General features: G+C 35.1%; 4 protein-coding genes across 6 annotated transcripts in view; all 4 read right to left on the minus strand.

Annotated features, from left to right (window-relative positions):
- Window positions 1–244: 244 nt before the first annotated feature.
- On the minus strand, window positions 245–2,251 carry LOC104884762 (transcription factor bHLH162-like). Its single transcript, XM_010669451.3, has 3 exons — window positions 2,096–2,251; window positions 1,042–1,371; window positions 245–475 (listed from the first exon to the last, which is right to left on the minus strand). Exons 1-3 carry the CDS (start codon window positions 2,210–2,212, stop codon window positions 407–409), a joined length of 516 nt encoding a protein of 171 aa, XP_010667753.1. The 5' UTR covers window positions 2,213–2,251; the 3' UTR covers window positions 245–406.
- A 26,927-nt stretch (window positions 2,252–29,178) lies between these two features.
- LOC104900834 (transcription factor bHLH162) lies at window positions 29,179–38,248 on the minus strand. Of its 2 annotated transcripts, none has more exons than XM_048635299.2 (3): window positions 37,944–38,248; window positions 37,239–37,568; window positions 29,179–29,392 (listed from the first exon to the last, which is right to left on the minus strand). In XM_048635299.2, the coding sequence occupies exons 1-3, from the start codon at window positions 38,073–38,075 to the stop codon at window positions 29,354–29,356; spliced, it is 501 nt and encodes a 166-aa protein (XP_048491256.1). In that variant the 5' UTR covers window positions 38,076–38,248; the 3' UTR covers window positions 29,179–29,353. The 2 variants fall into 2 exon arrangements, with proteins under 2 accessions (XP_048491256.1, XP_048491255.1); XM_048635298.2 differs by having other exon boundaries at window positions 29,179–29,397; window positions 37,944–38,247.
- Window positions 38,249–45,788: 7,540 nt separating this feature from the next.
- Window positions 45,789–51,985, minus strand: LOC104900696 (transcription factor bHLH162). Of its 2 annotated transcripts, XM_010688187.4 has the most exons (4): window positions 51,729–51,985; window positions 51,307–51,636; window positions 47,041–47,112; window positions 45,789–46,108 (listed from the first exon to the last, which is right to left on the minus strand). In XM_010688187.4, the coding sequence occupies exons 1-4, from the start codon at window positions 51,861–51,863 to the stop codon at window positions 46,040–46,042; spliced, it is 606 nt and encodes a 201-aa protein (XP_010686489.1). In that variant the 5' UTR covers window positions 51,864–51,985; the 3' UTR covers window positions 45,789–46,039. The 2 variants fall into 2 exon arrangements, with proteins under 2 accessions (XP_010686489.1, XP_010686490.1); XM_010688188.4 differs by lacking the exon at window positions 47,041–47,112 and having other exon boundaries at window positions 45,802–46,108; window positions 51,729–51,982.
- A 16,359-nt stretch (window positions 51,986–68,344) lies between these two features.
- LOC104900697 (serine/threonine/tyrosine-protein kinase HT1) overlaps window positions 68,345–72,089 on the minus strand; it is a 3,885-nt gene continuing 140 nt past the window's right edge. The window contains exons 1-4 of the mRNA XM_010688189.4: window positions 72,048–72,089; window positions 70,443–71,470; window positions 69,471–69,926; window positions 68,345–68,831 (exon numbers count right to left, since the gene is read on the minus strand). The exon at window positions 72,048–72,089 is cut by the window's right edge and continues 140 nt beyond it. Coding sequence (XP_010686491.1) covers window positions 68,559–68,831; window positions 69,471–69,926; window positions 70,443–71,189 — 1,476 coding nt within the window. The 5' untranslated portion in view covers window positions 71,190–71,470; window positions 72,048–72,089 and the 3' untranslated portion in view covers window positions 68,345–68,558. The remainder of the gene's footprint in view (window positions 68,832–69,470; window positions 69,927–70,442; window positions 71,471–72,047) is intronic.

The following is a 72,089-nucleotide window of genomic DNA, read 5'->3' on the forward strand; positions in this document are numbered from 1 at the left end:
AACGAACACAAGCATATGGCTTAGCTTGACCGATAAGAAACCCTAACCATATAAATTTGTCATACCTATCATTTGATAGTTTAGAACTTTCATAAATTTCGGTGTCAATGCACCTCTCTTTACGAAGAAGCAAATACTATATAATAGACGTGTTGAAAAATGAAAAGCAGGGGGCAATAAATACCAGCGATGTCACATTAGCTTATAAATATCTCGTAAATGACAATATTGTAATGGACTACAACTTCCATAAGTTAACATGGGTAAGATCACGTCGGATCGAAAGTACAACAATCACAATACATAGTTACTAGGGATTAGGCTTTCGCCAACATAACAACTTGAAATTATTATATGGATATTCATTGGAAATAACTTATATGCTTCTATACCATAAGCCGAACTATTAAATCTCAAAATTCTTCAACCTTCGAGTGATCCTTGCACCAGCATCACTTGTCGCAGCCTCACCTATCTACAGGAAATTCAAAAAACCAAAAAGTTAAGAGTTACCCCTCTTATGAAAAAAAAGACATGCCGTTACTATATATAGTCCCCCCTATCTATTTTTTAGAAATGGGCAATGGTGTGGGCTGGTCCGTGAGCTCTAGTGGACCGGGCTAGGATTTCACTGCACATGAACGGACCGTAAAATTCACGGTTTGGGTGGGCTGGTCCACGGGCTGAAAAATCTTGGCCACACCGATTTATTACCGGATTTCACGTTTTGGGAAGCAGTTTTGGCGGTTTGTGAGCCTAGCTAGCTAGCGGGCCAATTTGATTAAATTTGTTATTGTTACATAAACCTTTAAAATTAATTAAATTTGTACGATTATTAATATTAATGAATAATTTCATTGTTTTTGAATTTGATTGAATTATAATATATGCAATTTGATTAAAATATATACAATTTGATTTATATGTACACAGTTTGGTTGAATAATTAACGATATATGTCCTCAAAATTATGCATTGACATGCGTGAAAAGTATAAGTGTATAGATTAAAATGAAATGGAGGGAGCATATTTAACCCTACCTGCGCATGAATGGTATGAAAGACAGTGTTCTCAGCAACAGAATAACTAGCGTTCACAACTTCAGCATTTTCCTCGTGAAGAATTCGGACAGCCTCAGTAAAAACAAACTGGCACTCTAATCCAGTAACCAAAGTAACCTCAAGAGCACTCCCATTTTCATTCACTTCAATTTGGACTGACGAGTTCGAGGAGTAGCCAGGTCTAGTGCTGGAACTACCTTGTGATCCTCCAACTCCCATCATTCCATCCCTAGTTTGCCTCAAATTTTCGACGTTTCCTTGTAGTTGCTTGATGTAGTTTGTTGCTTCATCTAATTGATCCGGAAGTGGCTACATATATACATAAACCATTGTCAATCTTCATTACATTAGCATTATATATATGACATGAATGTTGTACATTATTAATGTATTGATCACCCCTCTTATGATATATATACTCTCCTAGCTACCGTTCCTACCAAAAGGTAGAGGTAGGGTTTTGGAGATGCATGTATGCATGATAGATGTAAGATATAATGAATACTTAACTATTGATTATTGATTATTGTACTCCCTTCGTCTAGCTAGAATTATGATGATACTATGATATTAACTAGTGAAGAATGAAGATATGACTTTTGAATTCGGACAAAGATAGTAACATACTCCCTCCGTTTCATTTTAGTTTACACACTTACACTTTTCATGCATGTCAATGCAAAACTTTGAGGACATATATCTTTAGTTTTGTATTTGTAAAAATTATAAAAAGTACATATCAAATAAAATACATGTTATGATGAATCTAACAAGATCACACATGACTATATTTTCATCTGCATATAAATCACAAATTATAGTCAAAGTGAATTTATGAATAGTGTAAAATATCAAAGTGTAACAATTAAAATGAAACGGATATATGTATATATATGATTGATAAATTAAATCCAGGCAAAGACAATAATATCATATAGCAGTTTAATTAGGGCAAAAACAGTAACATGTATTAGTATGCAAAATGCAATAAATAAATAGAGATTGAGGAGAGGGAGGGAGATTAGAGAGAGACCCTTGAGGGATCCTGATTAGGGATAAGAGAGTTGAGTTGAGAATAAAGGTTTTTCATGTTGTTTCTTCTTTCTTTCTCCATGGTTTTTCTACTTCTTTTGGGGGTTCCTTTGTCCATGAGTGTTGAACTATAGGAGTACTAATAGACAAATAGTTGATTGTTTCCTAAAATATGAATTATGTATTAGATTTGTGTAAGCCACTAGGTATTTATAAGGAAACTTAGGGAAGAAAAGTCCAAGCATAGTATGAAGGGAGTATTCACCAATAACTTAGACACAACATATTAGGAAAGCTAAAGTTATAAGGGTGTGGGCCTTCACATATGTTCCATCTGTAAGAAAATCGGATTTCTTTGTTGACAACGGTTGACCTTGCATGTCACGAGGAAATATTTAGCTAGCAAGTTTTCACATAGCATTACTCACTGTGTGTATGTGTATGTGTATGTACGTAGGTGTTGGACATAATGAAAATAAGTAAAGCTGATCTAGAACCATTGCATAACCTAATATAGGAATAATTATAGTGAATATAATGATATCAGTGATACCAACTTCTAATGATATACTCACTGTGTGTATGTTGTTCTTGAATTTATTACATTGATGCAACAAATATCTATCTTCCTTCTTGAAAGTATTACATTATGTATATTTGATCCATTTTCTTTATAAGGCACGAATATCAAGGTCAAACTTTGACCATATAATAAATTACCTTACTAAATATCAATATAAATTATAAAAAAAATTAAATAATGGTAAGATGGTTTTATTTCTAAGATATATATACTATGATGTTATACTTTTTATTCATCACTTTACATATAATAATGGTCAAACCAAAATTTAATTTCTAAAGCCTATATATGTGTCTTATGCTTTCTAGTTTGATGAAAATTGTAACAAATGGAGGGTAATTGACAGGAAGTTTAACTGTCTGCCTGGAATGCAAGGATAATGTAGTTGTAAAAAAATTATTTGGAATTTTCCCACAACAAGATTATTATATAAGGTGTTTTTTCGCAAAAATTATTACAGATAAGGTCTTTTTCAAAACAACACCTAGGTTATATATAATATTACGGGAGATTATGCGATTCATTGTTAATGTTTATTATCATAATATTAACTTTTCTATTTGTTACTATCTCCGTTTCCTAAAGATCTTCCTTGTTACTGTTCCTACAGATACTAAGGAGGATCCATTTATGTGGGGTATGGGGTGGGTAAAGTAGGAGAGAGAAAAAAGGTTAAGAGAAATAAACAAATAAAAATGGGTTAAAGTAGGAGAGAGAAAGAGACTAAAATTCAATTAATAATGTAATGGTGGCCTATACAATAGGGACATGAGAGGGTAAAAAGGAAAAAAAATATTCCAAATAAGGAATAAAGTAAAAGAGGGAAGATCTTTTGGAAACTTACTTAAATGAAAAGAGGGAAGATCTTTAGGAAACGGAGGAAGTAATAATATGTAGTAAAGATATTAGTCATCGAATGCATGGATAGAAGACTCTATAAATGCAAGTGAATAGTGTTTAGGAACACGGAGGGAGTAAGTATGAAGTACAAGTAAGTGGTACTCGGGAAGTAAGTATTAAGTGCAAGTCAGTGGTACTTGGGAAGTAAGTATTAAGTAGGTATAATTAAAAGATATAATACCTAAAAGTGTGCAATGCAAACCTTCAAAAACCAAATGACACATATAAGTCGGAAAAAGCAATAAATATTACTCCTTCCTCTGTTAAATTAATTTTTTTTTTGGTAAGTAAGGATATTATTAGCTCAACCTCCTTCCTAAAGGTGTAGGGAATAGGGATGTAGGATTAGGGTGGGGGGAGGTGGTGGTGGTTGGGTGGTTAGGGTTAGGACATTATGTTAGGATTTAGGATCGGGGTTAGGGGTTAGGTTTAGAGGGTTTAATTAGGATTAGAAGAGTTAATTAGAATTAATGACGTTAACCGTTGTTATCTATTAAGGGAATTTTGATGTATCACCATGAAAATGAGGAGTACCAGGTGAATGTTGAAAAGTGCGAGGGTACTTGCTGAATAAACCGAAAACTCAAAGGTATTTAGTGAAAAATTGTATATAAAACTACATAAAAAGTAACAACTTAGTGGAGCACACCTTCATTTCCCATGACCTCGACTCGTGATAGAGGCATCCCTTATATTGTAACAAAACTCCTCCCTCATAAGGTGATCCTCATGTACTAAAAACAATTAATAAAATCTTTTCTTATACGGGTACGCATATGTCCATAGGTCGAATCACTTACCTCAAGTATCAACCCAAGCCATTCATATAGCTAACAACAACCACCGCCACAACCCTACCCTAAACCCTCACGACAATCCAACAAAATGTCCTTGGGGATTTAAGATTGAAGGCGGACAACTCATAAACCCGTAACTGTGAGCGAGCACTTGGCTTGTTTCAAAAGTAAATTTATAGTATCAACATATACTTCCTTTATTTTTTTAGTTGACTTATTTCCTCTGGGTACACTTGCCAATGCATTATTTGAATCTATATTTTTTTTATCAGTAAACAAAATTTACAAAAAGTTGATATTGGAAAGTATACATTGAAATGAATCTAATAAGATCCCACGAATCTAAAACATTGATTGGGTTTTTGGTACCTTTCAAGATTGTTCAAAGTTGATTGAACTTGAGCATTGTAGGCGATTTGGTTGTCTTTGGTGGAGAATTCAATCTGGTTGTAATCGTTGGGGGTGGTTTTTGAAATTAAGTGTGAAGAAAAAAGGTTTCTGGTATTCAGTTTTTGTCCCTGCTTTATGTAGTGATAATCCTTGAAAAAAAATTGTTCATGCTTTTTTTGCATGTTGCTCAAGAGGAATTGAAGGTTGTTGGTTTTGATGGTGATTGTCATAATGCCGGTTGGGATTCTTTTTCTATTCCTTGGCACGATATTTCCCCTCCTTCTCATGATAGTGAGCTCAAATTAAAAGTGGATGCTCTTCTCATCTTAGAAAATACGTAGATTGGTTCAAGTCATCATAATTTAGAAAGTAAGATTCATCATGTTAAGGAACCGAGTATATTGGACTATGTCCCTTTAGAGAACGCTGGTGTTGTAAAGGAGAAGATGTTGGCAAATCCGGAGAGGTTGCCCGGAAGTGTTGGTTTGAGTGGCATTGCAAGTGTTGTTTCATTTGCAAATGAGATGCGCACCAAAAGAGGAAGTTCACTTTGTGTTGACGGAGATGAGGGTTCTTCTTGTGCTATAGGAAATGGCACAATATTAGAATCAGTTGGGATTGTCAGTGAGGTTTTAATTTTATTACCTAATTCAATTATGAGCAATGTTGTGCCAAAGTCTTCTGTTCGGAGGCTAGCAAAGAAAAATCAATGTCTACTGCTTAATCATCTTGGTTTCAATCGTAACATGGAGAAGAAAAATGGGATTCAAGTATCAAAGAGGCGGTGTAGTGTGAGTTATCCCAATGGTTAATTTGGTGTCATTGATTCAAAAGCGTCTTATGGAGTTCATGAGTTCTTTGATGTTGTCTTAGTTTGTTGTTTCTCAGTCAGTAGGCTTGGGTGTTTCTCGGTTCTTCAACGTGGTTGGTGTGTTGTTTCTTGCTCATTTTAGTGGTGATATTGTCGAAGGGTCTTTGTTGGGTTTGGAGCGTTTTGCCGTTTTGGTTTGACGTTTTCATGTATCTGTCTTTTAAGATATTGTAGTGTTGGCAAAAAAAAAAAAAAGATCCCACGTGACGATGTTTTTCCTTAAGTACAAAAAACAAAATATAGCTGAAGTTACATATGTGAATAATATCAAAAGTCAAAATGGTTTATCAAAAAGGGAATAAGACACTGTATTTAAAAAAGCTGTTACACAACAATTAGCAGTACTGGTTATTACACTTACAAATATTACAAACACTATTATTAGTCTTATACTCTTATAGGATATCATAAACAGTATCATTAGTAGGTTCAACAGTCAACAAGTACACATAACCTTCAAGTCAAATCAAATTGGATCTTGAACAATGATTATCACGTAGTGTTGAACACAAACAATATATCAACCAAAACGGCCAAACCAAAGGACAGAGAGACTTTTAATAAAGTGACTTACATGTTACATCGACCCCTCAAAAAAAAATATAAAAAGGCTTGTATAGACAGCAATGAACTACTGAAGGAAAAAGCCTTGGTAACCAACTGTTTGAGTCCCAAAAAGACTCAAACACTCAAAAAGTTACACAATGGTACCATTATAACCTGGTATTGGTATCACATTGTTATCAGGATTGGTACAAAGCAACCTTACTTTGATATCAAAATTTTCGGACAATGGTACCAATCTAACCTGGCATTGGTATCAAACAACACGCGAGTGAAATTTCCAAGGCTTAAAATGACCAAATTACCCCCGTTTGAGCCCTCTAAGAGACTCAAACGGTTGGTTACCAAAACAAGCTCACTACTGAAGTCTGAAGTCATACTATCATAAATTTATCTTTTTACATAATATGATCCCTGTCTTACTCAAATACTCATTACGCCGATTTATAAGCTACAGTTTACTAACATCGACCTAACAACAACTGAACAACATAAAATGCTTGTTTAGTTGTCAGTTATGATATGAACAGGGAATAGTTTCAAATAGAGAATAGGAATTATGGTCACAATAATTTGCTACTTATATTATTGGTGTTATGCTCTATAGTTATTTTTTTTATCCATATGAGCCACAAAAGCGTTACAAAGTACAAAGAACGGGAGGGGGAATTCGAACCTGTGACCTATCGTTCACAGCACTTCAATCTTAACCACTAGGCCAAGACATCCTTGGTTATGTTCTATAGTTAGTTGAAAGGTAACTGAAGTAAAAAAAAATAGATTTTGTTACTTGAGAAGAAAGGAGAGATATAATAAAAGTTAATAAGCAACAATGTGGCTAGGCCAATTATAGCTAAGAGGTAAATCTTCACCAAATATCTCTGATCTCCAGTCTCCCCTCATATACACTTGCTCTGTCCTCACTCACCCTCAATGTTAGATTCGGTTAAACTTCTTTGATACGAGTTAATGTCATTGATCAGAATATATAGATTACAACAATATAAGTTTAATAGGATTAGGAATTCTATTCATATTAAAAGTGTAAATACAAAATATAATTCTAGTATATTTCATATTCTATCATAATGAATTAAGGAGTGGATGGAGAAAAACGAAATTAATAATTGATTTTGTTTCTTATAGTCTAAAAATATTTAACCAAACCTGTAAGAGATACCCTCTGATTAAGTGGGCTAGGAAATAACTTAGGTCAATTACTTTCTAAAATTTGCTAATGCAAAGTGAAGTGTTCTACACGCCAAAAAAAAAATTACGATTACAAACAAAATAGTAAATCTCCTGTAAAACCATTGTGTAATGAAATTAAGAGCACTTCACTTTATGTCATAGATTAATGGCCATTTCTAGAGTTAAATGGATAACTTAAGGTGGCCTCATTTTTAAGGCAAAATTCAAACTGATCCGATCCATGATCATCTTTAAAAATTTGAGATCAATTAGGAAGAGCAAGAAATTGCGAGAAATGATATAGCGAGAAAACGGGTTAGAATCATTAGGTGTCGTTTAGGGAAATAGTCCATATATTAAACTGTTGATTGTGTAGCAATTGTCACACAATAAATAAAAAGGAACCACTAGAACAAAAGGTAGGAGAAGATGAATATGGAACGTTCTTGAGGAACATAACTACATATATCCGTTGGATGGGTTACCCGCTGTTAATAAAATCATTTAAAAGATAGTTGTTAATGTGTTTTGGAACCGTTCACCTTCCCTCAACCCTTAAAACCCTTGCTCTCCCTGCGGCGGCGGCGCCGTCCGCGCTACTCTTTCCGGCGTGCGTCGCCGCAGGGTCATCCCCTGTTTCATCCTCCTGTCACTGTTAACTAATGTCCCCTTCACTTCTTTCCCCACTTCCTAGTTTTCTCTCAGCTTTAGCTTCCAAAACCTCTCTCAATCAAACTTCTCCAATTTCTTCTATCCCAGTTTCTACCATTTTCAGGGTGTTTTGTTTTGTTTTGCTGCTGCGAGACTGCACAGGAGTCAAGGGAGGTGCTCGATCGAAGTTCGAACATGGAAATTAAAATCAAAGGTAAAACTTTTCATTTAGAATTGAGTAATGGTTTTTTGAAAATTGGTGAGTTATACAACAATCGGAAAAGGTGGATTAATTTCCCAGTTAAATTGATTGATTGGGTTTCTGTTACACTTCAAGATTGTTCAGAATTGATTGAATTTGAGCATTGTAGACGATTTGGTTGTCTTTGGTGGAAAATTCAATCTGGTTATAATCGTTGGGGGTGGTTTTTGAAGTTAAGTGTGAAGATTAAAGGTTTATGGTATTCAGTTTTTGTCCCTGCTTTAGGTAGTGATAATCCTTGGAAAATTTTTGTTCATGCCTTTTTTCATGTTGCTCAAGAGGAATTGAAGGTTGTTGGTTTTGATGGTGACTGCCATAATGCCTGTTTGGATTCTTTTCTATTCTTCAGTACGATATTTCCCCTCCTTCTCATGATAGTGAGCTTAAATTAGAAGTGGATGCTCTGCTCATCTTAGAAAATATGCAGGTTGGTTCAAGTCATCCTAATTTAGAAAGTGAAATTCTTCATGTTAAGGAACCTAGTATATTGAACTTGTTCCTTTAGAGAACGTTGGTGTTATAAAGGAGAAGATGTTGGCAAATCCGGAGAGGTTGCCAGGAAAGGTTGGTGTGAGTGGCATTGCTAGTGCTCTTTCATTTGCAAATGAGATGTGCATCAATGGAGGAAGTTCATTTTGTATTGACGGAGATGAGGGTTCTTCTTGTGCTAAAGGAAATGACACAATATTAGATTCAGTTGGGGTTGTCAGTGAGGTTTCAATTTTATCACCGAATTCAATTATGAGCAACGTTGTGCCGAAGTCTTCTGTTCGGAGGCTAGCAAAGAAAAATCAATGTCCATTGCTTAATCATCTTGGTTTCAATCGTAGCATGGAGAAGAAAAATGGAATTCAAGTATCAAAGAGGCGGTGTAGTGTTAGTTATCCCAATGGTTAATTTGGTGTCGTTGATTCAAATCGTCTATGGAGTTCATGAGTTCTTTGATATGTCTTAGTTTGTTGTTTTTCAGTTAGTAGGCTTGTGTGTTTCTCGGTTCTTCATGTGGTGGGGTGTTGTTTCTTGCTTGTTGTGGTGTTGATACTGTTGTGGGTTTGTTGTGTTTGGAGCGTTTTGGTTGGCATTTTCATGTATTTGTCTTTCAAGATGTTGTAATCTTGAGTTTTCATTGTATGCTTTTTAACTCTTTTTTGAGTTTTAATGAAATGAACTAAATTATCAAAAAAAAAAGATAGTTGTTAATGTTGAATTAGATTCCACCTTATATTAAATCGTATTACTGGTTGGTGAACTAAATTACTTGTCAATCGAGTTTTTTATCCGATCCGGAGATAGGGTAACAAATAATGACGTATAAATAAGATGAGATTAATCGATTGGGTGAAGTTTAGAGTAATATGAAATTAATATTATTATAAAATTTTTATTATTAACAAGTACGTATGGCTGGCCACACAATTAATAATTTTATGGTCGTGCGTACGAAAGACAAACTAAATATATTAAATAATCATCCTGTCAAAAAAATATAATAAATAAGTTACCCTTTTAGTTAATATAAGTAACTCATAATAATACTCCCTTCGTTTCCTGAAGATCTTCCTTGTTACTGTTCCTACAAATACCAAGGAGGATCCATTTGTGTGGGGTGTGGGAGTGGGTAAAGTAGGAGAGAAAAGAGAGTTAAGATAAATAAACAAATAAAAAGGGGTTAAAGTAGGAGAGAGAAAGGGAGTAAAATTGAATTAATAATGTAATGCCATATGATAGGGACATGAGAGGGTAAAAAGGGGAGAAAATCCAAATAAGGAATAAAGTAAAAGAGGGAAGATCTTTTGAAAACACGCTTAAACAGAAAGAGGAAAGATCTTTAGAAAACGGAGAGAGTAGTATATAACTCCAAACAAAAATTTTATAAGTAACCCTTAATATCTAATATAGTTCTCTAATAAGTAACCCTGCAATTATAAGTTACCCTATATTATTACTCTCTCCATCTTTGAATAGTTTAAACACTTTTCTTTTATGTTTGTCCCAAATTAATTTGACACTTTCATTTTTGCATGATTCTTTGTGCCCACACTCTATTTTTATGAATAAAAAATTACCCAACTTTCTCTATACTACAATAAAAAAACTCCACCAACTCCTGTCGCATCTACTTTTTAAATAAAATAATATTTGTTAATCATACTACAATCTACCACCTTTAAATACGTGTTCAAAAAAGTATTCAAATCTTTTTGAGATGAAAAGAGTAATTAGTAACTTTAAAATACAATAATGAACCTTATATGTGGACTGGCCACACACTGTTCACTATATATATATGTATGACCAGTCACATATATGACTTAGCGTATTACTATTATTATCTGTACTTTTTACTTACATTTTTATTTTAATTTACCAATCTTATTTCCAATTTGCCTTTATTTCTATAGCTTTATTTATCATTATTTTATTCTCTATTAGAGAGTATACTAGATTTTTGGCCCGTCATTCACGGGTTAAAAGAGTCAGTAATAAAGTAAATTTCTTTGTTGAAGAAAAATATAATAATTTTTTTAACAAACTTAAGAAGTAATTAAATATTACGATAATTGATCAGAAATATATATTATGCTTAATCTATAAGTATAACAATTGGCTCAAAACTTGGTTTATTCTTATCAAATCAATTTTAGTTGAGCCTTATTTTTAAGTACGAGATGAGTTTGGGATTGAGATTAATTATGTTCGAACTCCGTAAAATTAATCAAATCCAAGCCGATCCATATTAAAGCTTGCGGCTCTGTTATGCTCGGCTCGTTGCCAACCCTACTAATCATGATTCTTACTGTACAAAATTATAGGGTAGTCAAACGTTAAAATTGCACATGTTTATATCATTTAAACTAAATGACAGTTCTTCTAGTTTATTTTAATTCATCAAATACTTTTAAGATTTAACATAGTCCTCTAACCTTAAATAGGTCATTCCAATTCCACACACCTCGCAACCGTACTAGAAAGAATTAGGAGTACTTATCGAGCGAGCCGAGTCCGAATAGCTAGCACTGGTACTCGGCTCGAGCTCGTTTAATTTTTCATGGGCTCGATTCGGCTCGTGAGCTTGCCGAGCTTGGGGGAGCCGAGCTCGGCTCGAGCTCGTGATTAGAATTTGCTGCTCGAGCTCGGCTCGTGAGCTCGATTAGGCTAGAGCCTTCACTAGTAGAAAAAAGGCTACTTGCTGCGGTTAAAAAGTGCCCTATTGCTGCGGAATAGGACGCGCAGCAGTTAAGGACGCAGCAATAGGTATAAATAATATTGCTGCGGTTTTAAACCGCAGCAATATAACGTAATATTGCTGCGGTTTTAATGACCAAACCGCAGCAATATTAGGAATTGTGGTGAAATAAGGTGGCCCAGAAAGGTAATATTGTTGCGGTTCCTAGCCCAGAACCGCAGCAATATTACTTTTTTTATTATAAAAAAGTAATATTGCTGCGGTTCTGGGCCAGAAACCGCAGTAATATTACTTTTTTTTTTTTATCAGATTTATAAGGGATATTGTTGCGGTTTTACCCGTAAAACCGCAGCAATATGTAGTAGTACAGGTAAAAAAAAAATTTTTTTTTTTTGGTATTTTGTCATCAAATTTGAAAGATCACCACCGGAGTCAAAATCGTGGACCACCCTTCAGATTCATCCCACTACTGAAGTGAGATCACCACCGGAGAGAGGGAGAATTCAAGTGAGACTGCTAAAAGTCGGATCTTTCCTTTACTAAAGTAAAGCATTTCATTGACCGCTTCAAACTCGTGAGCAAATCTCTTTCTTTGCTAAAACTCGTAACCATATATGACAGAAGTACATAAAATTAATATTGAAAATTAATTTAAGCCCTAATTACAAAAATATATAACAAAAATAAAACAGATCTGGAAAAAAAAATAAAAAAATAGAAATTAAAAACAAAAAGAAAGACGTAAGTGGACGAGGGCCAAAATAGCCGGACGGTGCGACAAACACGACGGCGTTGGTGTGAATGGTGCGAACGAACTCGACGGCGCTGGTTCGAACGAACTCGACGGCGCTGGTTCGAACGAACTCGACGACGCTGGTTCGAACGAACTCGACGACGCTGGTGCGAATGAAGTCGACGGCGCTGGTGCGAACGGTGCGAATGAAATCGACGAAGCGGGCGAACGACCGTCTCCACCACAACACAGATCGGAAAAAAAAACCGATATTAGAGTCCACCACCACTGTCGAAGATGAAGGGTGAGGGTCAAGGTGAGAGGACGAGTGGGATCTGAGAGTGAGGGGCGGCGAGAGGAGAGAGGAGTGAAGAGTGAGCGTGAAAGAGAGAGGAGTGAGGAGTGAGCGTGAAAGAGAGGAGTGAGGGTGAAAGAGAAAGAGAGCGGCTGTGAGTTGTGAGAGAGGAAATAAGACAAACCCTAACTGAGCATGCTTTATATATATATATTTTATTGATATTGCTGCGGTTTTGTACAAGAACCGCAGCAATATATTAAAATATTATTAAAAATAATATTTTAATATATTGCTGCGGTTTTTTTCAAAAAACCGCAGCAATATATTTGGTCAAAAAGTCAACTTTTTTAAATTTTTTTTTCTATTACACGATATTGCTGCGGTTTTTGGTAGAAAAAACCGCAGCAATATATTTGGTCAAAAAGTCAACTTTTTTAAATTTTTTTTTCTATTACACGATATTGCTGCGGTTTTTGGTAGAAACCGCAATATCTTTATTTTATATTTACCTTTTCTTTTAACGTGATATATTGCTGCGTATGGGTAAAACCGCAGCAATATCTTTATTTTATATTTACCTTTTCTTTTAACGTGATATATTGCTGCGTATGGGTAAAACCGCAGCAATACCACCGCAGCAAATAGCATTTATTCTACTAGTGCTTCGAGGGTTGCTCCTCTCTATCTTTTTTGTTTTCTTTCTCTTTTTAATTGTTTTTACCTTTTCTTTTTATTTTCTTCTACTATATACCTTAGTTAATATCTTAAAAGAAATGCTTTATATAATTTTTAATATATATAAATAATTTTTTAATATATAAACAATTTTTTAATATAAAATATTTCTTAATATGAAATATTTTTTTAATAAAAAATATTTTTTAGTATAAAATAATAAATCGAGCTGTTCACGAGCTTTACGAGCCGAGCTTTGCCTAACACGGCTCGACTCGGCTCGTTTAAGTCTCGAGCCGAGCTTTGACCGAGCCGAATCCGAGCCGCTCACGAGCTTGTCAGACTCATTATCACTCCTAGAAAAAATATATCGGCAATTGGCGAAATATATTTTTCTCTATATATTACCTTTGAATAAGTTCCATGTTCCACAACGCCTTCCCACAACTTAAATTTAGCATAAAATGCTATCTTTTTTAGTAGTTGCTTAAAGTCCAGTACAATTTGCGTCACTAAGCTGATCCCACCATCACGTTCCTTTGCTCTTGTAGATTGTCCTCTCTTATTCCATGTTTCGTCAGCACCTTAATTATGTTGCTCTTTCACCACAATATATGAAAAATAAATATATAAAAAATCATAAAAATCACTTTTTTGCAACTCGGTTTCCTTGTTGACTGGAAAACATGGTGTCAAGTGTCATGATCATGTTTGGGACAATTTTCGACATTCGCATAACATCTCCAATATTATAAAAATCACGGTGAGAACAAATTAAAGGGATGGACCTTTCCGCCGTATTTCCATCTTAAGTTTTATATTCACACTAAGTTTGTACATATGATGCAATCAAAGATAACACCCCACGAGTAACACATAAACGAGTATTGATTCAACGGTAAAACTTAAGATCATATGAAAAGGAACTGAGGTTACTCCCTCCATCTTGTCAAATATGGGCCTGGACCGCACCCATCACAAGGAGAGAGAGTCCACTTCACAACATAAAGGAGGTTCCACCTTAAAATTATATGGCAATAAGGGGAGTAATCCCTTTGTATTATAAAATGAACCCATCTCTCTTATTTAATCAATATGGGACACTCACATGTGGTGTACGCTATACATTATAGCTTCAACACATCTTCAAATATGAAGCATATATGTGTTTATGAAAATTTACTTTAACACAAATATCTTTTGTAATGCAAAGAACTTTAAACATAAATTTTACAGCATCACTTATTGGTAATGATCGCTTCACATCATTTGAGTTTTGTTTTGATGTCATTTTTGTCATCTATATTCGTATTTTGATATGTCGCATGTTTTTTTGTTTGATGTTATGTTGTCTTTTATTTCATATCATTTCTTAATTTTTTAGTGTCATAACTTTTATTTGATGTGCTTTTGTCATTTATTTCAAATCATTTCTCATATGTTTGATGTCATTCTACTTTCTTTTATTGGTAATTAAAAGTAATATAAACCAAAGAAATTACAATTAAGATGAGCTTAGCACAAGCTCAATACAACTAAACTGGACATGCCCAGTTTTACAAACACCCAAGCAATTTTTTTTTTTCACTATCTTTCACTTTAGCACTAATGATCTGTACAATTCTATGCTTTATAGTAAATTTTATCTCTTTAACAATATGCTCTATAGCCCCCCAATTTTTTAAAAAAAAAATTATGTTTTTTCATTATAAAAAAAAAGTTAAAATCGTATTGTTGTGCTTGAACGCTAAAGTAAAGAAGACTGCAACACTGCAAAGATGGAAACTCAGCACATGGATATATGGGATTATGGAAAAGGTGGAAAGTCATTTGTCCGATATCTGCAATACTCTAAATTGTCTGGCCCACTCCCATGCTTTTTATTTTTGGAAATGGGACCCAACAATAACAAATAAACTTTAATCTAAAATATTAAAAGATCTAAACTTATAAACCTACAGAATCACTTTATCACAAGTTCCCCCCCCCCCCTCCAAAAAAAATAAAGTTCTCGCAAAAAATTCTCTCCTCAGTCCTCACTACCTTTAAAACTTGAACCACTTAGGCTATATTCTTTTCAACTTCTTTAAGCACTCTAGTGCTTATTTCAGATTTGATCACATCAGATCATAAAAGTTCAGATCATATTAGAAAAAACAGATCAGATCAGATCAGAAAAAATCAGATCATATCATAAAAGTTCAGATCAGATCGGATTAGAAAAATTTAAGCCTTATCCAAAAAAAAATTCTAATAATAATAATAATAATAATAATAATAATAATAATAATAATAATAATAATAATAATAATAATAATAATAATAATAATAATAATAATAATAATAATAATAATAATAAAATAATAATAATAATAATATATAATAATAATAAAAATAATAATAATAATAATAATAATATAATAATAATAATAATAATAATAATAATAATAATTATTATTATTATTATTATTATTATTATTATTATTATTATTATTATTATTATTATTATTATGATGTAAGAAATGACATGAACCACGAAATAAATGAATTCGGGTCAAAGTTTGTGACACGTTTTAAGAACATGGGTCAACATGACACGACTCATTTATTACATATGTGTACCTATATTTATATAAAAAATTTAAAACTAATTCATTAATTTAAATGATACGACAATGTAGTAGTTGTTGTAAGTGTTGGAGTTGTGAATTTGAATGATATTGAAAAAAAGTAACAATAACAAGAACAATAACAATAAGAACAAGAAGAAGAAGAAGAAGAAGAAGAAGAAGAAGAAGAAGAAGAAGAAGAAGAAGAAGAAGAACTGAAAAGTTCAGATCAGACCAAATCAAAAAAGTTTGGATCAGATTATACCAGAACAGAAAAGTTCAGATTAGATCAAACCGGATTAGAAAAGTTTAGATTAGATCAGACTAGATCAGAAAAATTTAGATCATGTCAAACCCGATCAGAAAAATTTTAGATTAGATCAGATCTGAAAAGTTCATATCAAATCAGGTGTGATATTATTTGATCAAATCAGACCAAATCAGATCAGATTAGATCAGAAAAATTCAGATCAGACCACACGAAAAGAACATAGCCTTAATCTCACACCCCCCCCCCCCCGAGCCAAGCGCTTTAATCCCACCGTCCACGCCGGCATACCCTAACGGCTAAGGTACACCAATCACCAATCTTATTACCTGTAGACCCACCACCACTATTCAATATTCATGGCGTTGAGTTTTTTTTTTTTTTTTACTGTTATTAATTTCCTAAATTTTTTTTGAACCTTTTTTGGCTAATATGTGAATTTGCGGATTTGAATAAGAGTATGAAATTAGGTGTTGTTAGTTTATATGATAAATTATAGGGTAGTAATATGTAATTTATTAAATTAATAATAATGGTAATTAAAATAAAAGTATAAAATTAGGTACTGTTAATTTCTTCACATGATAATTTAGTTTTTATTTTAGTACTTATAAGATAGTAATTTATTGGGTTAATTTTCATATAGTTAATTCATGTGGAATGATAAATATAGGAAATGATATGTGATACAACTAGATAAAAAAAACAAAGGTAATAGAAAAACAACCCGATCTTCAATAATATTATTTCTGTTTTACACCCCTGAATTTGAAATCTTGGCTCTACCACTGCTCTATAGTATGCATACTTGCCTCTCAGTAAGCAAAATTTATGTTCTTCCATAACTTTCATTTTGTGTCATATACAAATTCGATATGTTTCATGTCATTTAAGTTTTGCTTGATGTCATTTATTTTGTCATATGTGTCATATATTTCTGATCTGCTTCATATCGTCATTAATAATTTGTTATACAATAAGTATATGGTGTAGCATGTTACATCCAAAAAGTTCTATTATATATAATATGATAAATAAAAATTATAAAAATATATCATCAAATTTGTCTTAAACAATACTAAAATAAGGTTATTTTCTTATAATTTATCAACATGAATTGAGCGTAACTAATAGTCAAAATTCGATATTATTGTTGTTGTTGCTGTCCAACAAAATAAGCTATTGTTGTTTTTTTTTTTTTTTTTTTTTTGGCGACAAGAACAAACAGGAAACTTAAACTAATTTACCTAATCTAGCCGCTATTGCTAAATTGTGCGCTGCGACAATTTCCTCTCTACGAACCTTCTTTATTCCCCATTGAAGAACTCGTCGACACAGAGCCCTGAAATCATACATAATTGTGGCAATCTCTACTGCGTGATGAGGGCTTTTTGCAGCACGGAGAACTTCCGTCGAGTCTGAAAGAACTTGTATATTACAGAATCGTTTTGAGTAAGCTTCGTAGAGACCTCGATACACTGCGAGAGCTTCAGCTTGTAGAGATAAAGAAGCTGAAACTATGGCGTTGCCCTCAAATATCTTTTCTCCATTCATATACGCCGTCCACCCTATTCCCGCTCTCGGATAGTTTAGTTTGTGTCTCTTCCAAGCTCCATCTACCAAAACTTTGCATGCATCTTGTTGATCAGTATCTAGAAGGGGCGAGGCCCTCTGGTGAGAGTCATACTCAGATAAACCTCCCTTAAGCTGATTCCCTTTTATTCTATTACTTTCGTCAAATTCTTCGAGAAGGGTGTTTTTCCTTTGTAATATAACAGACGGGTGTTCGAATAAACTCCTAAACACTACGTTATTTCTGTAAAGCCAGATTGACCAGAGAGTAGTAACAAACTCTCTAACCCTCTCGGACCTTACCCCGTCTTCCCGCCAAAAAAGCTGTAAAAAATTTCTGATCCAATCGTCTATCGGAATGTATTCACTTGACTGAGTATTGATTCCAAGTGCAGAAGAATACCATATTCGAGAAGAAACCTCACAGTCTCTGAACAGGTGCCTTTCATCCTCGGGAAATTGATGACAGATATTGCAGTTAACACTTATGGGAATGTTGCGCTTTGCTAAGTTGCAATTGGTGGCTAGGGCTTTTTGATGAAGAAGTCGCCATATAAAAATCTTCCATTTGGGTCTAAGATCAGAAGCCCAGAGTTTACTCCAAAACTTCCTTTTAGTGTAAGAGGGTTCAAGGCTTCCTCTTTGACCAAGAAGGAATGCGTAAGCATCCTTTACTCTAAAAGCTCCATGTTTAGACTCACTCCATGCGAAGTAATCCTGAAGATGCTCCCTACGAATGTAGGTTGTAAGATCCTAATAGACGATTCTGGCATGAACAACTTCCAGATAAGCTCAGGGTTCCACTTTTTTTGATTGGTTACCATTAAGTCCTTAACAGTTCGTAACCCGTTTTCCTGCAAATGTACTCCAGGCTTGAGCTCGATGGGATTTCCTCTCAACCACTTATCATCCAGTATTTTTGTGTCAGAGCCATCTCCTATTATTTTGGTGAACCCTCCCACACAATCTTGAATAGACCTGCAAAGGCCCCTAAAACCCCAAGAGGCTCTGCCCAATCTTGACTTGTTGAGGGTCAAGCTGACTGGGGAAGCCTTATATCTTGCTATGTACACTTGGGATATCAGAGTTTGGTTTGAGTTATGAATTCTGACTGCTTGCTTTGCAAGTAACGCTTTGTTAAAGAGATGAACGTTTCTTATGCATAATCATCCGCTTCCTTTAGGTAATTCCAGAGTTGACTTTCCTTTACAATAGATCGGTTTTCTTACACTGGTACCAGCCCACAGAAATCTTGCAAAAATGGAGTTTAACTTATCTGCTGTTATCTTTGGAATGAGGAAAGTGCTGAGAATGTTCAGACTGAGCATAGAGAGGACGCTGTTAATTAGGATGACTCGTCCAGCTAACGAGAGGGTTAGACTGTGCCAACTTGAGAGCTTTTTTTTCAACCGTCTCAACTAAAGGTTGGAACATTCTGGAGCTCCTGCCATTCACCTCGATGTTTGCACCTAGATATTTCCCAAGTGAGTCTGCAGTTGGGGTGTTCGCTGAATCTCGCATCTGTTGACGACAGCTTTGAGGCGTGTTCGGACTAAACATGATAAGGGACTTATGGTAGTTGATGACTTCGCCTGATATTCTGCTAAATTTGGACAAGATGCTCTTCACTTCATCACAAGATTTGGGATTGGCTTTAAAAAAAATCAGAGAGTCATCTGCAAAAAAGAGGTGAGACACGGAAGGACCCATTCTGGCTATCTTAATTCCTTCGAATGATTTGTCAGCCATTCCTTTAGTAAGCATTCTAGACAGAATATCCATAACGAGAATAAAAAGATATGAGGATAGAGGGTCTCCCTGCCTTAGGCCACAAGTAGGTGCGAATCTAGAAGTAGGCTCCCCATTGACAAGGATTGAGTATAGGGGTGAAAGTAATACGGTTTAAAACCGAACCAAACCGAAAACTAAACCGAATTAGAAATTCGGTTCGGATTTTTTTCTAATTTGGTTCGGTTTGGATTGAGAAATTGGGGAAATTCGGTTTTCGGTTCGGATTCGGTTTGAGGATGTGAAAAACCGAAAACCGAACTTTGAAACCGAAATATAAGTATAAGCCCAAAGCCCCATTATCCTTCCCAGCCCATATATAAACTCCCTTAAAAACCCTAAGTCTTTTTAATTTCTCTCCTCTTACACGCCTCTCTCCTCTCTCCTCTCTCCTATCTCATTTCCTGGCCTCTTTCATGCCTCTTTCTTTGTTTCTCAGTTTTTTGATTTCTCCCTCTCTAATCTCTCTTGTCTTTCCTCTCTCCCCTCTCATATCATTGTATCTATTGTTCTTGAATTTTCCTATAAAAATTATGAACTCACAAATTATTCTTTAACCCACGACGACACGGGTAGTTAAGAGGATAAGATGGAGATCAAAAATTATATGCAATTTACCCCATCTAATTAAAAGGCAAGTTATTTACGAAGTTTTTTTTAGTTTAGTCTATGAAATTTGCATGCTTTTGTTTTTTTTTGTGAGTTTATACTTCGATCTATTAAATTTGCTCGAAAGTGTAAATTTTTTCATTTATATAATCTTAGATCTCTAACTTCTCGCGTCTCTCTCATCAAATTTGTTGTGTTTTTTCCATGATTTTCTTATATGCAGGTTGATTGGGAAGAACAAGCTTTCAAATTAGGGTGATATCATCTCTGAAATTTTAGAATTTATGTAGTTTTAGTGCTGTAATTTGTAATTTTATCAATTATAATAGTTGCATTTCTGTTGTTTTACTATATTTTGTAGATCTATTAATTATAAATTTGGTTGTGTTTTTTTTTAAATTTTAATTTTGTCATTAATCTGGGAAAAATCGGTTTTCGGTTCAGAACCGAATTGGACTTTAAATTTCGGTTTCGTTTGGTTTGGTTCGAGATTTAGTACGGTTTGGATTTGGTTTTAAAAATTCAAAACCGAATACCGAACTTTCACCCCTAATTGAGTATGACACTGTAGTTACGCACTGCATAATCCAATGACGACACTTGTCTGGGATTCTCATTTGCGACAATAACCAATCCAAGAAGTCCCAATCCACTTTGTCATAGGCCTTAAACATGTCGATCATTAGAGCCGCCAGGTGCTGCTTGCCTTTTGTGTGCTGCTTGATATTACTGACCAATTCATGAGCAATTAAACAGTTATCCACCATGATTCTCCCGGGAACGAAAGCGTTTTGGAATGGAGAAACCAACTCTTTCAATATTGGTTTAAGACGATTGGAAATGACCTTTGATATGATTTTATAAATCACATTACATAGGCTTATGGGACGAAACTGACTTGCTTCTTCCGGTCTTTCTGTCTTGGGAATGAGGCAGATGTTTGTGTAATTCCATTCCCTTAGCATGTACCCTGTAGAGAAGAAATGAGAGACCGCTTTCCAAATGTCATTACCTACCGTTGACCAGTATTGCTGATAGAACAGTGCAGGAATACCGTCTGGCCCCGGTGCCTTTAGGCTTCCCATTTGAAACATGACTAGTTCCACTTCTTCAAACGTGACTGACTTTGTCAAAAGGATTTGCTGCTCATCAGATAATTGTGGTATCAAACTCCGTATCGTGGAAAGCTCCTCCCAGTATTCGCTGCCGTGATGTCGGCCTTGATAGATCTGAGAAAAGTATTCCAGCATTTCCCTTTGGATTTCCTTTTTATATGATGTCCAGGTTCCCGCGGCTGATTTAAGCATAAGAATTTCATTGCGCTTTCTTCTACTCTTTGCTTTCCGGAAGAACCATTTAGTATTTGAATCTTCCCAAGCTCTATATTTACTCTTAACCCTTTGTTGCCAATATTTCACCTGTAATGCCAATTTTTCCCTTGCTGATTTCACTACTTCCTCTTCCTGGACTTCCCCATTGAAACATGGAAGATTTGCTTGGGCTTCGCCGCATTGATCTAGACACTCTTCCCAGCTAATATTATTTGTTCTCTTGAACTCTTGACACCATTTAAATAGACGATATCTTATGTGACGACACTTTTGGGCGATGCAAAACATTGGGGATCCGTTAACTTGGGAATGCCAGAGCTCGATAATGATATTCGAGATTTCCTTAAACTCCAGACACCAAGCTTCCATTTTAATTGGGGATCTTCTTCGTTCTTGTGGTGGGGAAGTGTGAAGAAGGATAGGACTATGATCTGATATTAGTATGAGTAGGTTTAGGGTTATTGCTTCTGGATTTTTTTGGATCCAATTTTCTGAGGCATACACTCTATCCAGCCTCTCATATATCCTATTCTCAGCTGATCTATTATTGCACCAGGTATAAGATTGGCCATGAAAGCTTAGCTCCGACAGCCCCAAATTGCTTCTCCAGTTAGAGAATTGCTCTTTCCCTGGAATTACCTCTGATCCCCCCAATTTTTGATTTAGAAATTCTACTTGATTAAAGTCTCCTATAACTACACTATCTAGCTTATTTTGCATTATACATCGTGTAATACTATCCCACAACTCCCCTTGACTCTACATAAGGCGATCCATACAGCAAAATAAGGTTCCATTTATATATATTACATCATCTACTACATCATTTATAATACAGTCAAAGTGATTAGCAGAACTACCAGAAACATTCATATCTACATCATTATACCAAAAGACCGCCAGGCTACCTACGTTATTTATAGCGTCAACAGTGGCTACTCCTGAATACCCAAAATACGCAGCTAGCTTATATATATCAGTAGCGGTAGACTTAGTTTCTGACAGGAACAATATATTAGGAGAGAATTTGCGGACAAGCCAGCTCATAAATGGAATTGTAGGGGAGTCCGCTGATTTTAGACCCCTACAATTCCATGCCAATATCTTCATGGGGCGCCCGGAGACTGTTTAGGCCCAGTCTCGAAGCCATCTTCACCAAAAAACACCATGTGCTTAAATTTCTTAAATTTGCGCATTATTTCCTGTCGTTTGTCAGCGATCCATTTATGCAAATTCAAAGTTACCTCATTAATGAAACTTTCAAGGATTGGTTCAAATTCTTCAAATTTCCTTTTTTTGTCACAGACCAAAGCTTGAACTACCACTCGTTTGGGCTTAGGAGGTCGGCCCGATCCACGCCGAGGAGGTTCCATCACAATTTTTTCAGCATCATTTAAACTTTTTTCAGTGATGGGCTTTATTTTATTTTCTGTAGCAGAAGGTGAAATATCTTCTAGTTTTGGCTCAGTTGGGCTTACCTTCTCCTTACCTTTTGAACCCCCATCTGAAAGCGACTTTTTCTTATTCTCCATCACGACCATTTCACGTGTCGCCTTATTCCCAGACTTAAAATCCTCACCTTTTGATACTGTGACTTCAGCAGAGAGTTCCTCATGTTGCTGGATGGGAACTTCAACCAAAGTTTCAGGATTATTCTTTGCGGCATCCAGAACCTCCGAGAGTTCGTCGAACTTTCTTTTGCGCGATAAGAAAACTTCATCCTCTGCTGCCGCCATTAGTGGTGTTTGCGGAGTCGGCCAGCACGGAAAGATGTGATGATCAGCAAACTCCGCAGATGGGAGACCTGCAACTGCAGAGTGAAAGGAGCTAGAAGAGCCGGTTTGTAACGAAGAGTGAGAGCCTGGTAAAAGAAGAGGAGTTTGAGGGGCATGAGCTGAGCTTGATTCTTGCAGAAGGTTTTGAAGTTCTCCCCAATTTATGGAGTCACTTAAAGAGTAAGGATCAGCATAAAAGTTTCCAGCATATATAGCATCATCTGAATTAAAGTAGGATGACAAGCTGTGTGGAGCTAGCGAGTTTCCCCACGAATTTCCTACGTCATTGTTATTGACGTATTCCATGTTGTCTTCATGAGGGAATAAGTCAGGTAGGTTTTCGAATAGTACAGGAACATTAAAGTGAGAATTGTTAACTTCTTCTGTAGGTTGAGAGTGATGTATATTAAGTTGGGAGTGAGATGGTTGGGTGATAGAGTTTGAAGAGTGAGGAGATGAATGAGTAGAATCCATATTGACTTGGGTGTTATCATGTGAGGAAAGGGAGGAAATTTTTTTTGGTGAAGAGAGAGAATGTGTAGAAGTATTTATGGTATTAATATTAAGAGGAAGAAATGACCCGATTTGGAATGGTTTAGCTAAAGAAAATGGGTTTAGATTATTGTTCCTTACATGAGAAGCATTAAAATGAGGAGAGAGAGTGAGATTATGGGCTGGAAATCTCACTTCAGCCGCCTGATTTGCTGTTGCGTCAGATGTCTTCAGTGCATTAAATGCACTTGAAATTTTTCTCGCAATTTTCTTGTGTTTCTTTTTGAAGGAAGGAGCTTTAATTGGAATGACAGATTTGCCCCTAGCTTGCCTCGTATTTTCCTAGTCAACGAGATGGGCCCGAAGACGTGACCCGCACATGAATTGGCTTCGTGTCTAAAATGCTGCTGCCTTGACCCATATGCATTGGGCCTCGTTGATGGGCCAGAATTCCCGCTGGCGTTACTGGCTTCATGAGTTCTAGGAGATACATGACCCGAGGACGCATTTTGCATTTCTTCATCAATAGGGTGGTTATCATCGTCACCTCCACTATCATTATCTGAACTACTACTTGATGAGTAGACCATTGGTGTTCTCCTTGGCTCATCTAATTTGACTATCGTTGTCATGAACTCTGGGGAAGAAGGGAGCCCTATTATTTTATTCGAGTACAACGATGCGTCAGGACTCCCAAACATTACTGGAGAGTCGGGAATACTTGCCTTTGAGATAGCCTTTTTTATGGACTTCTTTGCTTTCTCCCATGGAACTAAACATATCGAGCTTTTATGACCTATCCTTCCACATCTCTTGCAGAAGATATAAACTCCTTCATATCTGAGATCAATCCAAATTGACCGTCCTTCTTGCATTTCAAGATACATCCCTGGTATTAAAGGGAATTTTACTTTTATCCATACGAGCGCTCGAAAGTGCTTTTTGAGACCGGATTGGCCAGATGCTTCATCATAATAGAGAACTTTCCCTATTCGAGAGTAAATGAGATTTGCCAGAGCTTTGGAGCATATTACCAGAGGGAGGCCTTCTATTTTAATCCATAAAGCCGATTCCGAGAAATTGAAGGATTTGAAAGAATCAAGAGGTTTCCAAGCTTTTATGATAAGCATAGCTCCTTTGAAATTCATTGTATCATATAGCCTAAAATATCTGACCTATCTTGTGACTCACGGCAGTGGAAGAAGAAAAGATTATTTTCTTTCTTGACTGAAATTCGATCTCTTGTAAACCATGAATCCACCCAATCTTGCACTTGCCTGAGTGAAAAGTCTCGATGATCGAGAAATTTCCCAACTAAGACCATTGAAACATCATGAGATCGTGAACTGAAATGTTCCAGAGGGGTTTTTAGCATAGGGCCTTGTTTCCTATGCCAGACAACAAAGTTTGAGGTAGATTGAGATTGCTCCATTTAGATTGATCACTCTAACGGATTAAGACATGAGGGATAAAGGCTAAGATGGATTATGATTGGAGTTGAGAAGCAATAGGATTGCTTAATTTTCTGTTTTTGAATGCAGTGATACGCTTGAAACGAGTAAGGCTAATGGAACAGTAGAATAAATTGGTAGAGAGAGAATTATTTTGAGAAAGATTTATTGCTAGAGAGAGAACCTCTCGTCACGGGAAATTTTTGTTATATAATAAGCTATTGTTGTTGCTCTCCAGCTTTTGTGGGAGATAAAGACAAGTGAGCCTCATAAAAGTAGTCAAAGCTTGTTGATTTGTAGAGCAACAAGTTTTTGCGGAGCAACTAGCTCCAAGTCTTATAAAATTACGAGTTGGTCCTTATTAGCTACCATTGCAGTTGCTCACTTGCTCTAAGCCTCATACTAATGGTTTCTTTAATTTAAGAATCTGCAGTAGCTAGTGTGTGATTTCATATGTTGGTCTACCGAGTAGTTTGTGAGGTCGCACCTCTAACAGTAGGAATTTAAGATAATTGAATATAAGGGGAATTCCTATCCTTAAGTATTACATTTGGAACTTGGAAAGATTTCACCTTATGTCCTTATGGGATATTTATCATGCGTATGTTTGTTATATTTAGGAAAGTTGAAAAATTTTCTACTTGCAATGGAATATACATCTAGTGGTCATGCCTCATGCGCGAATCCACATGTATGGGGGCCGAGGGCCAGGCCCCTACAGCCCTCTTTCGCAGCCCATTTTTCTAATGAGGTCCCTGTAAATATTTTATTTATATATTAAATGAGGTCATTATAAACTTAAAGAAGACAACTGGTTTGTTGGTTAATAACTTGGTTTAAAGTTTAAGTGATTAAGAGGTCGAGTCCTCTTCACAACAAAAATTCTAGTCGCTCTCTTCCTCTACTTATTTTATTCAAACAATCGACCATCCGTTCCCTGCAACTATAAATTTATGCCCTTCTCCCCTATTGGTCGTACACTAGGTAAGTTGATTATTTCCTTCTAACTGATGTAGGGTTCGAAACTTGTGAGTCTTATCTACTCATTGATGTTTAATGGCTCATTGTGGGATGTTCTTTATTGGCGAGGGTATTATGACGGAATTGTGAGTTGTGACATTCGACTATTCGGTCTTGTACTTAATTTGTGATGGTGTATTCGGAAGAAGCAAAAATGGTGTATTTTGTTGTTGTTAATTGCTGATATTGTAGTTTATATTGATGTTGGGATCATGTATGATTAACTTACAGGTTATACTTTTACCATATAATTTTGATTTCATTGTATATATGGGGACAAGCTGTTGAAATTGTGCAAAAATAGCATCAAAAGATAGATGCTATTGCGTTTTGTGTTTTAGTACTATTGCATTTTTTGTGTTTTTTTTGCTATTGTATCTTTTGTTTAATAAATGACATATATGTTTCAGAATAAATCGAGAAAAAGACAGTTGTCAACCTCGAATGTGACAGTGAGACGCAAAATACCAAAGATGAATTATTTTTTGAGGTTGTAGACGGGTTTAATGAGAAGGGTAGGATATTTGGTTTGGGTGAAGTTGCTCACTCATATTACGAAAAACACAAGTTTGAAGAATGGCACGGTAAGAGACTACATTAAGAGTTTGGACTCAAGTTGTTGAGCTTGCGGCAAAAACTGGCGAACAAAAGAAAGAATTAGATGCAACAAAGGAAGGGCTTGTGAAAACCTAAAAGGTGTTGGTTGAAACTCAAAAAATTATATTCAAAACCACTTAAACTTTCATGACTTTCAAACAACAAGTGGAGATGTTTATGTAAGCTAACCCTCCTCGCCCTTGACAGTACCATGGCTAGCATAAGATTTTCATATAAGCTTTCAAAGTATCCAATGATTTTCTTTGATACATGCTTTTAATATATAGGCCTTAATGTAGTGATTTTTGCATATATCTTAAGTGGCCGCTTTTGTACAACGTATATAAATGACTTATGTTACATATTATGACTTGCAAATTAATGTAAAGTTGGCACTTGGTCATTGAGTGTGAATTAAAATGGTTTATAATTGTTTAGATATATAATTATGTAAGACATTATATTTTAAGGTAATTTATATAATAAAATAGAGGACCAATAACGAATATTTCAAAAATCTGTCTCCAAATTTAGAGACAAATTTCAAATATATTATTCGCTAATAATAGGAAATTATCAAAATTACATCAATCCCATTGGAGATAGATTGTAAAATCCGTCTTTAAAATTAGAGAAGGATTCATAAAGTCCGTCTCTAAATTTGGAGACAGATTTGTAAATCCATCTATGATTTTAGAGAAGGATTCATAAAGTCCGTCTCTAAATTTGGAGACAGATTTGTAAATCCATCTATGATTTTAGAGACGGGTTTTTGCATTCCCTCTCTAAAGTTAGAGACAGATTTTCGCAATCCATCTCTAAACTTAGGGATGAATTTTCGCAATCCGTCTCTAAACTTTAGATACAGATTTAGCAACGAAAATGAATCTGTCTCTAATTTAGAGACAAATTGATGAAAATCCATCTCTAATTCAATTTAGCGACAAGGCCTTCTACAACAGGGGTGATTTGTCCCTAGATCCGTCTCTAAGCACATATAGCGACAGAATTTGTTGATTTGGAGATGGATCCTTTCCGTCGCTATAGAGCAGTTTTTGTAGTAAACTGTGTTTGGATTGAGATTTTTTGAAAACTCGGATTTTGGGTTGGATTAGATTGAGTGTAATTAAATTCAAAAATCCAATATAACCGGATAGTAATACACTTGTATTATGTATTAAAGATTGGGTTTAAGTTCCTAACTGATTTATTTTTGAAAAAAACCTAGTGCTTAAGTGTTGTTGTTGTATTCTTTATTGTTGAATTGCACTTGTTGTGTTGTTGGACTGAATCTCATGAAGTATGTTACGTTCGGTGGTAATGAATTATGGCCTATGGGTTTGTTATTAGTTTATTAATGGACTATGAGAGATGTAATGAATTATGAATTTGTAAATTGTAAATGTATTAGGTTGTTGTTGTCGGCTTGTCGCACACTCGCACCTTATTTACTTCATATAAAACGGAGTTTTAAAAAATCGAATTTTCGGATTGGATCCAATGTAGAATTTAAAAATTCGGATTGAATAGGATCAGATTCAAACTCTAATTGGTTTGAATTCGGATTGAAAAATTGAAATTCAAATTTCGCTTGGATCAAATTAAATTTGGCCCAAATCTAAACAGCACACCAAACTTTAACCCTTACTATACCACCTATAACCCAAACCATTATGTATAGATAATAAGCAATGTAATCCGCATTCATAATCTGGGAGGCAAACCATAATCAATACCGGAAGAAAAAAAGTATCTAATAAATAAATGGTTTTACATGTCTTGAGCTACTGAAGTGTAATGCACAAAATTAACCTAAGGCTGAAGGCATGCCTAGACCCAAAAACTAGTCGGAATTTTTTTTTAAAAAAAACATTTAATCTCTATTGTGCATCAAATTTATTGTAACTTTAGTTTGTGAATTTGAAAAAATATCAAGAACTAACAAGTACTATGCAATTTATATAAAATTATTACTTCCTCTGTATGGAAAGAATCACTTCTTTTTTTAAGTGGTTTGAAAATGCACAAGTATAACTATAATGTAATCATATGAACTTGCAAAAATATATTCTAAAAAAAGAACATTTAAAAATGCGTACACATTAAAACGAACCTAACAACATCCGACTTTTTTTTATTTGTCATATGTAATAGATTACAAAATAGAGTTAAAATTTTGTACCTTTGACCACATAAATAATCTGAGTAGTTTTTCATGAAATGAAGGGACTATGTAATTATAGCTCCATCAGTTCAAATGCCTTATGAATTTATAACCCTGAAAATCGTTTGTGATGAAGAACTTCATTTTCGGTTCATGTGTTTAACTATGTACAGTGTGATCTTCAACCTCAGTCACACAGGGGTACATTAATCAAGACATTGTCTAATTTGATTTTGAAGGCAAATGACAAGCTTCAACATCTTTAATTAACTACAAATGACAATCAATTAAAAATATACTTCGATGAGACTAAATTAAAATAGCTAACTCTTTAATTAACTACAAATTTAAAACATGATAGTTTCAATTAGATACATAGGAACTTCTTGATCATTTAGGTTTATTTATTCAGGAAATATACCTTCATATCTAGCTAGAATAGAAACAAAATGTGAATTAAAGAGCAAACTTCTTTAACCTCTCAGTAATCCTTGCAACTCCATGGCTTGTTGCGTCCTCCCTAATCTAACCAAAAAAAATAATATGCGAAAGGACAATATATAATTCTCAAGATCTGTATTACATAAACTCATCACATAGATAGCAAACATTAGTATGATTTTATGTTATTGCACATGTATTCAGAATTAGATGTTTTTATTTTTCACATTTTGGAAAAATTGACACTGCAAATTCGAAATTTGGAGTCCTCCCATATCAATTCCACATTTAGTACTTTATCCGCTTTGAAATAAGTGAAATACTTCTTTCTTTGATGTGAGAGTTTATTGAGATGAGTGTTTCATTTATTCGATATCGAAGGAAGTATATAACCATATTTGGGAAATTGAGATTATTCTCCCTATATTGATTATTCAAAGGTGATCAATTCAATGGGTACAAAAACAAATTCACGTGTAATGCTTTAATAAATCTAGATAGTAACTTATTTAGACCCTAAACAAGTTCAAATAAGCTTAGTTATTAAGGAATAAAGGTTTTCAAATAAGTTCAAATTCAGCAAAAATATAAGGCTTGACATACTCTTAAAATAAGTTCAAATAAAGACTAATAAATTCATATAAGTAAAAATAAGTTGCAAATAATGGACTCTAAGTGACTTATTGAGTTATCGTCCATCATTATTACTAGTACAATACTTTTTATTTTGTAAAATGAAGGATATCTTGGCCTAATGGTTAATAATATTGAGGTGCTGTGAATGATAGGTCACAAGTTCGGATCCCCTATCCCTTTCTTAGTTTCTTTGTATTGCATTCATGGCTCATATGGATTAAAAACAATACTTTTTGTAATCCAATCCACCCTTTAAAATAAATTTAACAAATCCATGAAACAACATTTGTCACTATTCTGAAACTGAAAAGGTCTCAAATAGATTATTGTAGAATGATTAAATTTTGAGTTTTTTTTTTCAGAAACAATCTTTTGAAAGTGTCATTTTGTAAGAAACAAACCTTATAATTTTTTTTTTGTGAGAAACAACCTTTAAACTCTATTCTCTTGTCAAATCAGACCCTTCGACCATTTTTTGCCATTGACTTGATTTTTCTGGCAAAGATTTTTTTTTTACCCCCTTCTCTCTCTTTTCCCCTCTAATTTCTTTCTAATAAACCCACCCTAAAAAAACATTAACTCTCTTGCTTTCCCATCTATTTCTGGAATCCAGAGCAGTTCAATCTCTCTTTTCGTCCTTTGTGGCTGCAATGGGGTCCAAGGAGTGGCAAGGCAAGGAAAATTTGAGCGACATGAAAGGGCAAAAGAGTAAATTAGAGCAACAATCTGAGGAGAGAGAATTCGCCATTGTTACCGGCGAAGCTCTTCCTTCAACAAGAAGTAAAGGCGAATTACTCGTGGACAGAAGCCCATAGAGCCGCTGCTAAACGAGCCACTCATCTTCTCGCTGAACTCGCTAAAAATGGTTCGAATCTATCACCTCAGTTTTTTGTCTCCATTCTTACTAGCTGGGGGAAATTTTCTTAGGTTAACAATATTGAAGGGCCATGCATGGTTTCTTACTGGTTAATGGCAACAAGCTGAATTTTTTGTGCAACGACCATGGTGATGAGAGAAAGGAGAGGAAATGACAAGTTCACATGCAGGAGATTCAATTGGAGGCTGACATTTGAAAAAAGAGGAGCGAGAATGTTTTTTTAGGTTTGAAATAGGGGGCTCTGCCCTCGGCTTCCGGCCAGGTGCTGATGCGGTGGCTTCTTTGCGAAGCAGAAGGCGAGAGGGTGAGGGTGGAGGATGGAGAATGGGGTGAGGCAGAAGGTTGGGGTGGGGCTGGGAGGAGAGAGGGAGAGAGATGCTGCATGACATAATGAGGGGTTAGGCTGGGAAGGAAGTGAAAGAGAGGATAGAGAGAGAAATTGGAGGGAAAAAGATAGGGAAGGGGATTAAAAAAAGTTTTCGCCGGAAAAATCAAGTCAATGTCAGAAAATGGTCGAAGGGTCTGATTTGACAAAAAAATAGAGTTTAAATGTTGTTTCTCACAAAAAAAAAAATTATAAAGTTGTTTCTCACAAAATAACACTTTTAAAAAGCTGTTTATGAAAAAACTCTTAAAATTTTAGATAATTTGAGAAGAAAACTTAAAATAAATATGTTCCCCAAAATATCTCGAGTCCTAATCTTAAGCTCTAATAATGTGAATATTACCCTTCCTCCTAAATATATAAAAAAAATTCCCTCGAAAGAAAGGGCTCGTATTTCCTCGGGAGAAAGGCGGCGCTCAACCCTAGGGGGTGATTCTCTTCCAATTATGGAGGGGGATTTGATAAAAAAGTGCCAGAATCTCAGAATTAATGATGCGGAGACAGAAATTGTTGACGTTGGAGACTTTAATGTTGCAGAAAACCCAGAACAAGTATCTTTACTATTAGTAGGGCGAGTTATAACTGAGAAGAATTTTAATGTCGAAGCGTTTAAAAGAACCATGACTATGGCGTGGACCGTGTCAAAACGACTCGTCATTAGGATGATTGGCCCTAACAAGTTTATTTTTCAATTTTTTCACTGGAAGGACAAAGCAAAAGTTTTGGAGGGGAGGCCATGGTCTTTCGACAATCAGTTACTGGTGCTAAGTGAGGTGTCGGGTAATGAACAGGCGTCGGAGGTGCAACTGAACTACTCGCCTTTTTGGATCCGGATAAAAGACCTTCCCTTTAACTGCCGCAATTATCAGGTGTGTAAAGCTATTGCTTTAAAACTAGGTTATGTTATGGAGGTTGATGATGATGGCTTCCATTTGGATAACTATATGAGGGTGCGGGTGATGCTGGATATAACAAAACCCCTATGTCGTTTTCAAAACCTTAAAGGGAAGGATGGGAGAATTATGAAGGTGACCTTCTCGTATGAAAGGCTACCTTTTTTCTGTTTCTTATGCGGGGTTATTGGCCATAGTGAAAAAGACTGCTGTAATACTGAGGATGATGACCAAGATAAGTCTATGGGATGGGGAAAATATCTTCGGGCTACGCCGCGACGAGGAGTGAAAAAATTCTTAGAGGAGGTGGAGGAGGTGCGCTCATGTCGTACGGTGTTGTTTGTGCCGAAGCCAGAGGATAATGGCAATATCGAGCCACCACGTGATAAGGAGAGGTCGTTATCACAGGTTAGTCAATTCGTGGAGGAGGAATATCTGAATGTTGGGACTAGGGTGGAAAGTGTCGACAGGTCTCCTGGGATGAGGGAGGGGAGTCAAATTAGGGAGGAAGAACTATTGGTTTTACGTGAAGAAGCGGTTGTAAAAGGAGGCTTATTAGAAGAGGTCGAAGAGGGGGCGAAAGAGAGAGTGTTTGAGGAGGGTAGTCTGCAGGGGGATGATGTAGCTGTTGGAGAAACAATAGGCAGTGGGTCAAAGGTCGAAGGAGGAGTTGCTAACAGTGGGCTGACGAAGGTGGGGACTGATACTGGACAACCATTGGAGACAGGGGTACGATTGACAGAACAGGAAAATGGAGGGAGAGGAGGTCACGGTGGGGGGCGAAAATGGAGGAAACAGGCCCGGGTTAAGGGTGACATGATGCTAGGTGTCGAGATGGATGGGGTGGAGGCAGGTCCGGGGGATAAAAGGTGCAGGGATGAGAATTGGGCAGTGGAGATAGGAATGGCTGGGAAGAAAATTTGTGTGGTGGACAATATATCTGGATGGCGTGAGGCGAGTACTGCCGAGGAGCAGGCTCGCCCAGCTCAATGAGTCTTTTAAGTTTTAACTGTAGGGGGTTGGGCAATCCCTCTGCGGTTAGTAGTCTCCGGGAGTTGATTCGGAGAGAGGCCCCGTCTATTGTCTTTCTATCAGAGACAAAGATGAGTAGTGTGGAATTTGATAGAGTTCGAGGGAGACTAGGAGAGTTTCATTGTTTAGTCGTTGATTCGATGGGTAGGTCTGGGGGACTAGCATTACTATGGAGGAAAGATTTTCAGGTGGTTTTGCAATCTATGTCCGTTCACCATATTGATGTTGTAGTAACGACAGGTTTGGGAGATAGTGAGTGGAGGTTTACTGGTTTCTACGGGTGGCCAGAAGTTCACAATCGGCATTTATCATGGCGGCTTTTGAAAAGTCTTGCGACACAATTGTGTATACCTTGGCTGTGCATGGGGGACTTTAACGAAATATTATCTATCCAGGAGAAAAAAGGGGGTAATGAGAGGGCAGACTGGCAGATGTCAAACTTTAGAGAAGCTGTTGATGTTTGTGGGTTTAAAGACATTCCGTTTTCGGGATACGAATTTACTTACGACAATGGTAGAGAGGGAGTTGAGAATATCCAATGTCGTCTTGATCGTGCTTTGGCTACGGGGGAGTGGTTGAAATTGTTCCCGGATGGTCACCTTTGGCATATCGAGCGCGAGTGGTCGGATCACTCACCAATCAAGCTCCTTCTATGGCCGCGAGTTCATCAGATACAGCTCGGCGCAAAACCGTTTAGGTTCGAACAGTTTTGGGTAAAAGAAGATGCGTGTGAAGGGGTGGTGGAAAATGCATGGATTGGGGAGAGTCTCTAGCGGCTAAGCTAGAGTTATGTGCGGTTGATTTGAAGGAGTGGGGAGATAAGAAATTCGGCCCTTCGTTTAAGGCATTGAAACAAAAACGAAAGGCCTTGTCGAAACTCAATAAAGGGGGTCTCACTATGCAGCAACTTGATAAGCGAAGGCGTCTGCTGAGAGAAATTTCGAGCCTTATTGCAGTTGAGGAGAGTTACTGGAAACAACGGTCGCGGGTTCTATGGCTTGAAGGGGGTGACCGGAATTCTAAATTTTTTCACCAAAGGGCTTCGGGGAGGAAAAAGAAAAATACTATCCGTATGATCAAGGATGATGAGGGGGTCGAGCACCGTGGTGATGAAAATGTGGGTAGGGTGGCAGTGGATTATTTTCGCGGGCTCTTCTCTTCCTCTTGCCCGTCCCTTATTTCTGAGGCTCTTCACGAGTTCCAGGTACGAGTTAATGAGGAGATGAATCAGGTGTTAACGGCCGAGTACAATGAAGAAGAAGTTCGCTTTGCTCTGAGCCAGATGCACCCGATTAAAGCGCCAGGGCCAGATGGAATGTGTCCGTTATTCTTCCAATCATATTGGCACATTGTAGGCTCGACGGTGACTACTATGGTCCTCGGCATTCTGAAAGGTAATCCTATTCCTCGTTATCTGAATCGTACCTTTATCACCCTTATTCCGAAGAAGAGTAACCCCGAGCGGATGCAAGATTTTCGCCCTATTTCTCTATGCAATGTAGTCTATAAACTTGTCTCAAAGGTCCTTGCAAATCGCCTAAAAGTTTTTCTGGATGGTATTGTGTCGATAAACCAAAGTGCTTTTACACCAGGGCGTCTGATAACTGATAACATATTGGTGGCATTTGAGTTGTTTCATCATATGAAGCAGTGTAACAACAAGGGAGGTTTAATGGCGATGAAACTGGATATGTCAAAGGCTTATGATAGGATTGAGTGGGATTTTCTGGATGCGGTCCTGATGAGGTTTGGGTTTGACACAGGCTGAAGTAGGAGGGTGATGGAGTGTGTTCGATCAGTATCTTTTGCGGTGCTTGTGAATGGGAAACCAACTGATGATTTTTTCCCGGGACGTGGTATTCGGCAGGGAGATCCGTTATCTCCTTATCTATTCATCTTATGCGCAGAGGTATTTTCTCATTTGTTGCGCAGAGCGGAAGAAAATAATTCGTTGCGGGGATAAGGGTGGCGCCTACAGCTCCGTCGGTAAATCACCTATTATTTGCGGATGACTGTATTATCTTCTCCAGGGCGTCGTTGCAGGATGCAGGGGCCATTAAAGAGGCCCTACATGTTTATGAGTTGGCCTCGGGACAAAAAGTGAACCTTGATAAAACAAATGTCTCGTTCAGCAAGGGGGTCAAAGAGGAGAGGAAAGGGCTAGTGTGTCAGCTCCTAGGTGTCCAGGAGGTCGTGTGCCATGATAGATATTTAGGGCTTCCCACTGTTGTTGGTCATTCAAAGAAGGTTATCACGAAAGGAATTAAAGAGCGTATCTGGAAGAAGCTACAAGGGTGGAAGGGGATGGTGCTTTCTAAAGCGGGTAGGGAGGTTATGATAAAGGCAGTGGCCCAATCTCTCCCTACCTACGCAATGAGTGTTTTTAAGTTCCCATCTTCTTTTTGCGATGAGGTTAGGTCCCTTATATCACACTTCTGGTGGGCCAAAAGAATGGAGAAAGGAAGATACATTGGGTGGCATGGAAGAAACTTTGTAGACCCAAAGTGGAGGGTGGTATTGGTTTCCGAGATATGAAACTATTTAATTGGGCGTTATTGGGTAAACAAGCTTGGAGATTAGCGGTAACTCGTGGAAGCTTAGTGGAACAAATTTTAAAAGCTCGATATTATCCTAATTCTTCGTTCATGGACGCCGAGTTAGGTAAGTTGCCTAGTTACACGTGGAGGGGCATTTGGGAGGCCAAGTGGGTGCTAAGGAGAGGGGTGAGATGGAGAGTGGGGAATGGTGAGAAGATTCGTATTTGGAAAGATCCTTGGATTCCGGGAACCCAGACTAGGAGAATTATTTCTCCCCTCGGGGCGGCAAATAGTGAAGTTGAAGTGGGAGTCTTGATTGACCCTATTCGAAAAGAGTGGAAGGTAGAGCTCTTAGCGCAGCTTTTCCTGCCTTTTGAAGTGGATCGCATACTGAGCATCCCTATTAGTAAACGTTTCCCGGAAGATGAACTGTGCTGGGACTTGGAGAGAGACGGGCGATACTCGGTAAGGTCTGCCTACCGAGCTTTGGTGGGGGATAAGTGGAATGAGTCCGAGGCGGTTTCGTCGAGGGGTGTGCAGCTGTGGTCGCAGGTGTGGGGTGCTCACGTCCTTCCTAGGGTCAAGATTTTTGCCTGGCGTGCGGGGCTTGAAGTTCTACCCTCCTGTGCGGGATTGCACAAGCGAATTCCAAATATTCCTATGACTTGTCAATTGTGTGGGTGCGTATATGAGTCGAATTTTCACGCCCTCTATGAGTGTGCATTAGCGAAGGATGTGTGGGAGGCGAGTGGTATGGATGTAGAAGCCCCTGATGGGTGCGGGCTAGTGGCTGATTGGTGGGGTGCGATTTTACCGAAGTTGGATGAGAAGTTGTTGGCTAAGTTTCTCACACTCTGCTGGGCCATTTGGGGCGTAGGGTGCAAGGCGTCTATAGAAGGGGAAGGGTGGCACGCTATGGATGTGGCGAAATATGCGGAGACCACTTTCGTTCAAGCCATGGAGATGCATGAGGGTGCGAAGAAGAAGGGTGGGGTGGAAGGAGTTTCCCACAACTCCGTATGGCAACCCCCAGCAGAGGGAGCTCTTAAAGTTAATGTCGATGCGGGGAGGTTGGGTGAAGTTGGGGCAGGACTAGGAGTGGTATGCCGAAATTCTGCAGGGAAGGTGGTAGCGTGTGCTACTGTGCAGGCACAAGCTTCTTGGGAGACGTCGGTAGCCGAGGCTTTAGCAGTATTGGAAGGTGTGAAGTTGGCTCGACAGTTGGGTGCTACAAATGTGATCATTGAGGGAGATTGTTTGGCTGTCATTCAAGGTCTGCGTCAAAGGAAGGAGGGGTGTGTGATTTATTTCTTGTTTTTGATGACATTTTTATTTTGTGCTCAGTTTTTACTTCCATTAGTTGGTCTTTTGTTAGAAGAACAGGGAACAAGGTGGCTCATGGCCTAGCTCATTTCCAACCTATGGAATGGGGTCGAAGATTGTGGTTAGATGATGTTCCTGACTCTGTTGTAGCTTTGGCTGATTCTGATTTAATATAATCGTTCCCTGGGGGGTTCTATTCAAAATAAAAAAATAAAAAAAAAATAATGTGAATATTGATTTACCTTTGCATGAATGCTGTGAAAAACAGTTGTCCCAACAACAGAATAACTAGCATTGACAACCTCAGCATGTTCCTCATGAACTATTCGCATCGCTTCAGTGAATACAAACTGACACTCCAACCCAGTTACCAATATCACTTCTACAGCACTCCCCTTTTCATGTACCTCAATTTGGACCGGCGAATTTAAGGAATAACCTCTTATATTACTATATTTACCATCAACACCAACCAAACTATCCTTCTTTTCCTTCAAATTCATCACATTTTCTTCCAACTTCTTAATGTATTTCGTTGCTTCGTCTATTTGATCTGGCAAGGGTAAGGAATCCTGCAACAACAGCAACAGAAAAAATTCCTCATAATAGTACTTCCTCAACCTTAAAATGTAACATAATAGTACTTCCTCAACCTTAAAATACTCAATCTCTTTTATACATTCTCTAAGATACATCTTTATCACTAGAATTTTTAGTTATCCATTGATAAACATTCTAAAAAGTTGATATTTCGAAAATATATGGTAAGACTCGTCATATTATAATTATTTTCTTACATATATGTTAGTGAAAAATAAATATGGTCAAAGTTGATGAATTTTTGCTTAAAATAAATAAAATAGATCGAGTATTTTGGAACAAAAGGGAGTATAAATTAAAGTAGTCAAGGCAAAGAAATACAAAAGTGATGGGTTCAGGAGAAGGACCCTTGAAGAAGAGACATCATGATGAACAAGGGAGTTGAGTTGGGAGTAAAGGCCTTTCATGTGGTTTCTTCTGTTTTTTTCAATGGTTTTTCTATCTGTTTTGGAGACTGATTTAGATGAGTTGGTGTTCATGATTGATGTAGTGCTAATAGATTTGGGTAACTTTTGATCTAAAGTCTTTTACTCTTGTGTAGTGATGGGATTATCTTATCCCAGCCACTAACTATTGTAAGGATCGGATGAACAAATAGACTGAGCAAAGTCAAAGCACAAAAATGAGGCAAAGAAATAAGGAAAGAAAAAAAATTGAAAGTGGATGGTATTGCAAATCATGTAATATATAGATAAAGTCAATAAACTTTTCTCTCTCCCCTCTCTCCTCCCTACTTTCAAAAATCCTAACCTCCATTGTTGATTTTTAAAGGGGCTTCCATCGGTTTTTACCGTTGGAAAGCCCTCACCTTTGTCTTTTTATTTGTTTTTAGGTTTCCAATAACGATTTCTCCCTCGAAAGAAAGGTTTTTCGATCTCCTTCGTAAGAAAAGGTTTTTCGATCTCCTTCGAAAGACAAGGTTTTTCGACCTCCTTCGAAAAACAGGGTTTTTCTCCTCTTTAGAGGGGAATTTCTACAGGTTACAATCCGGGATACTAGATCTAATGGATTGCCGTAAATTATTTTGTTGGTGAAGAATTATGCGGGATCACAAAGGTTATCAATTTTTCGAATACGGTCAGATGAATCCGACGGAAATCATCTTCACGATTACAAGGGATCGTTAGATTGTCTCTCCAACAAGGCTGTATTTTCCAGCGATATAAGTGGGAGATGTTCCACATTGCAAGATTTGTTTGACGATCGTAGTTTTTATGAAGGAAATTTTTGTTTGATTCAACTTATGTATTTGTTTGATTCGATTGCTTATGTAGATGTCGTATGACTTTTTATTAATGAATTAATTTTACTATTAAAATGAAATGTAATATATAGATAAAAATTGGGTCCAGCATTTATGGACAAATATTTGGTCGTATATGAAATGTTTAATGGCATTAGTCTAGAAGATAGTGATTCACCTAACATCTTGCATTGTGATAACTCATAAGGGGTACGGGGTTCAAATTAAGGAAAAAAAATGTGAATGTATAGGATAGGGATTTTGTTTGTGACTTGTGTGACCATATAAATCCATAACAATAATTCATTACATAAAATGTGTCAAATAAAAGTCAAAGGATTCACACACTCCTAGTAAGGCCAATACTAGAAAAGTAGAACGGATATACGATAATACTCCAAATTTCGATTCATCATATAAAGGTTACACGTGTCGTTCTCTCCACCATCTGTTTTAGCTTCCTGACCTTATATTCATTTCCATCATACATAAGGATGTGTTAGGTTAGTCATATTCTAGAATCTAACCTAGCTTTTCTTTCCTTATAAAAAGAAAATAATTAAACAAAGATGTTAAGGTCGACCATGATTATAACTTATAATTAGGAAGTTTTCTGTTCCACGCTTTTGTACTATCGTAGATGCAACTTAATACTATTGATCTACATTATTAGATTTTTAAAAAATTTCTTATTTTAAATAAAAAATAAGGCAAAAAGTAATTGATAAGTACCAATGTAATTGAGTGACACTAATAGTAATGATACAAATAGACGGGATATAAGATTTTTTTTTTTTTGTCCATTGGGGATTTTAAAGGAAAATTTGAGGAAAAACCAATTTTTTAAGGGTGTTCTACAAAGTTTAGGGATAAAAAGAAGTCTCTAATTTTCTTTATAATATGTAGTAAATACTATGTCATTTTCACTTTAGAGAAGCCTATAGCAAGTATTTTGAAATTGAAAAAATATACTAATAATTGTCGTGATCAATGTGTTGTGATAAGGCTATGGTTTATGGGTGTCTCTATTGTTACTTTACTTAATGGCTCTTTATTTTATTGCTCTTCCAACTAGAAGCAAACACACATGCAGACACTAGTATGATTATATAATTCAGCAGAGTGTTGCATAGTGGTTAGTGGTTTGTGTTGTTGGAAATGTAGCCCTAGTTCTATTCTTTGGACTTTGATAAACAAAAACTAAGGCACTCTTCTCTTGAAAAAAATATCCTAATTATCAATCAAAAATATATTTAATTTGAAATTTCTATCTATTTTTAATATATATATATATATATATATATATATATATATATATATATATATATATATATATATATGTATATGTATATGTGTGTATATATATGTATATGTATATGTATGTATATATATGTATATGTATGTATATGTATATGTATATGTATATATATATATGTATATGTATATATGTATATATACATATACATATATATATATACATATATATATATATATATATATATATATATATACTCCCTCTGTATTTTTTTATCTTTCCTACTTTGACTTTGCACGTTTGCCAATGCACTTATTTCACGTTAAATATCTTTCATTACATATTAGTAAAAATTATAATAATTGAATATTAATAAAGTACTCATTGAGACGAATCAAACAAGACCCCACATGACCATATTTTTTCTTATATATTGGGAAAAATCTAAGAGATTCTCTCTAATCTCTATTACATAAGGGAAGGGGGGAGCAACGGTGTCCTCTTTTGAACTGACTATTTTGCCCCCCCTTCCCTTTCTAAATTACAAAAGAAATCTCAATACCAAAATGGGGGTCAAACGAACCCACCGAAAATTAATTTTCAAAATCACTCAGAAATCACTTATATGAGGAAACTTTACAAATCACTCAGAATTGAAAAATCACGTTGTAAAAATCATGCAAATACTCAAATGATCAGAAACTTTACAAAAACTAAAAATTAACTTACAAACTAAAACTATATATACTAGGACGTCAATACATACCAAAACATTCACAAAATTCACTTACAAATCATTGTTCTTAATAACCATTCACAATTACATACTCACAAAAATTACCTATAAACACAAATTTGAGAAAAACATAAGATTTTGACAGTAATATCACACATTCGTCCATTGGCGATTTGCGAACTTTCAAATCGGTACATAATTCTTTTAATCTTCAAATTAAATTATCACATTAGTTGACTGTTATGTAGTTGAAAAAATGGAGTAATAACAATTAGTTGAAAAGGGCTTTTATATAATTAGACTTAAATTTATTCATTTTCATATAAAATCAGAAAACAAGATGTGTATGAAATTTGATTCATTTATGACACTGATGAAAAAGTTACAAATTTAGTTTTTTTTTTTAAATTCCAATATAAAAGTTTTGCCCAAAACTTTTGCACAATATCCATGTTCAGAAATAAATTTTGAAAAACAAAACAATATCAAACCTTTTTGCGAACAACTTTTGCAAAAAATCCACTTTCAGAAAAGAAAAAATTTACATTAATTTGCGAAAACCTTTTCATGTGAAATCATATTGTGTATGAAAATTTGAAATTTCCATTTCAGCTATAATTGAAACTCAAAGTGTTCAATTTTAGAAAAAAGGAGAAATATTAAAAATGACCATTTCATGCGCAATCAGATTGTGTATGAAAATTCCTTTCAAATATAATTGAAACTCAAAGTGTGAACATTTAGAAAAGGAGAAAAATTAAAATGATGAAAATTCTTAAATATCAATTTGTGAAATCAGAATTTAGAAGTTAGACAAGGAAAAAAAAACTGAAATTGTATTATACTTTTCAGTTACAATTTTGGGGTCATAGAGAAATTACTGAAATCCATATCAAAAACTATTATAAATTACAAAAATGAAAAAAACCAAAAAAAAAGAACATGACGATATTTAGTAAAGAACATCATAGTAGTACTGATTACAAAAGAACATGCGCATATAAGACTTGAGAAACAAAAAATTATTCAAAATCACAAAAATGAATAACAACATAAAAAGAACATGGAAGAATCTTATTCACAAAATGGAGGTGAACTTAGATACTAACTTGCATTTTCAGTTTGTTTACTACTTAGTATTAGGCCTAAAAATATCATCGCACGCATCGCGTGCACAAAAGACTAGTTGTGAATAGTGTCAAGATTCTAAGTGAGAAATATAAAAAAATACAGAGGGAATACATACATATATATATATAATTATATATATATAATAATATATATATATATATACATATAATATATAATAACATATAATATATATACATATATATATATATATACATATATATATTATATACATATATATACATACATATATATACACATATATATTATACATACATATATATACATATACATATATATATATAACATATAATTATATATATATATATATACATATATATACTATATACATATATATACATATATACATATATATACATATATACATATATATACATATATACATATATATATATACATATATATATATACATATATATTATACATATATATATATACATATATATATATATATATATATATATATATATATATATATATATAGTCAGTTCAATTTCTAGACAGATATAGTGTGAGAGTTGATGAAATCGGTTAAGCAATCATAGAGAGAATGTAGGTAGAGAGATAGGTAGCTCAAATAGCGGCTACACTCCTTTTTAATATGTTATCTTGCTGTATGCTTACATGAGAACTCTCCTTTATATACAAGGAGATAAAATGCTTGCTAGCAATCTCTAGGAGGATTCTACTGCTAAGGGACAAAGATATAAGACACCTAAGCATATAATACATGTGTAGCTCACATGATATTAAAACAGCTAGTATGATACACAGCCTGTGTTACACTGCTTAACACTCCCTCTCAAGATGTGAGTTAGGAGTTTTTTGCTTCCATCTTGCTTATAACCTCCTGTATTGTTGTAGAGGTAGTGCCTATGTGAGAACATCAGCCAGCTATCGATGTGAGGGAACATAGGATGTGTTGATGATCCCTTGATTGACTTTCTCGATGATGAAGTGACAATCCACTTCAATGTGCTTTTTACTCTTATTGTACACAGGCCGGTTAGCAACTATTGCCAAAGCTTCTTGGTTGTCACATTTAAGTGCAACTGAACTCATTTTCTTCAGGCCCAGGTCTTTAAGCAATTACATAAGCCAGGTTACTCACAAATAGTCAAAGTCATGGCCCTGTACTCAACCTCTGTTGATGACCTGGCAATAGCCTCTAGTTGACCTTCCAGAAAAAGGACATGACGCCCAATATGAGTAACAGTAGGCAGTAAGCTTAGCTGCAGTATTGCTTACTAAGAGAATACCTTGTTCAGGTGCTTGTTTAATATATCTAAAGACTCTCCTTGCTGATGCATATGTATAGAAGTAGGAGCTTGCATGAATTGACTCGATAGTTGCACAAAAAAGAGATATCAGGCCTAAATAGAGTCAAGTATATCAATTGTCCCAACAATCATCTGTATGGCTCAGGATTGGAGTCCCTTTTTGAGGCTTCAGCTTCACATGAGCATCCAAGGGAAGCTTCAAAGATTTCTGTTTATCAATGCCATACTCAAATCAACAAATCAAGAGCATATTTCCTTTGGGAGATGAATATGCCTTGTGATGACGACTTAGCAAATTCCATCCCCAAGAAGTATCTTAGGTCTCCAAGATCTTTCATATGAAGTGTACTGCTTAGTAGATCTTTAAGCTTCTTTATTTCATCACCACTATTTCCAGTAATGATTAAGTCATCTACATAGATTATGATAGTTGTACATGCATTATTTTTCTCTCTTTAAAAAAGATTGAGTGATCTGAGTGAGATTGTTTGAACCCAAAATAGATCAGTGCAGTTGAAAGTTTTGCAAAGCACTGCCTTGGGGATTGTTTTAGCCATATAAGGCCTTGTTGAGTTTACATACTGAAGCTTCTTTCTCCCTCTTGTAATACTTTCATAAACTACATAACCTTGAGGGATATGCATATATATGTCTTCCTTCAAGTCTCCATGCAAAAAAGCATTTTGCACATCTGATCTTTATGGCATGTATGCCAGTGATTCATGGCTGCAAAAACCAACAGAGCTCTAATGGTACTCATTTTATCCACTGGTGCATAATAAGTTTGAGTGTACTCCACACCTTTCTTCTGATTACATCCTTGTATGACAAGCCTAGCCTAACTTTCTTCCTCTCAACAATTCCATATCCCCTATACTTGGTCTTAAAACGCACCAACACCTAATAGCCTTTATCCCAGGTGGAAGGAAAGTAATTTCCCAGGTTTCATTAGCCTCAAGAACTTCTAGTTCCTTTGTCATAGCTTCTACCCCCCCCCCGGTTGAGTAGCAGCTTCATAGTATGACTTAGGCTTCTCTGATTCAACTATTCTGTAAACCATATTTGCAAAATGCTCACCTTCAACACTAAATCATTGCTAGATTCTGTAGGATAGCATATCAGCCATCTTCAACACTAAATCATTGCTAGATTTTGTCAATGCACCAGTTACAAACCCTAACTTTCTCTTAGTTGCAAGAGAGATCTCCATGGTCTGTAATCTGCCGTTCCAATTGTCTGACAGTCCACGCACCTTCAATGTGTTTAATTGGACCATCAGATTGGGTGCAGATTCAATGGATTGTTGGGTTCAACGGTGGTTTTAGTTTTTTTTCAGTCATAATTACAACGACTAGTTTTTCAAGAGAAAATCAAAGTTCCAGACTTTAATCAGTATTCTTTTTATCAACGAACGCAAAGAACAAGAGTTCGAAAACAAAGATAAAGGTTGCAGATAATTTCTACATTATGAAAGCAAGAAACTTTAGTATATTAGAATTTACCTCTCACGACTCTGATACCATGTAAACACATATAGGCTCCGTTTGGTAGGGCGTAAAACGTTTTCCCGGAAAACTGTTTTCCTCTATTTTCAGTTTTACTGGTTGGCAAAAGAGTGTAAAACCATTTTCCCTTGGGGTAAAATTACTCTCCCAAGGATGGAAAACCATTTTCCTTTCAAAATGAAGGGAAAACTATTTTCCTTCTTTCTCTTGTACACTCCTCTCACTACCTCCTTACTTTCCCTTTCATTTTCCTTTCATTTCATCATTTTTTTTTACATCGAACCAAACAAGAAAACTAAATTTGGAATTGTATTTTCCATTGTAAATTGTTTTCCATGAAAATCATTTTACACTGAAAATATTTTACGCCCTACTAAACGGAGCCATAGTGTGAGAGTTGATGAAATTAGCTAAGCAATCATAGAGAGAATGAAGGTAAAGGTGTAGCTCAAATGGCGGCTACACTCCTTTTTAGTATGTTATCTTATTGTATGCTTACATGAGACTACTCTCCTTTATATACTATGAGATAAAATGCTTGCTAGTAATCCCTAGCTAGGAGGATTCTACTGCTAACAGACAGAGATATAAGACACCTAAGCATACAATACATGTGCAGCTCACATAATATTAAAACAACTAGTATAATACACAACCTGTATTATACTGCTTCACACTACTTATTATGAGCTAGTTATTAATCAAAAATGTATTAATGTTAAGAACTACACTTTAATGATATTTTGAAATGTTACATAGAGTACAAAAAAATGTTAAGGGAACTCTCATATAAAGAAATTTTCTAATTGTTAACACATCATTATAATTCACACTATAAAAGTATATAAATACGACTTTTTTGAAGAATAAAAAACACTCAATGCAATGAGCACCCGGTAAACACAAACACAATCCACAACCAGGCCAAAACAACTATCTTGATAGAAATGTATAAGTACATTTGATATCTTAAACCAATGAAATATACATACTTTAAATAAACATAAAATATCACAAAGTTGAGTAATAATAATATTTACTATGCACATGACTTTGGGCATTATATATAGAAAATAACCATTATATATTGCAATTATCATCACTCCCTAAACAACAAGACAAACCACAATGAAAGGTGAAATAAATAATTACCTAATGGATAGAAATCATATTAGTTGTAGCAAAGGAAATACTAAAGCAAGTGTAACAAATATAGAAACAAACATCTCAGGACATTATCCGGACCCAAAAACTAGCTAGAGTATCAAATGTGAATCAAAGGGCAAACTTCTTCAACCTCTCTGTAATCCTTGCGACTTCAGGCCTTGCTGCATCCTCCCCAATCTACACAAAAGAATAATCATACAGAAGAACATGTTTTTAATAATTACATTTACAAACTAATACACTAAGTTGTCATCATTCTCATATTGTAAAATTCATGTTATTATACTCATTTTTTAAAAATGATAACATGATTAGAATATTTAAATTCATATTTATACAATTTGTAAAAAGGCAATACCACAAGTTTCAAGAGTTAAGCAAACAATAAGGACCCCAAGTTTCCATTTTTTCACCCTTTGGGACCTATCCTTTTTTTATGCACCATTTGGGACCTGGGTTAGGAAATCCGGTAACTTAACACCCTTTAACCACGCCGGAGGTATAATAATAATAAAAAAACAAAAGCATTAAATATTCAGTAAAATCCAAAAAAGTAATCGTTACTTCATCAATGCATAAATACATGGGTTCCATGGAACAAATGAATCAGTTTTCTTCATCCAAAAAAAAGCAAAAACACCATGTTAATTCTTCCCAAAAAAACTGTATAATCTAAAACCCAAAAAAAAAAAAAAAAAAAAAAACCACAATTCAGTTTTGGGAACACATGCATAGTCATTATCTCAGGCATGAACAACATTGGGTGGGGAGCTTCAGTTTCTTCAGCCATTTTTTCCTTTAAAAAATAACATCTAAAGTCAAATAATGACTACATAAAAATAAACCTAATACCCTCTGTTGTAGTTACTTAATATCATAACAAAGTTCAAACAAACCCTAAGTGTTCATCATAATTTATAGCAGATACACATACAAATCAAGATAAAACCACCAGCAAAGTATAATCCAAACAAAAAAAACAACATGAACAAAAAAAATTCAGAATTTTGAATTTCCATATTTTCAACATCCAAAACCCGTCCAACTGACCCAACAAATACACTGAATTTCGCTAAAAAAGACAAGAAATAGAGAGTTTAGATGATTACCACAGAGATACAAGCAATTGTTAGCCGAATTTTTTGGAGATGAAGCTTCTTCTTCTGAGCACTTTTTTTCCCCTTTGAGAGAGATGAAAGAGAAGAGAGTTCAAGTTTTCTGAAACAGGGGAGTGGAAGGCGCCAAGTACAGGTAAAGTCCCTTGCACTCCTCATTTTTGAGGGCTTGTCAACTGACAATTTTTTTTTGGGAATAACAACAAATGATATCTTTTGGGGTTTTTACATTTATTATATTGTCAATTGGGCCAACAAGTTAACCAAGGTTAACATTTATGCTCAGAAGTTTCTTTTGGGTAGCAAACGGTGAAAAAAAAAAAGATAGGTCCCAAACGGTGAAAAACACCAAACTTGGGGTCCTTATTGTTTGCTTAACTCCAAGTTTCAAATTTGATTATTTTGCCTACTTTAAGTTCAGATTTGATTTGCTTATGAATGATCTCAAAAAAACTTGGGACACCCTCACTATATTGGTCTAAATTCAAAGTTAATAGATTCAATTAGTAATACAAAAAAAGTCATGTGTCTAATTATCATGAAAAAATCATGTATCATGATCTCATAATTATGAAAAACCTTTTCTCTAAAAAAAGGAAAACTGATTAAGGGAAAGAAGATAGAAGATTGAGTCTTTAAACAAAAAAAAGATAGCAATATTTAACCTATGAAATAGGGGATAGATCACCTATCTAAATCACCTAGGCCTGACATCAAAATTATATTTCCTCCATTCTTTTTAATTGCAACTTTTCCTTTATTTGGAAGTTTTATATAGATTGCAACGTTTTAAATGCTTCTCTCTATCTCTATCATATAATATTATGGTTCCCATTTTCTCTTTCTCTCTATTTCTCTCTTCTTCATATGACTTTCTAAAAAATAATATGCCAATAAAATATGTTGTAATTTATAAAACGGAGAAAGTATCTATAAACTTCAAAATACTAAGCAACAAAAGAATCATTCATTCAATTGGAGAAGACACATTAAAAATAGTGCGTTATAAAGGTAATAAATAGAAGTGGTATTATCTCTATTATATAAGTTAAGGGAGGAGGAGTGGTGTCCTCTTTTGAAGTGACTAAAAATACCCTTAATGATCTAATTAATGGAATGAAAAAAATTACAAAAGCAAATCATTAAAAATTCTCATTCCAACTTGCCATTTAAAACAAGTTTAAAATGGTATATGCATCAAATACTTCAATCAAAATTAAATGGACAAAATATTTATACCTTATAAAAAAAGATGGCATACATAACGTGCACATGAAAAGTCTGAACATTCACTACCTTTGACACTCTTTAATTCAGTTAAACCAACTCATTATTTTCGTTCTTTCTGTTCAATATTCATTCACAAAAAATTAATGTTAACAATCACTCACAACCTTTTTATTTTTTTACATTAGCGAATTAATATATCTAAATTCATCTAACTGTTGAATTTTTCACATTTAAGTTTAATCATAATTAAAGTACGAATGGAGTATCTAATATAATAACAAATTTTGAAATTAACGCACGCATCGCGTGCATATGAAGGCTAGTCTTGTATATTCTAAGTGATATTTAAGTTAGTCTCAAAAGTTATTTTTTTTAGTTGTAACATTTTATTTTCACGATTTGATCAGTTTACGTATCCCTTCGTTTTTTAAATATCTACTCAATTACTATAGATATACACTTTAAGACAAATTGGAGAGTGTGTGTAAAAGTGGATCCGCTTAATTTTTCTATTTTTTTAATGAGAGAGAGTGTGGAAGAGATATAGAACATGGAAGGGGGAGTGAGTGTGTGGGCCAATAATGATAAATTATTGTATATCTTTTGTCAAATGAGGAATATAATATAGAAAGTAAATATTTATAAAATAAATGAAAAAGGAGAGTGAGTAGATCTGTAATAAAATGGAGGGGGTAAATATTAGTTAAAGATCTTTGAGATTACTGGTTAACTAGTATGGTTTATATAAGCATTCTAATTTGCTTTAAGATTATTAGCATGGTGGGAGTACAAAAAAAATCAGAATGCTTATATAACCATAGTAGTTAACCATCAATAATAATTTCTTGGGGAACATCGATCTATAATCTTCAACTGGAGAATAAATTTAAGAGAAAAGTGAGAGCAATGAAGTTTGTGAAATAGTAGTACTGCTCAACCTTTAGTTATATCAAGTAGTTTTACACGAAGAATATATTATAATATATTAGTTGTTTATAGAATGAGTAATTTATCATGTAGTTTTGTGGAAAATCTTAAGAAAATGATGTAATTGTTTGATTGATGATGATATTAAAATTGACACTTTTCGGGAGGTAGAACTTCCCACGAAAACAGATCAACTCACATCCGCATACTATATACATTGGATATTTCGTAGGAATATCTACTTCTGACACGGTTACACTTAATCAAACAACATTATATACTTACTCTCTCGTTTTTTTTTTATCTTTCTCACTTAGAATCTTGGCACTATTCATACCTAAAGAGAATCTTCTAATTATTTCACAATTTATAAGAAAAAACATAGTCATGTGGGGTTTTATTTGATTCGTCTCAATTAGTACATTATTAATATTCGATCGTTATAATTTTTACTAATATATAATGAAAGATAATTAAGCTCAAAGAGGTGCTTTGAGAGACGCGCATAGAAAAGTGAGAATGATAAAAAAAAAAACAGAGGGAGTATTACTTACCAAGAAGTTATTATAACTTCCTTGAAACCAAATAATAGAATCCAAAAAGGAAATGGGATTCAACAAATCTTTAAAAAATATCTGAAATACGTACAAAACTCTACCAGATACTCCCGAATTTTTTCCTTGAATAATGCAAAAGTGGGTTTTAATTCCCAAAATATGCCCAAAAAATTAAAATTCCCTGCGTACCGTCCACGTAGGACGGCACGCGAGAAAATTGTTTTTTCTTTGTTTTAACCCACGGAAACCGCTACTCAAAGTAGCGGTTTAATTTTAAAATAAACCGCTACTCTGAGTTGCGGTTTATAAATATAAACCGCTACTCTGAGTAGCGGTTTACCTGCACAAAATATGGTAAGAAGATCAGTTTGCATAGTAAACAGCTACTCGGAGTAGCGGTATACAAAAAAAAAAAAAAAAAAAAAAATTTGGGCACTTGCAAACCGCTACTCCGAGTAGCGGTTTTACTAAAAAAAAAAAAATCTCGCGTGTCGTCCTACGTGGACGGTACGCAGGGAATTTTAATTTTTTTGGACACATTTTGGGAATTAAAACCCACTTTTGCATTATCCAAGGAAAAAATTCAGATACTCCCTCCGTTTCCTAAAGATCTTCCCACTTACTGTTCCTACAGATACCAAGGAAAATCAAGTTGTGTGGGGCATGGTGTGAGTAAAGTAGGAGAGAGAAAGGGGTTAAGATAAATAAACAAATAAAAAGGGGTTAAAGTAGGAGAGAGAAAGGGAGTAAAATTGAATTAATAATGTAATGGTGGACCATATGATAGTGACATGAGAGGGTAAATAGGGAAATTTGTTTTGCCAAATAAGGAATAAAGCAAAAGTGGGAAGATCTTTTGGAAACACACTTAAACGGAAAGTGGGAAGATCTTTAGAAAACGGAGGGAGTAGACTCCAAATCGGTATCTAAGAGGCACTATTACAACCAAAATAAAGGAAAATTAGAACACGATTGGTACTCAAAAACCCTATCAGATAATGGTCCTAAACTTAATTAGTATTATTTTTGGCTTTTTAATTATAATGCATCTCTTTACCTTGAAAAATAAGTTTTTGGTCTGATCATGTTTAATTAAGTTTGATCAAGTCCAATCAATTGAAAATATCAGGTGAAATCAGGGTTGATCAGGTATGATCATGTTTAATCAGGTTTGATCAACTTCAATCAGGTGGAAATATAAGGTCAAATCAAGTAAAATCATGACTGATAAGTTCAATTTATACTTGGATTAATATAAGCGTGGTGAAGTATAAGTTAAGGTGAAGAGAATGCAAAAGTGTGGTGCGTATCAATAAGCCTAATTTGGGATCTAGCATATAGAGTCCTCTTAAAAAGCTTCTTGGATTAATATAGGATGATTAGAATTAGATATTCATTTAGAAGAATACAATCTACAAAATACTAGAATAATTAAAGTTGAAAATAAAATCAATTCAAACAAAAATTGTACCCAAAAAAAACTCAATCATGTTTATCCAGATAGCAACAGTCCTAATCAAGAATTCTAATAAAGTATGAGATTTACCTTTGCATGAATACTGTGAAAAACAGTGGTCCCAACAACAGAATAACTAGCATTAACAACCTCAGCATGTTCCTCAAGAACTATACGAATTGCTTCAGTGAAAACAAACTCACATTCCAGCCCAGTTACCAATATCACTTCTAAAGCACTTCCCTTTACATGTACCTCAATTTGGACCGGTGAATTTAAAGAGTAACCTTTTCTGCTACTTAATTTACCATTAACATCAACCAAATGATCCTTCTTTTGCTTCAATTCTGCTATAATTTCTTCCTTTTGCTTTATATATTTCGTCGCTTCGTCTATCTGATCAGACAAGGTTAAAGACTCCTGCAAAAAAAACCACCAGGATAGTTAAGATAATACTAATTGTTTTAGTGATATATAATTACGTTAATGTAGGTTGAGGGAGAAAAAAAGACCCTTGAAGAAGAAGCATGATGATGAACAATGGAGTTGAGTTGAGAGCAAAGGCATTTCATGTAGTTTCTTCTGTTTTTTTCTATGATTTTTCTATCTGGTTTGGAGGAAGATTTAGATGATTTGTTGGTGTTCATGGTTAATAGATTTGGTGTGACTTTTGCCCTAAATAATTGTGTACTGATGAGTTTCTCCTAGCCACTCGCTATATGTAGGGAGGAAAAGGACTGTACGTTTAAAGGAATGGAAAGCACAATAATGGGATCGAAGTACTAATTGATAATGAGGCAAAGAATTATTAAAGAAAGCAAAAAAGTTTAAAAGGGGATGCATGGTAGGACTAACCATATGAACGAAGTACTAACCGAGCACTTGGTATCGTACTAATAGTTGTTTTCTTCCTAGAACATCCAGTTTAGACTTTCGGGAGTAGCACCAATTTGTATGGGGTGGGACCATGGGAGAGGGGTTGGGGTGTAGTATCTAGACATGGCTACAGCCGGGGTTGGGCCGGTTTCGAACTTGTTTGTAGGTTGGCCCGGTTTCGAACTTGTTCGTAGGTCGGGCCGGTTTAGCTCTACATGAACCTAAACTAGACTAGTTAGTTGCTCGGTCCTGTTCAGTCCGGTTCAGAGCTCGGCCGGGATGGGCCGTATAGGTTTGGCCCACCGGTTAAGTGTGCTTTTTTTGCATAAATGAAAATATGTTTTTATTTTTAAATTTAAATTGCATATAGTATTTACAATAAATAATTTTCGACAGCGTTCATATACACTTGTGTTTTTGATAATTAGGCCGAGGATGAAAAACTTTTATGCATTTTATCGACCAGTTTCGTGGGCCGGTACATGATTAAATATTGTTCACAGTCCGATTCATGGTTGTATACTATTCACAATCCGGTTCGGGGCTGAGTGTGGTTAACGGTCCAATTCAAAGCTAGGGTCGGTTTCCTCACCCCATCAATTTGGCCCATTCGGACACGTTCGGTTGTCGTATTATGAGTCGATTCAGGCCATTCATTTGTCCGTTCAATCCGAGACGTTAATCTTGTGGGCCGGTTCAAAATGGGACTCGTTAATCCCATCCAATCGCCACCTTTGTTAATATTGGTTTGGGCTTTGTTTAAGATAGATAACCTAATTCACATATTTGTACCTTAAATAGGGGCAAAATCAGAAAATTATTTTAGAGGGACCAAAAAATATAATATGTGTTTTTAAAGGAGGGCAATTTTATAAAAATCCTAATTTATTTAAATAATTTACATTTTCATCCTTAATTTTTAGAAAAATTCAAAAGTTGATCAGGACAGCAGCCCCCACCTATCTCCGTGATGTTGGAAGACTGCTTAAGAAATAAGAATATATGTCTGGGCTTTGCTTGAGTAGTATTTATTTATCTCATTTATCTATTATTCCCTTTTTATTATTTTAGTTGTTGCATTTATTATAAACAATCAATATTCACTTAGCTTCTACTATTTATTTCTTGTTATGAGGGTGAATTTTATTATTATTCTTAACTTTTGTCCCGTAATATTACCATGGGACATGTTATTAAGAAATAAGTTGGTGTTTGATTATTAAATGTTACTTCAATAAAAGATAAATATGATTGGAGATAGTAAGATGGTAAGGTACGCACTGTTTAGAGTCCATGTTTGAATAGGGGTCTCACGTTAGTGTTAACGTGAGACCAATTGATGTGATACTGACATCACGCGCATGCATCAAACCAGCAGTCGAATTAGTTAAGCGGTTGGGCCTATTAGTTATGCTAACCTTAAATTGCTTCTGGATGAATTAGTTAAAGTGGTGAAACACAACAAGAATCCACGTCTTTGCCGATGGATTTCACTGACGGCCAAAATATCCATCGGTAAATTCACAATTAATGACGGATTTTACAAACGGATAAAATTATCGGCGGAAATAAGCTTTTACTGACGGTTCTTCAAGACCCGTCACTAATTAGCGACGGTTTCTCAAGACCCGTCGCTAATTAGCGACGGATTATCACACAGTACCGGCGGTTTTTTCCGTCGGTAAAACGACGGCGTCTATTTTTTTTTAAAAGGCCGTCTTTTAGCCTTCCTTTCATCTCTCTCTCTCTCTCTTAAAATAAATCTCTCTCTCCTCTCACGGTTTCTCCTCTCTCTCTCCTACCTCTCTCCTCCTCCCACGGTTTCTTCCTCTCTCTCTCTCCTCTCACGGTTTCTTCCTCTCTTTCTCTCTCCTCTCATGGTTTCTCCTCTCTCTCCTCACACGGTTTCTCCTCTCTCTCCTTGCGGGGTTTCCGTCTGGGGTTGAAATTTGGGGTTGTGCGGGGTTGGGGTCGGGGTCGGGTTGCGAGTTGGGCTGGGTTGTGCTTGGTTGCGCGGTTGTGTTATGTTCCCTGTTTTGAGTTTTGAATGATGACAAACCACATTGAACTATCATATTGCATGCATGTTTCTGTTTACATGTGTAGGTACCAAAGTACGAGTTCAATGGATAGAAAGACGAAGCTAGTGAAGCCAAGTCTGGAAGAATTGCATGAAGACCAAGATCAAGTTGTAGCATTTAGGTGTTAGATGCAATGTAAGTGGTATAAAGGTTTGAATGCACTATAAGGGTTTGAAACTAGAGAGATGAGCTAGTTGTGGATGACAAGAAATCTCGGTTACTTGTCATACACAACTACAAGTAAAACTTGGTTGATTGAAACAGTTTGGGAACAGATTTGAACCAGTCCTCAAGGTTTTACTTCATGCATTTGAATATTAGGAAAGTTTTCTTTCCGCGTAAAATTGATTTTCAAAATACACGGATGCATGGTTTGCTGTGTGAGCAAGATTTCTTAATTATGGTAAGTTTGTTAAATGATATTATACTGAGTATATTTTCCATGGAATAATTTCCATATTTTCTAAGAAAATATACTCTCATAATATCATGTAAACATTTACTTACCAAAGGCTTATTTAAGGAGTTTTGCTAACACACATTAAGCTTTTGCACGCATATTTTCAGAATACTCTAAGCAAAAGCACTTCACCTCTTGAAATCTCAAATCCAAGCATAAACCTGAATACCACATAGATCTAAAATTACTCTCATTCTAAGCGTGTAAGGTTGTTTTGTTTTTGAGAGAAAAACTTATTGTATTTGAGCATTCTGTGAGTTCAGTTTGCTGGGGAAGTTGATCAGGGATCAACTTCATTTGAACCATCATAGTTGGTGGTTGAGTCGAACTTCCATAGGTGGAAGTTGGGGAATCATCTTGTGCATAAGTGATTGAGTGTAATTCTTTTGTTATTCTGAGTTGATTAATAAAAGAGTGAGTGAGTGGAGGACGTAGACTTATTAGAAGTCGAACCTCGTTAAATCCTGGTGTTGTTTATTCATTGCTTTTATTTCCACTGCTAGAGAACTGTTCTTTTACTGTTCTTACTATAATCGAAAAAGTTACTAATTCGGACAAACACTCAATTCACCCCCCCCCCCCTCTTGAGTGTCTCTTGCACTTACAGGTTGTGCGCGGGGTTGTGCGGTTGTGCGGGGTTGGGGTGGGGTTGTTTAGGGTTTTTAGGTGGGTGAGTTAGTGGGTGGTTTGGATTTTTGGGTGGTTTGGGTTGGTGGGTTCGTGGGTTCGTGGGTGGTTAGGGTTTTTGGTTGTTTTAGATGGGTGGGTTCGCGGGTTGGTGGGGTTAATTTTGTTTTTAATTTGATTTTCTTTGGTTAATTTTGTCAGATTTATTATGCTATTCTATATTTTTCAGATTTATTATCATAATTTATTTTATTTAATTTAATTATTATCATCAATTTTGTATGCATTTGGTGTGTAATTTATTTTGAGTCAGAGTTTATATGGTTTGTCTAATTTATTTTGATTCAGTTATTGTATGGTTTATGTTCATTTTCTGATATGTGTTTTTGTTTATTTTTTTTATGTTTTTGGTGAATTTAATTCTTCAAGATTGAAGATCTAGAAATTTAGTTATTTTATTTAGAAATTTTTTATTTGTTTATTTAAGATTTATCATATTTTAATTGTATTGGTTGTATTTGATTTTAAGTATATCAGATTTTTTTTATTAGATTTATCAAAGTTATTGTATTCTTTTTGGAAGCACATATGCAATGTTTTAAAAATTGTAGATGTGCAAAGTCTTGATTTTAGTTTAATTGCATTTTTTTATTCTATCAAATATTATGGAAAAGAAAATTAAAAAAAACACACACACGGATGGAAACTGTGTCAAATTACCGACGCATTTTTGCGTCGGTAATTTGACAAATACCGACAGTTTAAAGCGTCGGTAAACGTTACCGACGCTTTATACCGTCGGTATTTGTCAAACTACCGACGGAAACATACGTCAGTAAATTTTACCGACGCTTTTTTCCGTCAGTAATTTGTCACAGTTATTCCGCCGGTAACAAATAAAGTCTGAATTACCGACGACTTAATTTCTGACGTCCATTTAATTACCGACGGATGGCCATCGGTAACAGGGTCACCGTCGGACATCGCGTTTTTACCGACGGATTTCGACCATCGGAAAAGGATGATTTTCTTTTTGTGAAATATATTAGTTAAGCGTTGAATTATATATTAGTTAATCGTCGTTGAAATATATTGGTTATATAATAGAAATCATATTATAACACATTATACTAATAATTAATAACTATAAACCTTACAAATATAATCATTAATCCAGGACCATAATTATAACTAATAATATGAAAATTGTAACTAATAACGTTTAAACAATTACTAATAACTAAAATGCATAACTATTTACCTTACAAATATAACAATTTGTCCAGAACCATAGCTACAGCTAATAACATGAAAGTTATAGCTAATAACCTATAAACAATTACTAATATTAAAAACCATAACTATTAACCTTACAAATATAACTATTTACCCAGTTGCATAACTATTTACCTGAAAACGATAACTAATTACCAAAAAAACCATAACTATTGACCTGGAAAAAAATGTAACTTTCTACCTAAAAGTTGTAACTCATAATAAGAGATTCATTAAAGTTTAGACCCATTGATAGAGGGAAACAAAGAGCTTTGAGAAGTTATCATCAAGATTGAAGAAGTAGCGAAAAAGGATGTTATATAGCTGAAAGTTTCATATGCTCAAAAAAGGGAAAAAAAGAAAAAGAAAAAGAAAAAGAAAGAGATGTAGGCTTTAGGAAGAAATGGAAGTTGGGTGGAGGGGAGGAAAATGGCAGTGTTGATTAGAGAGAAAGGATAGAGGGGAGAGATCGAAACGCGAGTTGGTAGAAGAGAGTGACATAGGAGATAGAAATTAGAGTTGGCAGAGTAGAGAGAAAATATAAATTGAGAGGAAAATGAGATGGTTTTACTAGCATAACTAATAGGTCCAAGCGTTTAACTAATATAATTCAACGCTTAATTAATATAGTTCAGCGATTAACTAATTCATGCAGAAGAATTGGTTAGTATAACTAATAGGTTCAAGCGCTTAACTGATACCACTGCTATTATGATGCACGTGTGTGATATGTTAGCATAACATCAGTTGGTCTCATGTTAACACTAATGTGAGACCGCCTTTTATAAGAATATGTGAACTTTTTATAATTGAACGAAAGTTATGTGGGGCCCCAATTTCATAATCTGAATGGGGGAGAGATGTATTAAATTTAGATAGTCTCGGCAAAGTTAAAATTTTGAGACAAATAAAATTTTGAAAATGCAAAAAAAAAAACATTTTGGGAGGGAGGGGGAGTATTTAGTCAACTCTCTAAGTTATTGTTGTTGAAATTCTATGAAAAATCCACATGTGAGTATTAGTGTTGTCTCAGATTAATGTGAGGAGATAAATAAACAACTTAATAAATTTCAGGATTCATTCCTTTTATTGCCAATTGGTTTTATGATATAACCTTCTTTGAGTTTGTAAAATTGTTCAAACTCGATCTCCTCCATCTACCCGATGCAACCTAACATGTAAATCATTTAGGTGCTAATTTAATAGATCGATGTTTGGGTTAAACCGATAGATGTTTGGCTTAAGCTAATCGACCATCTCAGTAATATATTGGACTGAGACGCTTTTACATAAGACTTGTTGTTTAATAATTATTAATGTAGAATCAATTTATGAAAATAACAAGCCACTATAGTAAATCATAGTCATCGATGATTTTGTCCATGGTAAACCTCAATTTTATTCTATTTTTTTCAATTTTGTCAATCACAATCAGTCCTCGTGGTGCAATTTAGTTTTTTAATTTTTTTTCAATTTTTTTTTTGCTCCTAATATCTCTCTTCCACAGATATTTGTCGCATTAGTAGTTATACTCGAGCATTAGGTCTCCTAAAGGTATTTATTTTATCTTATACAAAAATAAGAATATGAGCCTCGAAAAATGATGAAAAGATAATTGTGAAATTTTTTTAAAAAGAATATTATTTTCACAAATTATTAGAATTCTCTCGCATAAGTTTTTTGGGTAGTTACTCTAAATTTTTGGAGGGCGGTAGATATTTTTGTTCACAAATATATTCCTTTCGTTTTTTTGTATCATTCTCCTTTTCTAGTGTACGTCCAACTCTTTGAACTTAAATATCTTACATTATATATATTAGTAAAAATTATAATGATTAAATATTAATAAAGTACTACTCTTTCCGTTTCCTAAAGATCTTCCCTCTTTCCGTTTAAGTGTGTTTCCAAAAGATCTTCCCTCTTTTACTTTATTCCTTATTTGGAAAAAAATCTCTTTTTACCCTCTCATGTCCCTATCATATGGTCCACCATTACATTATTAATTCAATTTTACTCCCTTCCTCTCTCCTACTTCAACCACTTTTTATTTGTTTATTTATCTTGGCCCCTTTCTCTCTCCTACTTTACACTCCCCATACCCCACACATATGGATCTTCCTTGGTATCTGTAGGAACAGTAACAAGGAAGATCTTTAGGAAACGGAAGTAGTAATCAAGGAAAATCAAACAAGACTCCCACATAAGATAGCCCCCCTCCCCCTTTCTTTTTCTAGCTCTCTAAAAAAACCTAGCCTCCCCTACCCCTTTTTCATCAATTAGGGGCAACCATGGATGTTTTCATTCATGGTAAGCCCATCTTCCCTTTTTATTTTCAGTTTTTAGTTTTGTTGAATAAATTAGTATCTCGTTTATGGGATTCTTTTAGTCTCTGTTGTGGAGATCTTCTTTATCTCCCCTATGGGAGTTGTGAGTATGATTTTTTTTGTTTTTAGATATGAGAGATTGTTCTCATCGGTTGAAGTTCGAGACTCAACATGAAGGTATTGACCTTTGCGGTAAATATGGCTCGATCAAGAATGTTATTCCGAAACTATGTCAGAATGATAAACTTCCTCATCAATAGTTGTTTGATTAAGCAAATACAAGGGGGTTGCGATGTATTGCTCAATCTGGTTCATTGTAGTTTTTTTAAGACGAATTTGATTTAACCTTGTTCGATTGTAACTCGTTTTTCTTTAATATCTATTGTAGATACCGTTTGGCCTTCAATTAATGAAATTTCCCCTTCAAAAAAAAAGAAATATATTATTCTACTTAATTACTCATATTTATATAAAATAATATAATAATATATATTTTCAATGCCATGTATGCTTTGCATTGGAATTAAATGTTTTTCACTTTTTTTTGAAAAACAGTAAATGCTTTGCATTAGAATTATATATTATTCTATTATTTTTGTATGATACGAGCAATTAAGTACAACAATATATTTTTTATCTAGTGCCCTGGGGCGTCCGTTAGCGGTATCCATGTTAAAACACTGTTGATTTTATGGTTTAACTTTCTTTGAAACTCAGAATTAAATTGTGAGAAGGTATATAATTATGGATGTAACTGTCGGGTGATCGGTGAGTTTCATTGGACCACGTACAAGTTCAAGTGATTTTTTCATTTCAAAACCAATAATTAATACTACCTCCGTTTCTTAATAAGTGTAACATTTCCCTTATTTGGAATAGTCACAATAAGTGCAATCAAGCTCAAAATAGTAAAAAAGTTCAATATTATTACAAATATGCCACCAAAAAGCAAGAGGAGAGCACAACTTTTTTGTTTCATCACTTGAATTATTCTACTTTATTGTGGTCCCAACTTTCTCTCTCTACATTCCTTGGTATTCCCCCACTTTCTCTATGTTGCACTTATTAAGAAACGGAGGAAGTATAAGAACACGTTCTGAACTTTTATAGTTTGACAATTCTACAATGGTTACAATTTTATTTTAGCCACTATAATTTGTATATTTTAGATTATTCATTTTTAATTTTAGATCTGCACCATTTATTAAGTTAACTTTATAATTAAATTATTATCAAAATTTATACATAATAAATTAGTACATTAAAATTTATATATATTATTTCAAATCTTTGTTAATGGTGATAAAAAGATCTTAAGAAATAAAGGAATTATACTCCAAAACAAAGAAACTAATTTTTTTTTTCTATTTTTCTATGTTTTTAAGGCTTAATTAAATCAATAGACAAATTATTATATAAAAATAAAGGGTTACAATTTCAATAACTATAGTGTCCACTATTTAATGAATAGTGGCCATTAAAATAATCATTTAAATAATAGGTGGATGTGTATAAGTGTAGTTAATTAAATTTTGGGTTATACTCAAACTTCGGATAGGATCTCGTCTACATACACCATTGGTCGTCCAGTGCCCTTCTTAATTTTATGTATACCAAAATCACAAATTATTAAAATCGATGGTCTAATTTTAATATAAAATTAGACAAACTTAATATTGAATTTTCTAACATGTTCGTTCTATTTCACTCTAATCCAATACTATTATTCTAGTCATCCCTTCTCTTTTCCTTCTTTTATTTTTTTGATTCTCGAATTACAACACACAATTCGGTAGTCTTACGGAACGGATTAAACTACTCATTAAGTGGATTAAACTAGTCACTGAATAGGTTAAAGAAGATCGTTACTAAATAGATTTAGTTGGTCATGAAATAAATTAAATTGGTCCCTAAATATATTAAATTGATCACAATATTAAAAAAAGGTGGCATTAAATATTCTTAATATTGGGCTTAGATCGAGCCTAATTTTAAATTAAATAAGCGGTCTCTTACAAGACTAACTGTACCAAAATATAAAAAATAAAAATAAGTAATAAATTCTTTATATTCTCTAATATGAGATCCTAACCACGGCTTGAGTATATGGGGGTATTGGGGTTTAATTCTTCCTTTTAACATGTGATGTACATTCTAAGCATCTTTTAAACTTGAGCAAACAGGAAAGGTGAGCAACAAAAAATCTTGCCTAGACATCCAACTAATAAGTTCAAACCCTTATCCAACAGCATAAGTCTCGTGTCTCCCTCTATTTCTTTATGTTGTTTATATTACCGCCTGAATAAACTTTAGTCCGTCGTACTTATACCATTAACATGCTGAATTTCAAGGTGAAATCGCCTCGTGATCTTTAATGAGCAATTTATTTAAAAAATTGTTTGATTTAGGAAAATCCTTCAATTTACCTTATGCAAATAAAAATTGTATAAAACCAGTTTTTTTTAAAAAAACAAATATTGTAAAAAGCTACTCTTAATCGGATTTTGGCCATTAACCAGTTTTTCCGCGTTAACCTTTTCTTTTTGTGCTTCTTTCATATTCATTTTTACTAAAAAAAATTCAAACAACTACAATCTAATCTTTAAAGAAGAACATAATTTTGGTGAAAATGGACGAAAAAATAGAAAAGAGAAAAGGTCAACGTTGAAAAGATATATAGCTTCTTACAACATCTTTATTTTATACAGTAGTTTCTTTCAACTGTTTTTAAGAGAAAGGCTTGGTAACCAACGGTTTGAGTCTAAAAAAGACTCAAACACCCAAAATGTCAGACAATGGTACTATTATAACCTGACATTGGTATCAAATTGTTATCAGGACTGGTACCAAAGTATCAATATTTTTGGAGAATGGTACCATTATAACCTAGCATTGGTACCAAGCAAATGTCAGCCACACGTGCGTGAAATCTTCCTACGCATAAAATGACCAAATTACCCCCGTTTGAGTCTCTTAAGAGACTCAAACGGTTGGTTGCCAAGACAAGCTCTGTTTTTATAGGCTAGTTTTAAAAAAAAGAAAACATGTTTTTATAAATCTTCTAACAAATTATCATTTTTAATTTATGTGATTCAAAACCTATGATTGTCGTTGGAGCCCACAAGTCAAACAAAGCCCTATCATTAAAGACTGGATTTGGAGCCCACGAGTCAAATAAAGCCCTAGAAACATGCGCTCCATTCTTTTGTGGGTTCATAGTGTTGTGGAATGGGGTCGAGCTCCATTTCTTTTTCTTCTCTAGAACATACTTCTATTATGTATTTCTAGAACATAGTAAAGTATCACTAGCGATTGTAGATATTGAATAGTGTAATGTTGCGTTGTTATTGTATGATATAAGTCTTGAATAGTCACCGTTTCAATTAACCCCACATTTTCTCTTTGGCAATTACGTAAAAATAAATGTAGCAATTAAAAGAAGATGAAGGAGTATCACTTGATAAAGGTAAATGCATGTTTCCTCTTTAGTTTATCAAGACTAATGAATCATTAGAATACAGTTTTGAAGACTTACCATTTCGGGATTGTTCTTATACATCAACTCCCACTTAACGAAGATACTCCACGGTTTCTTTTTAGTTTCAGGAAATCTGTCAGCTATGATATTATTAAATGATCTTCAGATATATATGTAGAGAACTTGCTATATATCTTTACTCTGTACATGTAGAACTATTAGCTTGGCCGGGTTGTAAAAAAAGAACCTTCCAACCTCAAAGTTGAGGGTTCGATCCACACTAGGGGTACTTTGAGAAAGAGTTTCTCTTATGTTTGCCCGCAAACCCTAGCTTGATCAACTTACGAGAGGTTTCGGTGTGATAGGGACCTTGGGCGTAGTTGATATCGTCTCATTTACCTCAAATGAATTCAACAATAAAATTGAGTATTCGCGGTCCGATAAGTAGCGTAACAAGCTCAAGATGCTTAATATTTGCACGAGGTTGGGGTGCTTCTTCAAGCAACAAGAAATTAATTTTGTATGTAGGTAAGAGTGTCTTGCGTGTAATTTAGGTATACTTCTTGCAAGGGATGAGACTCAATCCTAAAACATCTATTATCGGAGATAATGCCAATACTACTAGGTCATCATCTATTGCTCAAGCAACAAGTTATATCCTACTTAGGAAAAGGAGCTTCTACCATCGTACATTTTTACGAGATGGTGACCCTATGCGTTGGGCTTCAAGTTCATAGTTGGGCGCACAAACAGAAAGAGGAAATTCCAACATGGCGGTTGTTGGTTGGGCGGTTGTTGGGTGGTATTATGTGAGTGGTTCTGATGGCTAGGTGGGCGGTGGTTGGGTGGTCTTAGGTGGGTGCTTATTGTGGCGGTTGGGTGGGCAGGTGAATGGGTCTGTGGGGTAGAGTTGTGGTTAGGAATTGTGGCGGTGGGAGTGGTGGGTGTGGTAGGACAATCAAACACTAGTGGTGGTGGTGGGGTGAAGGTGGTAGTGGTTGGCTAGTGGAGGGGATGGTTGTTGAGAGGATTGGATGATCAAACACTCTAACTAAACAGTCAAGGTTCCAAAACCCCCCATTTTTAAGTGGAGGGGGGGTTGGAAAATCAAGTTAGAGGGATTTGGGGTAATGAAGGGGGAAAGTGAAAGCCAAAACCACTCAACCAAACAACTTTTAAGGGAATAGAATCAATCTATTCCCTTTCCCTTTCTTGTAAACCCCTTACCAAACGCCCCCTTATGTTGGCCATCCTTGTCCCTCCATTTTCATTATTCCTTTTGTTCATCAAATTTTTTGCATAAGATACCAAATAAAGTAAAACTAATTTAAAATTGTGTTTTTCTTTGAAAAACGTTTTTCATGTAAAAGCTTTCAAAAACCTTAAAGTAAAAATGGTGAAATGTATAATGCCCTCAAAAAAATGGTGGAATATAAGTATGTGCTCCCTCTATTTTTTTTTTTAATTGCTACATTGTTTGGACACATATTATCAAATATCTTTAAACCTTTAATATCTCTTATTTCTTTTAAGTAAAAATTATAAAAATTCGATATTATAAATCTACACATCGAGAGGAATCTAAGAAGACCACAAATGAATGTAATTTTACTTATTAAAAAATAATTGATCAAAATTGGTAGTTTAATTTCCTAAGATGAAAATATAACAATAAAAAAAAAACGAAAGGAGTAACGAAGGGAGTAGCAAAGAAAAACAAAAGAAGAAAGCCATCCTTGGACATACAGGAGTTAAAGACAAGACTTCATGTCCACTTTCACCAAGAGTATAATGCCTAAATTATCGACTTATCACCTAGAGAGTTCTTCAACATACTCAGGCAACTGAATGACAGCTATAACATCCCCGCACGTTGGCATAAAGACACAGGAACGTCAACAGAATAAAGCAAAATTCTAGTGGCTCTCCTTGAGTCTGTGAATTCATAAATGAACGACATGAATACATCTCAAGTCTAAAGGTAATAAAAAATAGATGCACACAAATTAAAGGTGCACAACTAGACAGCATCAAAACTACTAAACGATTGTTTGCTTCATGTCATTAAATGGAAAGGGAACAAAATCAAATAGGAGAGAATAGTTACATATATTAGCTGTTCGGTTTAAGTCATCGAATGGAAACGAAACGGTAGTCAATAAGAAATGGATTTTGTTGCTTGAAGGGAAGGGAAGGCAACAAACTTAGGGGGAATGTATTACTACCAAATAAGTAATGATAATGGAAAGGCAACAAGAAGAAAAGGCGTAGGTAATTAACTCCTTTCGTCAAGAGCCCAAAAATCATGCTCTAAGTTACTAACGACTCGTTTGGTAGTTGGTTATAAATGTTGATAATGAGTGAATTTGTGTGTAAATTTGTGAAGAATATTATTGTCCATTCCCATGGTAATGCTAATTTATCCTAAAGTGTCCACTTTTCATTTTGAATTTCATTCCCATCCAATACCACCTTGTAGGTGGTAATGAGTGGTAAGGAAAATTGCTTCCCCTTGGAGACAAAAACACAAGTTTAGGGATGAGATTGTTTGCCCATGGAGAAAAAATGCCTCCAGATGGAGATTTCAAGAGTGCTTCCCTAGTAAAATTACACTTAAAATTCATTCTCATTACCGCAATTTATTAACGACTACCAAACAGGTCGCAAGTGTATTAGAGCAGGTTAAAAGATGCCAAATAGCTAATGTAGTAAGCTCATGCAAATCACGTAACTTGTCAAGATTTCCATAAAATAATAAGCTAACTAGATATATATTTCCTCTGTCTTTTTTTTCAAGCGACGGACTTCCCTTCTATGGAAACGTCACAATAAGTGACTTATAGCTCAAAATCACAAAATAAGTACCCTTATTATGAAAACGCCACCACTTATTTACTGAATTACCACCCACTTTTACTTTCCTCCCTTAATATCCCCTTTAACCATGTAGTCCCAACTCTCTCTATATATATATTGCTTGTTATTCCCCCACTTTCTCACTGAGCCACTTAAAAAGAAACACCGAAAGTATATAACCTGTTACAACTACTATGTCTAGACTTTCGAGGAAAACTAGTCAGTTAAAAAAAGCAATCAAAAATGTCATACGGACTTCGAATAGAAACGGCCATACATCAACTTCATTGAAGTATATTAATTGCTCAACAAGAATCATCAATAACCCCACCATGACATCGACTTTCTCTCGTAAACCATAATAACTAAGCTGAAATGATAAGGTAGCTAAAACACTCTTAAAATCGTATACTATCTAACATTAAAAATCAAATCCATTATCTCAAACAAAATTTGGCAACATTTTTTATATCCGATTCTCCTCTTATCCCAAACTTGCTACTTGATATTAATTAATTTAAATGCCGTATATTGTTATTTTTTTGTTTTTCAACTTATCAGCAGCTAGTTTTACCAAACCATCTAAAAGAATCAATGAGTTCCTTTTTCTTCTTTTTTACTTTCATTAGCTCATCAGCTTCCACCATTTACTTCCCACTTCATGTTTTAATTAGCTGTGCCAAACAGCGCCATCATGGAAGTAAGAACTTTTACCAACATAAACCCGAAACCACTATTTACATCAAATTGAACAAATTTAACAAACCGTTTCGCAACTCCTGAATCCAAAGCCATCCCTCTGCTGCAATACAACTGGAGGCTTGGGCCTCTCAATATTAAGGATACACTCGATTGCACACTTCGCAATAAGTTATAGAGCTGATCACATATCGTAGGCAGAATAAACCAAAATAAAACAGCACACCAAAGAAACAAGGGGAACAAAGGCAGAAACATTTTAAGTAAATTTGTGGAACAAGTCTTGTAACAAGTAACGAAAGAACAATCCCATTCTTTGACTTACACAAGTTCGAGATGAGATCGACTTACCTTCATGCTCCACATCCTTGAGTTACGAGTCCACGTTGAAGAAGCTCCGTGTTCTTAAAAGTAGTCAGGCAACAAAATCAGCACAAGATCTTAGCCATGTTGGCATTAAGGCACAGGATATCCATATAGAATACAGAGGAATTCCAATGGCTCTTCTTAACTCTGTCAATCCATTTATGAATGACACGAATAAATTTAGAGGAAATGTAAATAAAATCACACCAAATTCAAGTAGCTCATTTAAAAAGCATCTGTACACTACAAATCCTAGAAATCCCAGGCTGAGGTAACAAGATGCCAGATCGCAGAGCAAGTATTGCGACATCGATTCTACACCCTCTGTCTTAATTGTAACCTTTTTTGGACATTACATGTATACCACTTTGACTATGTTTTTATTACTAACATATAAAAATAATTGTTATTGCTATTATGTGAAAAGCTGTTCCATATGTTTTCAGCCTGTTTTCAAAGTATCAACACTCTATAATTACTAATATAGATAATTAAAGATGTTAATGGTCAAAATTGTGCGCACTAAGACAAAGTGTAAAACAAATATAAGACGGAGGGATTTCAATGAGGTTCATATCAAATGTATGACAGGCTAACAGCAGGTTGTGACAACACAGACCACATCAATATCTACTAGGATAAGCACTAACTTCTCTGAGTACAGTACTGCTCACGAATGACAAATACTCTAGCAGATTAACAGTAGCAAAAATGGTAGAGCATAATACATGTCCAGAATAAAGCTTTCATTGGAAATACGTAGTGATAATGGTCAGAATAGTAAGTGAAACCATTTAATTGGATTGCTTTGTAATATGCAAAAGTATATCACAAAAGCTTCTATGAGAAAACATCACTCTAATATTGATACTCCTCATGGCAGCTACCTCCAACAGAATGACTACAATACCGCGTAATTTCTAGAAGACATAAAGCACCTGGAGGAAGACTAGGTGCACAATTATACATGTTAAACGTAATATGCTCAGTAGACGCCCACTAATTTAGTTTGTGGAGTCTATAGGAGGTACCAAAGTCTTGGAACCAAAACTTAGTCTACGTGACGGCCCTCTGTGCATACCTAATACTCCAACTACAACAAATATGTCAAATGCTCATATACATCAACTAACTTGTCAAGATTCCAAAGCTAATCTTAGCTGGCCTTCAGTTCACTCGTCGAGGTAGTTGAGAGTTTGACTTAGAAATCAAGGTGGACTCAAGTTGAGCACAAATTCAAGCAAAGCTTGCAACAACTCAACCTCAATTCTCAAGTTCGGTTGTCTAGTCACATCCGTCCAGCCCCCACCCCGCCAAACAACAATTCACCACTAGTCTAATCACACACATCCCCCCTGTGCCCCTTCCCCAATAAAAATATACAAAAATAAAACAAATAGCACTCATTGAAGTTTGTACGTACGGAAAGTAAATGTGTGCACAAGGCCATTGTAACGAGTAGGAGAATTGCTACCTGCAAAAAACAGCTCTAGCAAATATAGGAAGTAGAGGAATATACCTGATTTTGTCACACAAGAAGGTGAATCTTCAAATGTGGGCAACTAAAGAGGCAGGTGTTTAACTATCAACCGCCTTCAGAGACAACTACGCTTCAGGTGCTTTCAGTGGCAAACATTACATTGGAGAGCACTAGAAAGATTAGTTCCATGTATCAAATGTAAATGGCATGCAAATTATAATAAATAAATAAAATGAAACATTTCAAAAATCACAAACAGCAGCTGTTTAAATCGTGTAACATACCCCTGTGAGGATGTAAACACAATGCTTCTAAGATCACAAAGCTTTAATTGTACATGTTCAGTATAAACCTGAATAAAAAGTAGAGCTATAGCATCATTGGGGACAATATAATCCTTAAGTAAGGGCCAGCCTAACCCACAAACATTGGGTTGGGTTGGGTTTTGGGGGAGATCCAAACAAAAGTATTTTCAGACGCGCTTAAATACTTGGCCTATTGGAATTCTGCATTAAGCTAGATTTAATTACTAATCTCCTAAGTTAAAAGATAGAGTTCAGAAGTATATATTTCAAGGCCATCAAAGATTAGGCCCCAAACATAGGCTTACCCACAAAACCATTGATTTCTTTTCCAATATCAAAAAGTATACTGCTGTTCGTGCAGTGTGTCAAAGAAGCATTCAAACTCAGAGCACGCCACTATTCTGTTGACTCCACTCACATAGATGTGAAATAGTACAATCAAAAGAAAAACTAAAACAAACCTATTAATTACAAAGGAATCTGATTGCACTAGAAATGCCTGAGCATAAGAAGAGTCAATTGAACTTAGGTTTAGGCATTGACTTAGATTGAGTTTGAGGAGGTCCAAGCTTATGTATCCAACTTAGAAATCCTTTCTTTTGATCCTGAAGAATAGAATTCTGTACCAGCTTCAAAGTCCCATCATGAACAAGTGAAGATTCAAACTGCTCAAGAACCTTCACAACCTGCCAAAACTCAGGCCTCTTGTCTGGCTGGACGGACCAACACTGTTCAATTAGAGCTCTCATGGCAGGAGGGCAGCCCTTTGGGACAGCAGGCCGCACATTCTGCAATATCAAATGGCTTTAGGGTTAGGATTTTAACTCATTTTGCATCTTGTTCTGAGCTCTTAGAAGAAAACATCATAAAGAAAGATCATCAAAAGAAATATATCAGGTTTCCAGCAACAAGTAGTTAAAACTATAATTTGCCACTATAGAAGACAAATTTGCAAATTTGCCAGAATAAGAGCCTCACATAATAGATTATGTAAACTATCCTAGTCATGGGTATTAGGTTACACTCCTGAATCTAATTTGCAATGCAAAATCACACTTGCACAATTTTCGACCAAGTTAAATTATTAAAATTATCAAAGATTTGTGACATAGTACATTCAGATTCAAGTATCAGGCAACTTGGAAAGCTTAACATGACTGAAGCCACTCAAGGTTGAAACTCAAAAGAAGGTTTGAACTGATCAAACAAAACACAACAACTTTTAATAGCTAAAGCTCAAAATGATTGAAGCTCACACACAAAGTAAAGAAATGTTTAACACCAAAGTTAACTTTATGAGTTGTATAGGAAGCATGCACATACTAGCCTAAACAGCATACTTGTTAATAAGCAGACAGAAACACAGATATCAAAAAATGACCAAAGGCAATATTTCAAAAAAAAAAACAAGGCCTATGCAAACGAACCTTATTAACGACAGCAAAAGCAGCTTGGATCGGGGTCATTTCCTCATACGGAATCCTTCCAGATACCATCTCCCATAATATGAGTCCAAAACTGTATACATCAACCTTCCTTCCATATGGTTTAAACTTAATCATCTCAGGAGCCATCCAGCGGTATGTTCCAGGATCATCAGCAAAAGGATCACAGTGTACTTCCTCGCAGGCAATCCCAAAATCAGCAATCTTCATCTGAAAAGCTTGATCAATCAGAACATTCTCAGGTTTGAGATCCCGATGAATGACACCTTGAGAATGCACATATTCCATTCCACGAGCAATTCCAAGTGCCATAGGGATTAATTTCTCTAAGGGAAGTGTTTCCTTTTCAAGCTTGTGTAAATATGCCCGCAGAGAACCCTCTGACAAGAACTCTGTCACGATGCAATAGACTGGTGGCTGACTGCATGCTGCCATAAACTGATAGATACAAAAAAGAATAAGATCTTAGGTTAGAGTCTAGTGATATACAATGGAAGCACAAATGTTAAAATTGCCGTATTAGCAACAAGAAAAGTAACAGAAACGGCAACAGTTTGCAAATTTAATCAAGTTTAGCAACCCAAGTCTCACACCACTTCCTTAATAACAAAGACTTGTACTTCAGAAACCACTCCCTGAATACAAAATTAAAAGATGAATAATTTAAGACTGCAAAGATCAGCTCTAAATTACAGAATGAGAAGAAAATCAGCCGTAAATAAGGGGACTATATGCCACCTATGAATCATGGAAACTTCTGAACCTGAAAATTCCCTAGTTCCACAACATATCCATTTTCGAAAAGGCACATGGTTGTCTCTCCATGCTATATAGTATCCCACACCCCGCAGGAAACACAACTTTCAAACAACACAGTAATTTGCTAGCTAATTGTGAGATGTTAACATCAGACCTACCTAATAAACAGGAAACGATAAAGCAGAGCAAGAATACCTTAATTACATTAGGATGGTGGAGGCGCGATAGGAAAGTAAATTCTCGACTAAACTGCTTCTCTAATCGAGCTGCTAAGGATCCATTTTCGTCATCATCAGGTACTCGGATAATTTTGACAGCAACATCTTCGTCCTTGTAAATTCCGTGGTAGAGCCGACTATGAGCACCATGAGCAAACTTATTTCCAACAAACAACTTTGAAAGATCGACCATATACTCGTCAGCAGCTTCAACAGCAGTAACCTTTCCACCTCCATGATCAAAGAACTTTGTCCAACTAGAATCCCTTTTCATCTTCGCTTTCCCAAAACTTTTCATTGGGGAGAAATTCCTCAACGGACTAGTATTTGATGTCAACTTCACATTACGTTCCTTGTTGTCTGGAGAACCTTTACTAAAAATTTTGCCCATTCTCTTATCAGCCTCCTTCCTTCTTGGTAGTGGAGTTGTTGATCTCTTCTTTTCCATACGAGCTTCCTTAAAGGTATCCGGAACAAAAGTTTCCGGCAGAGGTGATACAGATCGTTGTTTATTCGTTAGCGGATTCCGTTCAATCTGGGGTTGCAGCGGTGCCGAAATCCTACGTACAGGCACGGCAGCTGCTTCAGGCTTTGGCTTAAATTTCGGAATTTCAGCTGTTCGAAATCTTAGTGGAACCGAGGCCAATCTAGATGACTCCAACCTATGGCAAACCGTGTGCGAAAACTTGGCTCTCCTAATCCAAGAAGAAGGCTCCTCATCCATTTGGCCTCCCACAAATTCAAACACCTAACTACTACACAAATTGATCATCAAAAACCCTTCTTATACTTTCAACAAAAACACCTAACAACTACACAAATTGACCATCAAAAACCCTTCTTATACTTTCAACAATCAACAATCATGCCTTGCTTTCTTTCTTCCCCAATATACTAACTCCTCCATTTAAACCCAGAAATATTATTTCCAGCTGAGAATCACCCAAAACCTAATTACTTGTATATACAAACCCTAATAAAAACTTTTCACAGCCCATAAATATTCTGCAAACATCAACAAGAAAAAAACCATACAAACAACTAATCAGAAGAGATCAAATTTCTACACACAAGATCAAAAAACAATAACAAAAAAAATCAAACCCTTGTTTCATTTTAGTCAAAATAACGAGATGTCTGAAAAGCGAAAACTCATTTCCAAACCCAGAAAAAAAGAGGAGTCTTTGATATTGAGAAAAAGATTAAAACTTTAAAACCAAAAAGTCAAATAACCACCATTTTTAAAGCCATTGAAAATCCCCCACTAAGATAAGATGCGTAAACAATTCAATCAAACTCAAGGAAAGGACAACCATAAAAAGACTAAATTAGCAATTTAACAAACAACCCATGAATGAGATTATAAGAGTAGACCATAATAAACAAAAGCAGATTAAAAAAAGGGAAATAATTGCCAGAAATCAATGAAGATTGAAGAACAACCCCTTTTAATAATGTATTATTAGAAATAAAAAAATAAACCCAAAAGCAAAGATGTAACAACATTAATAAAATTTATACTTCGCATCCAAAAAAATATATATATTTGACCAACAATAAAAACAACCCATAAAATGCGTACCAGAAGAAGGTTGAAAAGTGGGAAGTTTTTAGAAGGTCAAAA

The sequence above is a fragment of the Beta vulgaris genome, chromosome 8 (assembly GCF_026745355.1).
Source record: "Beta vulgaris subsp. vulgaris cultivar EL10 chromosome 8, EL10.2, whole genome shotgun sequence".
Taxonomy (NCBI): domain Eukaryota; kingdom Viridiplantae; phylum Streptophyta; class Magnoliopsida; order Caryophyllales; family Amaranthaceae; genus Beta; species Beta vulgaris.

Bases quoted from the DNA above. Each gene is read 5' to 3' on its own strand.
- LOC104900696 (XM_010688187.4), bottom strand. From the start codon at position 51,863: ATGAACACCAACAAATCATCTAAATCTTCCTCCAAACCAGATAGAAAA. The intron at 51,637-51,728 runs GTCTTTTTTTCT...TTTTTTTTGCAG, and splicing joins ATCATGCTTCTTCTTCAAGG to GAGTCTTTAACCTTGTCTGA. The intron at 47,113-51,306 runs GTAAATCTCATA...TCTCTCTCAAAG, and splicing joins TTCACAGTATTCATGCAAAG to GGGAAAAAAAGTGCTCAGAA.
- LOC104884762 (XM_010669451.3), bottom strand. From the start codon at position 2,212: ATGGACAAAGGAACCCCCAAAAGAAGTAGAAAAACCATGGAGAAAGAA. The intron at 1,372-2,095 runs GTCTCTCTCTAA...GTATATATGTAG, and splicing joins CTAATCAGGATCCCTCAAGG to CCACTTCCGGATCAATTAGA. The intron at 476-1,041 runs GTAGGGTTAAAT...AATTTCCTGTAG, and splicing joins TTCATACCATTCATGCGCAG to ATAGGTGAGGCTGCGACAAG.
- LOC104900834 (XM_048635298.2), bottom strand. From the start codon at position 38,075: ATGAACACCAACTCATCTAAATCAGTCTCCAAAACAGATAGAAAAACC. The intron at 37,569-37,943 runs GTCCTTCTCCTG...CTGTTGTTGCAG, and splicing joins ATGATGTCTCTTCTTCAAGG to GATTCCTTACCCTTGCCAGA. The intron at 29,398-37,238 runs GTAAATCAATAT...TTTTTTGGTTAG, and splicing joins TTCACAGCATTCATGCAAAG to ATTAGGGAGGACGCAACAAG.